This window comes from Myotis yumanensis, unplaced genomic scaffold, assembly GCF_028538775.1.
Source record: "Myotis yumanensis isolate MYYU_CA2020_CCGP unplaced genomic scaffold, mMyoYum1.0.hap1 SCAF_3, whole genome shotgun sequence".
NCBI classification, from domain to species: Eukaryota; Metazoa; Chordata; class Mammalia; order Chiroptera; family Vespertilionidae; genus Myotis; species Myotis yumanensis.
In genome coordinates, this window is record NW_027223754.1 from 162504175 (window position 1) to 162573693 (window position 69519).

Sequence of the window (69519 nt, forward strand, 5' to 3'; positions counted from 1 at the left end):
CGCTCACCAGCACATCCATCCTGCACTGCTTCTTGCCATCACCTTTCTGCCCTTTCACGTGAAGTGTTTTTATCATTTACACAGCTGAGTATGTAAAGGGCGTGTGCACGTGGAGGGTACGCTGTGTGTATTTAAGGGTGAATGGGTTCCGTAAGCGATAGCATTTGCCTGTCTTTGTTGAAACACAGTCTCCAAGGCTTAGGGCGGGCACAGGTTAGGACACAGCTGGGTGGGGCAGTGCGTCTGAGACACTTGCTTCAACTGCCACCACCATAGAGTTCTAGGCAGACACACTGACCACTTAGCATGGCAAAGATGTGTGCATTTTCAGAACTTGCCAAAACCCCAAGGGAGAATAAACAGCACATGCAGAGGGTACCGTGGTAGGGCTGGCCTGGCGCCGGACACCCTGGTTCTGGCCTTGCTGTGGAGTCTCCAGGGCTCTTGTCCCTGGACCCGAGACTCCCCAGACCCTGGGCCCCCACTCGAAGGCTCATCTCGGCTGCCTTCCTGGCTGCCGCCTCAGTGGAGCCTCTTCCAGACAGCCCAGGGCCCCTCCCACCCAGCCCCTCCCACCCAGGCCAGGGCCAGGGCCAGGGCCAGGGCCAGGGCCAGGGCCAGGGATCTGGACTGTGTCATGATAAAGGACTTCACTTCTTTTTTTTTTCCCAGTTGATCAGCATAGCCAGGTTCTCTTTCAGGACTTCACTTCTTGATGATAAAACTAACAGAACCATAGACCCATGGCTGTCTAACTATTTTGGCAGTTCGTAATAAGAGATTCACTTTTATTCCAATCTGAAAACAGTTATATGTATATAACTGAAACAAACATTTCATAAACAATACCAACATTCTGCCCCCTGTTTATGTGTGTGAGGGGCCCTTTCACCGGGCCCCAGAAGCCAGGAGGGTGGTGTTAGAGCCCAGGCCAGCACCCGTTGAGAGGAGTCTCTGAGGCCCTAAGTCAGTATTTTAAATTGTACCCCACCCAATCCTCCCTGAAGCTGACCAGCTGTCTAACTGGGGGAGGTGAGGGAGTTGTCCCCAGGCAGGGGACATCCTGGGACAGCCAAGGGCGCCACTCATAGTCTCACAGGATTTCCACACCCAGGTGTTTGCTCAGGGACAGGCAGGAAAGCCCCAGGGAAAGTTCGCTTTCCCTCCCTCCTTTCTGTCCACTTTATTGTATATCTACAATGTGATCAAGGGCACGCATCATTCCGAAGGCCCTGTCTCCCATTTACCTTTCAGTATTTAAAAATGTATAAGAGCTGCCTCTCCCCCTTCCTCTACTCTCTCTAAAAATCAATGGAAACAAAAATATAAATATATGTAGAAAGTGCTCCATAGATTTCTCCTTATGTTTACACCTATAATATAGAACGTTTCTTGCATCACAGAAGAGTTGCTTGGACCCCTTGTATGTTTATACTTATCGGGGGGATTGTTTCAAGTTGTATGGATGTCTAACCACTAAGCTACACACCTAAAACTAATATCATATTGAGTGTCACCTGTAATTGAAAAAGAACAAACAAACAAACAAACAAACAAACCCAGTCAGATTCGGTTACTCCCCTACTTAAACCCCAAGATAAAGCCCCAAGTTCTGACTTTGCCCAAGACCTGGACCTGCCCGGCCTCTGCCAACCTCTCAGGACTCCTCCTGGCCACTCTCTCCTATGCTCTCTCTGACTCAAGTGGTGCTGGCTTTTCAGGGCTTGACTCACACCACCATTCCTTCTGCTCAGGGCCACTGCGCATGCTGTTTTCTATGCTTGGAACATGGTGCCTTTTCTAGGCACACTTAGAAATATGCTAGCAAAGTCTTCTAGACACCACAGGCTGGGGGTGGGGTGGAGCCGTATTCCTATAATTCGTTTTCAAAACTCAGCAAACATTCATTGGTCATCGGGGATGAGTCAGACTGTGTCAGCCGCAGGGTGAAAGAATGGACTGGACACTTGGCACACGGCAGGGTGATTCAGTGGTGACTTACTATGCCACTGGCTGCTGTCCCCCTTTCCCTCAGATAACAGTCATCCATTCACCTGAAGGGGTATTTTATTGTCAACCTTACTTGATAGACTGGAGGCTCCAAGTGGGCAGGGGTCACACCACATTTACCTGGTTCTCCACTGATTCTTCAGTAGCTAGCAGAGTGTTGGGCACATGGTAGGTGGTCAATAAAAAATTATTAAGTAAAAGAATGCATGAACCATTTTCATATTGATGGTCATCTATTTTTCATTTGTTTCCTGCCATTTTAATTCTTTTAAAACTCTTTCCTGTGGGGGAAGATAGATTAATTTGCTCAGGCCTAGTCCAGACACACCCGATGTATTTCATCTATTAAAGAGTCTCCCTGCAAAGTGGCCTTAGCCCCACACCAGCAACGGGCAGCTTTCTGTACTAGTAAGTGCCTGGGAAGAGGTGGAAAGAGCAGAGTTAGGCTAAGCTTGGCTTGAATGTGTTTAGCAATGTGTGCCTGGTGCCAAGAGGGTGGGGAGGAGGAAGTTGGAGCGACTACAAAGACACCTAAGACGGGGTCCTTGACTTCTCGTCCGCTTCCAGCTTATCACGCAAAAGTGTGCAGCTCAGAAAAGTCTATCTCATTTGTCCAGTCACTCAGCAAACACTCATCGGTCATCGGGGATGAGTCAGACTGTGTCAGCCTCGGGGTGGAAGAATGGCCTGGACCCTTGCCACATGGCAGGGTGATTCAGTGGCGGATTGGTGGATTTAGTGGTGATTTACGATGCTATTCACCGCTGGTGGTTCCCCTTTTCCTCAGTAATTAGAACCCCACGTTTTAGTTGAATTGGGTACATGGCGACCTGGAATAAAGACTACATTTTTCTGCCTTCCTTGCAGTTAGCTGTGGCCATGTGACAAAGGGAGAGAAGCAGAAGTGGAGGGTACCACTTTCTAGAAGTGTGCTTAAAGGGAGAGAGTGTGAGCGGCTTCTTTCACCCTCCTTTCGGCCAGCGGGAATGCTTTCAGAATGGCTGCAGCTCAGCAGCTATCTTGGACCGTGAGATGACCTGGGGAATTGCAGTCACCCTTGGCAAACAAAGACGAGATGGGACCTGGTCCATGCCCCCATTGGATGACGTGCTAGCCTTGAACAGATTATAGTTGAGCCGTAAACAACACGGTGTGAACTGCGCCGGTCCACTTTGCAGATTTTCCAACAAATACACAGTTGGCCCTCCATATCCCCAGGTTTCGCTTCATGGATTCAATCAACCTCAGATCAAAAACATACTTGATCCATGATTGAGAATCCACAGGTATGGAGGGCCGACAGCATGCATTGTTCTACACCCGTGGTCGGCAAACTGCGGCTCGAGAGCCACATGCGGCTCTTTGGCCCCTTGAGTGTGGCTCTTCCACAAAATACCACGTGCGGGCTCGCGCGTACAGTGCGATGGAAACTTCGTAGCCCATGCGCAGAAGTCGGTTTTCGGCCTGGGCGAGTCTATTTTGAAGAAGTACTGTTGATATTTGGCTCTGTTGACTAATGAGTTTGCCGACCACTCTATACCATCTTCTATGAGGACTTGAGCATCTGTGGATTTTGTTGTTTGTGGGGGTCTTGGAACCACTCACCCTGGGGTACTGAGGGACAACTGAAGTTTTTGGAGCCAAAACTCTTAAGGGGAGTTTTGACTGTGTTCAAGGATCAACTGTATTCCCATGTCTGGAAGTTGAGAGAAAAATCAACTTCTTTCTGGATTGAGCCACCATTAAATTTGATGTTTGTTACTAACAGCTGAAGTTAATCCTAATATAGAGAATTTATCTACCGTCTCAGGGTGTAGCTGCCCTGGAGCCTGGAGGATGAACAGAGAGAACAGACACTGGGGTAAGCAAACTGGCTTCCAGCCCCGCCCTGCAGCTGGCCTTGACTTGCTCTGGGACATCTGGGGAGACCGTCCCTCCTGGGCCTCAGTCCCCTCCTCATGAACAAAGAAGAGCTGGACTCCATGGCTGTTACGCGGTCTTCTAACCCTGCCATTTGTAATCCTGGACATTTTGGAGGCCTAGAAATGCTAAGCTGAGACATTTGTGCTTGATCTCAGAATCAGTGGTGTCGCTGGAGACATTTTCTCTCTTTTTGCTGTGGGAGAAGCGAATGAATTGATGGAGGAAGTGCTTTAGGAAGATGACCCTGCCATCTCCTGACAGAAACACATGACTACAGTGGGAAAGGTGCTGGGGGAGGGTCAGAAGGCGTGGGTGGACACTGGCTCCTCCACTCAGGGTGTCTGTGACCTTGGGCATGCTGCCTCCCTCCTCTGACCCTCAGTGTGCTGCCAGGGACAGCGGGACCATCCCAGGGTAGTGGTGAGGAGTGCCCACAGGGATGTATGCTCCTGGGTTCTGAATGCAGATGCTTGCTCTTGCCCGCAGGAGCCCTTTCAGGAGGGGTTCTCTCTCGGTCTCCCCTCTGTGTCTCTGGCCCACCCTAGTGCACCACACTTGCTTCCTACCAGACCAGGGAGCCTCAAGAAACAGCTCGGGGCTGGAGAAAAGGCAGAGGGGCCCGAAGGAAGCTGCCTGCTCTCTGCCCTCCTCCCCACTTGGTTCCATTTTTATTTCCTCACTTCTGTATTGGCCTTTGCAGTTTTCCAAGCGCTTACATTTGATTGCTGCATCTCCTCTGTGAGGAAGGTTTGTTCTTATTTCACAGGTGAGGGATGCGGCCTGAGGCCTGGGGAAAGGACGACACTGGCTCAGGGTTGCCTGGTTGTTTGGTGCAGAGCTTGGATCAGAACAAGGGGCTCTGAACCTGGGTCTTTTCCCAGATGATTTTATCTGCCTGGCCCTTTAGCCCAGGGGAAATGTGTGGGATTAGAGGAAATGACCAAGGAGTGGACCGTGCTGGTGGGCACAGTGCAGGTGGGGGAGGAGAAGGCGGTACAACTCGCTTTGGTGACCTTGGATCACTTTACTCAGGCTTCTGGCGCCCCCTGGCGGGCATTGTAGGGAGTGCCCAGACCAACGCCTTGCCCGCTGTCGCCATCTCCTGGCTCCTGTTGACACTACCTTTCCTTCCAGGGGCTGCTCTACCTTTGGAGCTTATTGGAACAGGGCAACTTGGAGGTTTTTTTTTGTTGTTGTTGTTTGTTTAGAAGGTCAAAATTCAAATGTCCATAGGAGCCAGACTGCTAAGGTAAAAGAGGAAGTGGATCTGGGATGAGAATCTGTGGATAGACACAAATAGTTTGCACATGAAAAACACAGCACTATTTTTCCTGTCCGCAAAGAACTATGCTTTCCACTGTCGTTTTTGAAACTTGTTGGCCTTTTTTTTTTCTCCCAATGAAGACTGAAAGATGGACACAGGGACGGTTTGATCTTCTTTTTTATCTCTATCACGAGATGGCCCAAGTATAGAAATGGCATTTGACACTCAGCTCCATTGGTTGGGACATTAAAAGGGAATGGCCGGGCCTATGACAAACTAGAAAGACTCATAACACCTGGGCCAAAGGTACCCCTGCCATGGGGTCCTTGATTTAGCAGGCCCTGTTCCGTGCGCCCCTCCATCCCGATGTGGAGGGGCCACATGAACATGCCCACCCAGACAGAGCCCGTGTCCCCCTGTCCCTGTCCAGATGGCCCTGAGCTCACTTCCACAAACTGCTTGGGCTTCTTCCCAGGGCTCTGCCTCCTGTGAACAGTAGTCCTGACGGTGGCCCAGGGATGACTGACTTGGGCGGGGGGGGGGGGGGGGGGGGGGGGGGAGTGTCCAGAGTTGTCCTGTCCAATTAGGCAGCTGGTCACCATGTGTGCTACTGAGGACTTCCATGTGGCTGGTTTGAATTTGGATGTGCTGTAAATATAAAATACACACCAGACCTTGAAGACGGATGAAAAAAGAATATAAAACATTAATTTTAAATATTGATTACATGCTGAAGTAATATTTTGGATGTATTGGGTTAAATTGATATACTATTGTAGTTAATTCCACATATTTTTAAAAATGAATGTGGCTACTAGGAAATTAAAAGTCCATTTGTGGCTTGTGTTCATAGCTCACATTATATTTCGGTGGGGCTGGTACAGACACTCTTGGGAGAGTTGTCGGGGTGTCCATGGGCTGGTGTGTGCGGCCCGTCCAGGGTGGGGCGAGGTGCTGAAGGGAGCTAGACTCGAAGAGCAGGGGGGTGTGGGTCTTTTTTTGCACCCTGTCCTGGCTCCCCAGACACTGGGACTCAGCCCCTGCCCACTGTAGACATGGAGAGATGTGGTCCTTGAGTGTTCAGAACTTTAAACTTTGCAACAACAAAAATTGGAAATCTGGTTTCTTATTTAAAACCTTCTGATTTTTAAATGTTGGCAGCTAATTAAAATGTTTAGAAAAAACACTGCCCTGCCTGACTGGTGTGGCTCAGTGATTGAGCATTGGCCTCTGAACTAGGAGATCACAGTTTGATTCCTAGTCAGGGCACTTGCCCGGGTTGCAGGCTCCATCCCTGTTGTGGGGCACAAGAGGTGTCAGGATGGCCGAGTGGTCTAAGGCGCCAGACTCAAGGGACTCCCTTACCTATTGTGGGGCATGTAGGAGGCAGCCGATCAATGATTCTCTCTCATCATTGATGTTTCTATCTCCCTCTCTTCATTCATCTCTGAAATCAATAAAAATATATTAAAAAAAAAAACACACAGAAAAAACACTGTCCTGCCAAGACCACACAAACCACAGAAAATGTATCTCTGTAGGGAGAGTGAGGTCAGAGAGAAAGGCTTGGTCCCCACAGCATAGGAGCCTGTGTCAGCAAAGGAGGGCTGGAGGGGAAGCACATTAAAGGGGCTGCAAAATCTCCAACACCAGCCCCCATCTCCATTTGCGAGTTTGGGAGTCCAGTGTTGGTATTGGGGGGCAGTGCAGTGGTGGGGACCCGAGGGACACAGAGAGCCCTGCATTTTCATCTTTCCCTGTGGCCCGCTGCTCAGCCAGCCTGGATCTCTGAAGAATGGGCACTAAGACTGGGTGGGCTAGACCCCAAGGAAGGAGGATGGATTTGAGCAAACCGGAGTTACATCAGATGTCCACTAGGGGGCAGCAGAGGAGCAGGGAAGAAACAACTCTACATGCTTCTTGGAGTAGAGCTGAAGGGTCTGCTTCATCCTTTTCCAGGAGCCAGACCTGGGAGGCCCCTGGGTTCAGGCTACCACAAGCCCACCAGGTGCTTTTGTGCAAATCAGAGGAAGCTGCCATCCTCCTGTGGGATGCAGCCCTGCGTCAGGATGTGAATTGATGAATGGAACTTGGGGTAGATTTTAGTTTCCATTCACCAATGCCCTCCATCCTTGGTAACCAGGGGCCACTGCTGTGGTGGGAGCTGGGGGCTGAGGACACTGAAGAGCAGGGCAGGCAGCCCTGTTCCCCTGCGTCCTCTGTCCCACTGCATGAGCTTTGCGTTCCAGGTGCGAGGTGGCAGGCGCTCCACTAGAGGACACCATACTGCCAGGGATCATTGCTGGCTCCGGCCTGATGGCTGAGGCCAGGGTGGGAGGGCAATGCAGGCAAAGGACTGGCAGGTGAAGCCGGGAAGGGAGGGGTGGGCAGCACCCAGGAGGCTGTGCACAGCAGACTTGGGAGGGGAGGTTCCCGGGTCTGGAGGAGGGGCACAGGGGTTCAGACAGGGAAGTGAGTGAGCATCTGAGTAGGGCATGGACTCCTAGTTGGTGCTCCTGCCTCCAATGCACTCTTTTTTTTTTTTTTTTTTTAAATTTTAAATACTTTTATTGATTTCAGAGAGGAAGGGAGAGGGAGAGATAGAAACATCCATGATGAGAAAGGATCATTGATCGGCTGCCTCCTGCACGCCCCACATTGGAGATCGAGCCCGCAACCCGGGCATGTGCCGTGACCGGGAATCAAACAGTGACCTCCTGGTTCATAAGTTGCTGCTCAACCACTGAGCCACACCGACCGGCTCCAGTGCACTCTTTTGGGTTGATTCAGATCATGTCACACCTGGCCCAAATACCTTCCTTGGAGACACCGTAAGCTTGGCACTCACAGCCCTGACATGCTGAAAATGGTCTCTGCAGCCAACCCCCACCATCCTGCTGCACTTCCCCACCTGTACTCTAGCAGCCAAGCTGCTGGCGGCTCCCGGGGGAAGCCACACCCGTTCACACCGCTGATTCTTTGTGTACGCTCTCCCCCTGCCTCCAATGCGAGGCTCCTGTGTGGCCCACCTGGAAGTCCTCCCCGACACCTCCTCCGAGGCTGGGCTCCCCCCTCTTTACTCTCCCCGACATGACCCTCTGTCATTGTGAGCTTGGTGAGCAAGTCTGCCTGACATGCATCCTGTAGCCCCAGGCCTGGCACAGAGCCGGTGATCATAAATTTCTGCTGTTTAAATGAAAGGAAGGCCTGACTACATCTCCCTGCCCCCCAGCTGTAGCCTCACCATCACAGAGGGAAGGCTGGCAGGAAGCTGTGTGTGTGTGTGCACATGTGTGCACATGTATGTGCAGTAAACACACACAGGGAGGGCCTCAGACATCAGAGACAAGGAATAATTCACGTGGGAGGTTGTATGTGTACAGCCCAGACAGGCACAGACAGGCACCGATAGACAGTTCACATTGACACGCAAAGACAGAGTTCCTTATGCAGTGGGGGATTTACTTCATAAAAAACCACTTTCCTTGAAGTGTAACACACATACATAGAAGAACCCATGACGTAAGTGTACAGTTTGATGAGTTTTCAAACTGAATACATCATGCTCCCAGCACCCAGAACAAGAAAGAGCAGGGCCAGCCCCTGAAGGCCATGGTGAGTGCTTTGGAAAAAATTGATTTTAGAGAGAGGAAGGGAGAGAGAGAAACAGTGATGTGAGAAACAATAATTGGTTGCCTCCCCCACACATGCACCCCAACCCCACACACCTCAACCGGGGGATTGAACCTGCATCCTGTGTATGTGCCCTGACTGGGAATCGAAACCAACACTGGACAATGCTCCAACCAACTGAACCACACCAGCCAGGGCCACAATGGTTACTTTTAAATAACAGTTGCTTGACTCTCAAGCTGGGAGAGGGAGGGAGAGAGGGAAACGGGGAGGAGAGAGTCTCAGGGCCTTCAGACCTCTGCCTGCCTCCCCCCAGGTCTGGGCCTCCCAGCTTGCTCTAGGAGCTCTACTGCTTTTTGACCCCAGGCCCTATCCCCGATGCCTCTGCCACTATTTTGTCATTGCCCTTCCTCCTCCAGCACCCGCTCTGCCAGGTCTTGTCCCGACCCCCTCTTGGGTAGCAGAGCCAGGGCCTAGTCCTCTTCTCCAGTCCACCTCAGGTGCCATGGGGTCCCTACGGCCCTGTGCTCACAACAGCCATCAGCCAATTTTGCTTTTCTTCCACATGCCCGCGGGGTGATGGGGGGTGGTCTATGAGAGGGTATGACTTCTGGGGTGACATCTTCCAGCACTCTGCCCCAGCCAGGATTACCATAGCCCCAGAGTAGGGACAGAGCAGGGATAAAAGGAAGCTCACCCTAATATTCTGAACTGCAAACACAAGGGGGGCTTCAGACACCTGCCCTCTGAGCCAGCTCTGGCATGACTGTTGGGACAGTTATAAACTCCTAGCGAGGCTGTGTGAGTCTGTGTGACTGGACGTGCACAGGGCACTGTTTTTGAGTGTGTCTGTTTTCTGGAGACTGCAGGAAACCACGTGTGTGCGATGGGGTTTGTGTGACCGGAGGTGTGGGGACACTGGGTGCGATGGGCTGTGAGTGGATGCCTGTCGTGGGAGTGTGAGGGGTGCTGGTTGTGTCGTGTGTGTGTGTGTGTGTGTGTGTGTGCGTGTGTGTGTGCTTGAAAGCCCATGTGCCCGGACAGATGTCTATGGGGTAGGGGCCATTGTTGTAGCTCTGGGTGTGTTTGCTCACTGCAGTCAGGAAGTTACCTGTCACTGTGGAGACCCAATGTTGGGGAGGAGAGCTCAATCTGAAGATGAAGAGACCAGTGGAGGGTGGGAGGCTCTGCTGGGCTGTCCCTTCCCGCTAGGGTCTTGCCAACAGACCCCTCCTCCTAGATACCAGTGGTGGGGATCAGGCACCTTGCCCAGTGCCTGCAGAAATGGGCTAGGGTGGAGCCCAGGCTGGGTCCCAGATGCTGAGGTGGCAGGCCTAGGAGGAGGGGGTGGGGCCAGGGACGTGTAGGAGCGGCAGCCAGCAGGGCACTGTGCCCTCTGCTGAGCTGGCAGCTGGCGCTGGGAGCAGGCAGGGCCCCACCCAAGCAGGCTGGGGCAGGCAGGGCAGGGCTTGTCTTGAGCCAGGGAGGAGATGGAGCTAATGGGGCAAGCCTCGGCCTTGTTTTGCCAACATGGAAGGCTGAGGGCAGTGGTCTGTGTTACCCCCATTATTGTCTGTGCCTTCAATTTGCGTGTGCATTTGTATTCCTCCCTTGTTGTGCGCACATATCCATGGATCTGTGTGAGGCCCTGGTAGTTCTGTGTGTGGGTGACTGGCATAGGGGCATGTTTGTGTGAGGGTCTTGCACGGATGTGTTTGTGGGGAGGCTGTGTGTCCACATGACTGCTGTGTGTGTGCCCTCCTTGGAAAGGCCCGCGTGGCTTCTGTGTACTATCTTTGTGGAAGACATCTATTGGGTCAGTGTAAGCTTTTTCTAAGGTGTGTGTGTGTGTGTGTGTGTGTGTGTGTGTGTGTGTGTGTTTCGTGTCTGTGTGTACGTGAGTAGTTCAGATCTTGGGCCCGGAGAGTAGTGGGGTGACGGTGACAGCGGCCTGCCCAGGGTGAGTGTGGGAGGGGAGGGGGTCTCAGCTTCCTGGGTTGGGGCTTGGCCAGGCCCTGGGAACAATTTGTTCCTGCAACAAATTCACATGTTCTTCCCACTCCCCATGACCCCCTTCTGGGTGGTTCTGACAGTGTATGTGTATGTGTGACCCATAAATCACGGTGAGTGTGTGTAACCACTTCACTGATGCTTTAAATACGTGCTTGTAGCGATCCTAAAAACCACATGTGCAGCAGCCCCCACAAACTATGGGGTATGTGCACTTGGGGCTGGGAATCGCCTGATCACTGTCCATAGGCATGTATGTGTGTGCTCTAGAAATGTGTGTGTGTTGTCAGTGTTGCTCCCCAGCTCTCTCCCCATGGGGACCTGGCACATGTGTCCTATTGTCTCCTCTAAAGCCCACATGTGCTGACGCTTGGCTTTTCTCTGCTCCCCTCCCTGGTCCCCACCCCACTCTTTCTCATAGCCATCAGGGACCCTCCCTGGCTCGGGAAACCCTGGGCAAAGCTGCGAACTGGGCCTCCCCGAGGAGTCGGTGGTTTCCCAAGTCGGCTGTAGTATAATGGGGCCAGGTGGAGGCCGGCACCAGGTAGGAGTTCAGGGAGCAGCCAAAGCCAGTGGGAAGAGCATATTTTTCAGAGCCAGACAGACCCGAGTTCAAGTCCAAACTCTCACATACTGCATTTATGTCACCCCTCCATGCCTCGGTCTCTCCTCTGCTTTTGGAGTTATTCTGAGAAGCAATAGATGAGATGAACATAAAGCTCCCAGCATAGGGCCTGGTGCACAGTAGTCTCTGGACAAATGTAGGTCTTTCTCTTTAAGGGATAGCTTTGAGGTCACTGCAGGAAAGGGCTACAGAGGGGGTGCCTTGAGCTTGACTGCAGGGTAGCATCTGGGTTTTGACCATTAGGGTCCCTGCAGTGTGGAGGCGGGCAGAGCCAAAGCCAGAGCCTGAGAACTCCCCAACTGTAGCCCCTGACCGGCTTTGCATCCATCTCAGGGAGGGCATCCAGGGTGTGTTTGCAAGGGGTGGGGGTACAGACATGATCTTGAAATGGTGGTCGCGTAGTGACACCCCAAAGGGCCCAACATGCAGACTTCAAAAGCCCAGAGTCTTTCAGCTTCCCATTTCGGAGGGAGAGAAGTCCCCACCACCGCAAGGACAGACACCAGATTGCTCCCCTCTACAGATGGCCCGATGCTCTCAGAGGGATGGACACACATTCTCCACCCCACCCCCGGGGAGGACGCGAACAGGGCGGCAGGCAGGCCCCGCTCCCCTTGCTGAGTCAGGCTGTCCCGGATTAGCGGGCGGGTCTTGGGTGGAAGCAGCTGGGCGCTCCGCCAGCGCCAGGGTGGGGAGGACGATGAGTCACCCAGCTGGGCCGGTGCCGCCCTAGGCCCGGGAGGCCAGGCCGTGGGAGCGCGGGGGCCCAGCCAATCGGCTGCTGCCACCCAGCCTACCATTCAGGCCCCGCCCCAGCCCCCGGCCTCTGGCCTCCTAGTTCCCAGGGCCCCTGTTTCTCTGTTTCTCTCGGTAAAGTGAGGATAGCTGGAGCGACCCCTGACCTAGCGCCCAGAACCCAGCACCCAGCCAGATCCCATGGTTGTTGCTTCCGGAGAGAGGCTGTAGGAGACAGAGCCCTCCTACAGGGAAGAGAGCTCCTAGCCCAGGAATCACTCAGCTCCTCTCCTGGGGTCCCCCTCCCCGCCCTCCCACTGGCCTGGGTGACAGGGGGGATTGCCTCCTTCTTGCTGTTCTCTGAGCGCTTCCCAGATCATCTCTCCTCTGGAGCACTCCTCCACGGGGGCAGACTACTCTCAGGCTAAGGGACCGTGCTGGCTCCACGCTGGCATTTTCTGTGACAGTCTGCATGGCTAAAGTCCTCTGCTCCACATACTCTGTTTTCCGCTTTAGAAAAGACAGTTACTATTCTCCGGAGGGACATTGTTCCTAAGGCTCTGGTGACACCAGCTACAGAGCCTGGACTGGCCAGAGCCTGGCCCTGAAACAGACCCACACGCAGATCTGCACAGACTCACCTGAGCAGTAGAGACCATGCAGACCCAGGCAGATATGAAGATGTTGTGCCTAGATTCTCATGTCCATGAGGACACGCACAGACATTTTCAGCACGAGAGGCAAGTGTCCCAGCTCTGTCCCTTACTGGTTATCTGGCTGTAGGTGGATTATTGAATCTCTCTGTTTCTCTCTCTAAAATGAGGACAGCTAGAATACATCCTTACAGGGTCGTTGTGAGGATTAAAGGAACTAACCACTGGAAAGTGCCTGGTGCATTGTAATAACTTGATAAACAGTGGCTATGATAATCTATCTCCCAGACCCACACAAACACACTCATGGACACACACCCAACGCACACAGACACACACCAAACCTCAGACATCAATGCATATGCAAGGACCAGGTGCGTTTGCGTATAGATACATAGACACAAACAGCACCCCCAAGGAAAACAGCAACCCCCGCAACTACCATAAAAGCAAGTTTTACTGCCCAGGGTGTGATGGGAACAGCTGGCCCAGCTGGGCCGGGGGTGGAGGCCTCTGCGTCGGGCGGTGCCCGCTCTGCTCTGGCTCCCACTCAGCCCCAGGGAGAGGACGCTTTCATTCTTCCAACACGCTCCTCTCTGTTCCCCGAGAGCAGTCACCCCATCCTTTCTTCACCATCACCTGAAATCAGGCCCTGCCCTCTCCCACAAACTGAACCCAGAGAATGTGGGCCCCATTTGGTCGGTGGGGGGCATGATGGCCTGGCTTTCTGGGTAGGGTTCTGGGGTCAGCAGGGGTGGCCTCAACCCCATGACTTCTCTGAGCTGTTGGAAAAGGTAGTGGTTGTGGGTGTTTGGCTGCTGGGCCCCGGAAGCAGCCATAGGAGGGTCACCTGCAGCTGGAGATACTCTCCTGGAATCATATCACACTGGGCTCTGAACAAGTGTCAGATCGCTTCTTTCTACTTTTTATTTTATTTTTATTGTGGTAAGAACTCCTAGCATGAGAGCTCCTCTCCTAACGAACCATGAGTGCGCTATAGTACTGTTGATGAGGCAGTGCGGCGAAGCAGCTCTCTAGGGCTCAGCTGGCATAACTGAGCCACCCTCTGCTTGCCTTGCGCTCTCCATCTCCAGTTCTTGCCCGACTCCCACCCCTACCCAGTCTCAGGGAAAGCTAGAAGGAATCCCTGCCCCAGCTCTGGGAGGGAGAGTCCTTTCCCGTGAAGCCATGGCCACCCAGCCTGGTCTTCCACTTAATGCTCTGCCATTGCCCTGGATACTGGACAATCCTGGTAGCAGAGGATGTCAGAGCTGCTAGGGACCCCCAAGGTTGCTGAGTGGAGATTCGAGATGGAGGCCCCATGTGCGAGGACACACAGTGATTCTGCAGAAGCAGCAGTGGGATGGACCTGGGTTCCTGCTTCCTTCTCCAGAAAAGCCCCCGAGCCTCAGGGCTCCATCCACCCCTTCCCCATGTCCATTTTCCTAATGAGCAGGTCTGCGCCCCTCCCATGGCTCTCTGGTCCTGGGAGCTGGGGTTGGAGACTAGACTAAGCAGGGGGCTCAGCCTGTGTCCTCTGGAACTCCAGCCTGATGGGGAAGGCGGGGGTCAGATCCAGGGAACAGAGAGGCATATGCCATAGATGAGACCTGGCCACACCAGACTGGGTTTCACGGACTCTGCGAGGTTTACCAGGCCATTGTCAGGAGAAAGGTTTTGAGGGAGAGGGAGGACGTGGAGTGGCCTCTGAAATGTGGAATTTAGAGGTCTTGAAGGAAGTTGGATGAGGCTTGCTCTGCTCCTTCCGTGGAGTAAGCTTATTGCTTCCCATCATGGGGACTAGATTCCAACCATGAGGGATCAGGTGACGCTTTGCTTTGAATGCTGGGTACAACTGAAATGGCCAGAGAGAGGCCTACATGTCTCACCCTGGCCTGGATCTAGGTGTAATGTCCTATAGGGTAACCTCCAGGGCTGGGACACTGGACACTTTCAGGGGCTGGTCTATCTGGGGAACTGGGGGCAAGGAGATGGTTCCACCAATGCCTTGCCCACCTTCACTCTCGTGCTCCAGAAAAAGCAAATCCAGGCTCCCCAGAGGCCAGCTGACCCTGCTGATGGGTCCTCTGAGGACTGGGAAAACTCAAAGGCCCGGGCCTTCAACAGACCCCTTCCTTCCTTACTCTCAGTTTTCCTGCCCCCTTCCGCCCCCAGGCCTGGATGAGCCAGAAGGGTGGGGCTCCCAGTTGGCAAGACCCAATTTTGCTGGCTGGGAGTTTTTTAGGGTGTTAATTAAAAGGAGCCACCCAGAGAGGATGACTTCACTTGTTCACACACACACCCTTCTGCCCTGCCCTCTCCTCTGCCCCCATTCACACGCCCAGCCAAGGCAGGGGCGGCGGGTGGAGGGAGCCCGCCGGGAAAGATTGGGTTGTGAGCATCTGTAGATGTCAACAAGCAAACTGCAAGATCAGAGCATTTTTGACATTCAGTCAAATGTTGCCATTGCTGTATTTCACCTGTTGTTCCCCTCCCAGCTGAGCTGGATGGGCAGAACTGATGAATGGGAAGGGAGCTAGAGATTTCCCAGGAGCTCCCAAATAACCCCACTACCGTGGGAAAATCCTCCCCGGGCCTGACCTCAATCAGCCAGCTGTGGCGCTGTGCGGTGAGGCCCCCGCTGGAGAGACCCGTGGTAGCCCACATTCACTACTGGCTGTGTGAGGTTCTCCCCACGTCTTCACAATTCTCTCTGTTCCCTGAATTCTTCCAACAGTAAAACGTTGCCCCCTTCTGTTGCGGGGCAGCAGGCTGAGGGTGTGGTGCCAGAGGTGGGCACTGATGCAGACCTGATGGTATCTGCAGGGGTGTTGCTGACAGCTCAGAGCTCCCAGATATTGCAGCGTTGGTGTTGGCTACAACCCACGTTGACCGCCTTGGTACTGGCTAATTGGCAGAGGGAGGTGGGTTTCTGGATTCTTTCAGGATCTGGTAGGGGGCTGCTCCCAAACTCCTCAGTGCTGGGAGCAACAGGAGGCATTCAAGCAAAGGGGCTGGGCAGCTGTGCCCCACGTGGATGGGGAGGAGCCCTTGCTTGCCTGTTCCTTCCTGTCTCTATTCTGAGAACGCCCTGTAGAGGTCGCCCTAAGCCAGGCTTCTTGCCTGCAGCTGCTAGACAGGTTCTCTGCAGATGGTGGGTCCCCTCTTAGACCCTCTGCCCCAATCCAGGATCTCTTCTCCATGGGGGTCCTCCAGGCCTCAGGAGTTCAGGAAGGGCCACGAGGGAGGGACAGAAACAATGAAGGGCCCAGAGGCTCTGAAGTGACAGGAGTGACAAGAGTTGGCGGCAAGACAGAGAATATGCAAATGACACGCAAAAGAGCCCAGCTATCCCACAATGCCCTAGCCAGAGGATGTTTGGGCCCAGGTTCCTCTTTGGTGGCCTTGGGATGCTGAGAGACCTTGTCCGCCTGTTTCTTTCTACCCCTCTATGGGTGTTAGGATCCCATCTTTGCTGTTCCCTCCCTTCAAGTAACTACCTACCAGGTGTGTGCTAAATGCTTTAAATAGATACCATACTTAATTGTCCCAGTAATCCACTGGCAGGGACCATCAGCCTCATTTATATACCTTCCCACGGGGTTGCAGTACTGTTTTCTAGTCTCCCCTTCCCCCTCACAAATTAGGTATCAAATGGACATCGCCAGAATGTGACAGGACCCCCTACCCCACCCTCTGGAGGACATAGTCCTCTTGAGAGGACCGGGAGATGGGGCCTCCGGTCTGCCCTTGGCCTTCCTGAGGGTCAAGTGTAGGGGAGGACTCTAAACAAGCCAGCGTGAGCGCTCCCCTGCCTCTGTGGGGCAGCCCCTCTGCCTGACTTGGGTCTCCTCCACCCAGTCCCACTGCTCGGTTACTCTGTCTTTTCCTTAACAATGTCAGGGGTCTGACTTCAGTCCCCCTTGCTCAGGACCAACCCATTACCATGATGGTGGGCCAGGCTCTCCAGGGGACTTTAAAGGGGGTTTGATGCAGTTTCTGCACCTCCTTCTTGCAAAAGGCCTTTATGAGGCTTGGGGGCTGTAGGTGACACTTGCCACTTTCCTGGAGTAGAGTCCCAGAGAGAGGGCCTCATCGAAGTGATGCTCAGCTTTCCTTGGGTTTTTGGCACAGGTTCTGTTCTCTCTGTCACTTGGCTGGGCCTGGGGAAGCTGGGAGGGGGCTGGGGGTCACACCAGGTGAGGTTGGCACATCTCCCTGCTCCAAGTGCTCTGCCCCAGCTTCAGCAAGGACCCTCCACCCCACCCCATGGCATCCTTAATCCCAATTCCTCCCCCTACATTCTCTTTCATTCACCCTGCTCTGTGGCCTCGCCCTCCTTCCCCTCCCTCCCTGGCCCCTGCCCACTTCCTCTCTGCTGAATCTTCAGCTGGGTCTTCTTCTCTGTGCCTGTCCTCGGGGCCCCTTGGCTGGTCATGCTGGGGTCTCACTGGCTTTCTCTTCCCCGACAAGCCCAGGGACTTTTGAGTGCTCCTCCCTGGTGCTGAGAATGAGGTGACTGGAGGAATGAGGTCCTGGCACATTCCAGAGTTTGGAGGTGCTCAGCTGCCCAGCACCTGGGCTCCTTGGGGTCTGAGACTCCTGGCCCAGCAGGGCTAGAGGCAGATAGCCCCGGCCCCCTTAGGGTAGTGACGGCACAGTGGACAGGCATTTTGGGGACTCAGCCACCAGGCTGCAATTTCTACCCTCTATGGTTCCCACTCTCTGCCACACTACATGCCACCATGCCTGGTCCTTCCTGGCCAGGTGTCCAGAGGCACGGGTTCCCTTCCTCACCAATTTCAACCTCTTCCACTCAACAGTCTCCCACTGGCTTCCTGAGGCCCCTCCATGCTCCCGTCCTCTGGAAGTCTATGGCAACTGCCGCAGCCCACGATCCTTCGTTGTTCTGAGCATGTCTCTGTCTTCCTTTAGATCCCCCATCTCCCTGGTGGAGGAGAAGAGCAGAGGTGCCCATTCCAGCTGTGAACAGACAGGCAGATGTGGGCACAGACCGGAGAAAGGGTCCAGGCTTTACAGACAGGTCTGGGTTTAAGTCCTGGCTCTGCCACCACTCGTTTAACCTTACTGAGCCTCAGTCTCCCCATCTAGAAATGGGTTAATTAGAGGTACAACAGGTAGTAGTTGTGCACTGTGATAATTATTCTCGCTACATGTAATAGTATTAACCACTGAGACAGCTTCTGGGAAGAGAGGTCTTCTCTAGAACCCCCAAATGAAAGGAAGAACCCCTTGCATGTCCAATTCCTGCCTCCAGTGGCCCTTCTCTCTGAGACATCTTTCCCACCCAGTCCTCTGTCATGATTTTGCCTTCTTTGGAGATGCAGGGTGGGGTGGAGTGCCTGTTGCCTGGGAGGGGGTTGGTTGTGGGCTTTGAAGCTGCCCCCCTTCTGCCCCCAGCCTTAGGTCCCCTCCGGCAGGGAGTTGCCACTGCCCCCAGGTCAGGGCCTGCCTGAGCAGGTAGGCAAAGTGCTCTCAGAGTCTGAGAGGGGCTTATGCTTGCTGTTGGGGGCTGGCAGCTGCCAGGTGCCCTCTGAAGGGTGGGGAGAGCAGGGAGAGGGTGTGAGCTTCAGCAGAGCAGCGAGTGGGAGGCGGGGGAGAGCTGTGGGTGCATTCCCAGGCGGGGGTGGGTGGGGGTGTAGGGCGGGGCTGTCTGGCCTTTGTTTCCTCTCCTGAGTTTCGATCAGCGAGGCGGGGTTAAGGCTGGGCTCTGTTGAGGCTTTTCTCCAGGAAACTCGAAAGCTTTGAAGAGAGAAAAACATCAAGGCTCTTCCACGTCAAGTCATGGCACTGTCCCCCCAGGATGGGGAATTGTGTCTCCGATGGATTCCCCCTCCAAGAGATGTGTGCCCGGGGTGGGGCTGGGGAATGTGGACATTCACACACAACCTCCATGCACACATGTAACTTTACACATTCCTAACACAACCCCACTGCACACTCACACCTCGTACCCCCTCTGTCTCACATACACCCTCACCCACCGATGTATACAACTGTCTTCTTGATACACATTCACAGAAGTTGTACATTCACACTCCCACTGTCATGCTACACAGCTAGTTACATGTTTGCATGCAAACTATACTTTGACAGCCACTACCCTTTTACTTGTGTGCCCACATAGAAGGTCCTACATGAGCACCTGCTCCTCCTACAGGCACATTCTCATTCATCCCCCCACAAGCCCCATTCAACACACTCCCCACAGGTATTCACACACCTATCCACATTCAAACATGTCTCTAACTCTCTCTCTCTCTTGCCCCGGGAGGTCTGAAGGTATGATTGTCCTCCGATGACAGTGATAGCAAGAAAAGTCCCAGAAAAGTCACCCTTTCTTGGGCCAGGCCTGGTTGGCGAGGGCAGGCTCAGAAGATAATAATAATAAAAGTTATTAGTTGGTGGACACGACCCTGTGCTAAGCACTGTTTGGAGCACTCTGCATGTATCATCTTGTCTGACATTCATAGCAATGCTATGAAATAGGAATTATCCTCTTATAGTCTGGACTGTGGACACACAGAGAGGTTGTCAGTCGCTGGAGGTCACACAGCTAGTCAGTAGTGGAGACAGCATCCGAACCTTGATCAGTCTGACCCAAGCTCTTAACCTGATTTCAGCCTCACTTTTGTGCCCTGCCCAAGGCACCTCCAGTATCTCAGGAGCTAGCTTCCAGGGAGTCCATGTACTCTGAACTTTTAAAGTCCAGAAAAACGCCCAGGAATCACCGGTGCTTTAGGTCCCCATCTGGGGGCGTTATACCCCCATCAGGCACCAGGGAGTTGGTGGCAAAGAAAGGACGTCAGGGAGACCATGACCAGCCCCGCTCTGTTCCAGGTATTGCTGCCAGATAGCTCCTGCCACGTGGCTCCCAGGCCCCATTCCAGTTGCGAGAGCCCCAGCCGCCTGCAGGGGGAGTCAAGAGTGAGAGAAGCCAGGCTACTGCTCCTGCCTCAGAGGGAATGCAGGGAATGGGTCTGTGCCCTGGGAAATACGAGAAAGATGGCTGGGACAAGGATTGGACTAGACTACACTGTTCGGTGATCCAGCGGCTGGCTCCCAGGGTCTACGATGTGTGCATGCATGCTCGTGTGTGTGCGTGTGTGTGTGTGTGTGTGTGAGCGTGCACATGCATGCGTGTTCACAGGGGGCTTCTGGAGCAAGGTTCATGTCTCTTGTGGGAAAGAAATCAGACACTGGACTTGATGAAAAGCCCCAAGAATCCACAAAAGGAAATAATTCTGAACCATTCACAATAATCTAAGGGTGTATTTATTGACACAGACTGGGAAAAACTGGCTATAAATCCATATGTATAATATGATCCCATTTCTGGGAAATACACATTTATATGAATAAATGGTGCTCACTACTGTAGAATATACTAGATATCTATACTAATAATAGAGGAATATGCAAATTGTCTGGGATGTTGTCATAGTAACAGTAACGACCAAATAGCAGGCTGTGTGGGGTGACAAGGCTGGCAGGGGGATTAGTGAGGGACAACCAAATGACTGAACAGCAGGCTGCGTGGGGTGACTAGGCTGGCAAGGTTGGGGGTGACCAGGCCAGTGGGGAGGGTAGTTGGGGGAGACCAGGCTGGTGGGGGGGGCAGTTAGGGGTGATCAGGTAGGCAGGCAGGTGAGCAGTTAGGAGCAAGCGGTCCCAGATTGTGAGAGGGATGTCCGACTGCTAGTTTAGGCCTGACCAGCAGTTGGACATCCCCCGAGGGGTCCCGGATTGGAGAGGGTGCAGGCTGGGCTGAGAGGCCCCCCCCCACTCATGAATATATAATTGTCTCTCGGTATCTGCAGGGGATTGGTTCCCCTCCTCCCCCCCACAAGATACCAAAATCCATGGATGCTCAAGCCCCTGATATAAAATGGCATAGAATTTGCATATAAGCTATGCACATCTTTTCCTATACTTTCAATCATCTCTAGATTACTTATAATACCCAATACAATGTAAATGCTAAGTGTCAAGGTTGGTTAATCTGCAGATGTGGAACTGTGAATATGGAGGGCTGACTACACATACACATAAGCATGAAGTATAAACTTCACAAGGGCATGAATTAAAAAAATTCTTACCGATGATACATTTTTTAAAAAATTGATTTTAGAGAAAGAGGTAGGGAGAGAGAGAGAGAAACATTGATGTGAAAGGGAAGCATCTATCGGTTGCCTCCCATGTGCACACTGCAGATCAAACCCGAAACCTAGGTATATACCTTGACTGGGAATTGAACCCGTGGCCTTTTGGTGTGTGGGATGACACTCCAACTAACTGAGCCACTCAGCCAGGGCTAAGGGCATGCATTTTTAACTGTTTTGTTTAGTGCTTTATCCCTAGAGTTAGAACAATATCTGGCACATTGAAAGCATCCAATAAATATGGTTGAATGAATAATGAAATATATTTACATATGGAAAAGTCTGGAAGATTACACACCAAAATGTCAGTAGTGACCACTTCTAGGTGGTAGTAATTTGGAACAGTTTTATTTTTTTCTAGTTTTATTTTCTTACCTGTTGTTTTAACATTTTCAACAATGACTTTGTATTATTAGTATAAGGAAAAGGAAATGTCATAAACTTTAGAATGGTCTTCCTCCACATCTTTAAAACAACAGCATTGCCCTAAACAGTTTGGCTCAGTGGATAGAGCATCGGCCTGCTGACTAAAGGGTTCCAGGTTCGATTTAGGTCAAGGGCATGTACCTTGGTTGCGAGCACATCCTCAGTAGAGGGTGTGCAGGAGGCAGCTGATCGATGTTTCTCTCTCATCGATGTTTCTAACTCTCTATCTCTCTCCCTTCCTCTCTGTAAAAAAATCAATAAAATATATTTAAAAACAAACAAACAAACAAACAAACAAAAAAACCCAACAGCATAGACTTTAAGAAGCTGATCAGTGGGTGGCTTTCTTTCTCCTCCATATCTTCCTGCTCGTCCTCTTCTCTCTCTGACCCCTCCCCCCACAAGCTTCTGCTGGCACAGCTCTCCCTGTGCTTTCACGCCACCTGAGCAGGCAGTTGTCGAAACAATGGACAAGCTGACTCAGGAGCCAGGAGAAGGCCCTGGGCAGCCCGGGCACCCTTCCCACCTGCCAGGCCAGGCCAGCAAGCAGGCCTCTGGGGCCAAGAGAAACTGGGCTGAAACTGGGCTGATGTTGCAGCAGGAAGGAGTGAGGTTAGACTCGAGAACTTCCTGCTAGTACTAAGTCTGGAACAGGTCAGGGAGGTCAAAGAGCCAGTCTCCTTTCCCGGGGGCAGCAGGTGCAGGTGCACTCCATTTCTACCTGGAGGGAAATAGTTGTTTCTCAAGCACCCAGCACAGCACTTGGCGCTGAGAAGTGTCTAGTAAAAGTTATAGGTGGATGATAGCACTTGTTGGGATGGTGGGGGTGGGTAGGTGAGGGTTTGGGGTCCTCATCTGTGGGTCTCTATCTTAGTCTCTTGGCTCTCTGAAATGAGTCTTGGCTTAGGGGATTCTTGCCTCATCCTTGCTGTGTGCCCTGAGCAGGTTGCTTTCCCTCTCTGGGCCTCAGTTTCTTATACTCTGAAATAAGGATGTTGGACAAGATGACCGCTTAGGTCTCTCTGCTCTGACATTCTACAGTGACTGGCAGGTTCTGCACGTGTGGGTGTTTTTGCTGTTGTGTTGCTCTCTAGCTGTGTTTTTTTGTGGTCTTCTCAACTAGAGTCTATATTCCCCAAGGGCAGGCACATGGTCTGAATTGGTCTGTGTCTCCATGGTTTTAAAAAAAAAATATTTTATTGATATTTTACAGAGAGGAAGGGAGAGTTAGAAACATCGATGAGAGAGAAACATTGATCAGCTGCCTCCTGCACACTCCCTACTGGGGATGTGCCCGCAACCAAGGTACATGCCCTTGACCGGAATCGAACCTGGGACCCATGAGCCCGCAGGCCGACGCTCTATCCACTGAGCCAAACTGGTTAGGGCTGTCTCCATGGTTTTGAAAATACTATTTTCTCAGACTGAAGTTCCTTGGGGACGGGGGCAGAAGATTAATCTCCAACCCCCCATCCTCCATGCCCAGGGCACATCTTCAGAAGGCCATGGGAGGGAGGCCGGTGAGAGGAGCTGAGGAGTAAGGAGCTGGTCGAGGTAATCCCCCACCCCATCACCCAGTCCCAGAGTTCCGGTCGGGGCCTTGACCTTACTTTCCTGGGCTTGTGGGAATCCTCAGAACTTTGCCCTAGAACTTGCCCCATGGGCCTTCACCCTCTGGGGTGTTGGGAAGCTGTGCTTGGTAACATGCCTCATAAATATTTGCACATCAAGAGCAGTTGCTAGCAGCAGGGCATCCAACTGGCTGAACCTGATTGGGTCAGAGTGTCAGTCGCTGCGTGCTGAGCCCTGGATGGGCAAGTCTGGACTCTCAGCTCAGGTTTTCTGATCTGAGCACTTCCCTCCTCCCTCTTAGCCTAGCCCTCTTCCCTCTCCAAGGCATCCTCAGTTTGCTCCCAATGTGTGTCCCTGACTCCCCAGTCTGGGACAGTTTCCTCTCCACAGGAAGGCCCCCCAACTCTTCCCACCAGTATGTGTTGGAGCCAGCCCTACAAATTTGGGGTCCCTGACTATGTTCACTTCTTCCTTACTCTGCGGCCAGTGACATCACTGCAGTCAATGACAGTCACTACAGTTAGTGACATCACACTAATGGCTTAAAATTAGCCTTGGTGAGAGTCGTTTACACCCAGAAAATGGCAAACACTACAAAACAGAGAGATCCAGCAGCTACATAGCAGCCAGGAAGCCCAGCCAGGGAGCCCAGCGAATCCCCTCTGAGCTCTCTCCCAGCATCAGCATGGGGGAAGCTTCCAGTTCTCTGCTGACTAAGGAAAAACGGACAGATACATATTGCACAAAGCAGTCTTGGGGGCCTGGCCAGTGTGCCCAGTGGTTAGAGCATCATTTCATGCACTGAAGGGTCATGGGCTGGATTCCAGTCAGGGCCCATACCCAGGTTGTGGGTTTGACCCCAGTTGGGGGGTGTGTGTGAGGCAACAGTTCAATGTTTCTCTTTCCCATCAATGTTCTCTCTCTCTCTCTCTCTCTCTCTCTCTCTCTCATCAATGAAAAAACACATAACAAAACATATCCTGGGGTGAGGTTTAAAAAAAACAGTCTTGGGGGATGCTGTGGTGTTCCCGCGAGACTGCAGGATAAGCTAGAAGATCTGAGTTCTCAGCCTGACGTGGCCCCTTTTTATCTTCGAGATCTTGGGCAATTGTTTTTGTTTCTGTGTCTGTGGAGTGAAAACAATGATACCCACTTCTCAGATTGTTGGGAGGCTTAAAGAAGATGGAAGATCTAGGCCCGGCTCAGTGATGGCCCTCAGAGGGTCCTCAACATTCTGAATGTAAAACACCATCATGTTACACATGTAAATGGGTTATGACAGCCATGTGTCACATGATAGTTTAGTAAAAAACGGACTGCATGTACAGATTGGTCCCATAAGATAATGGAGCTGAAAATTCCTGTTGCCTAGTGATCTAGCTTTCATGATGCTGTAGTACAATTGAAAATTAAACTTGGTGCAGCCTAAGTGTACAGTGTTTATGAAGTCTAAGTAGTGGACAGTAATGTCCCAGGCCCTCACATTCCCCCACTCACTGCCTCACCCAGCGCAGCCTCCTGTCCTGCCAGCTCCATTCACGGTGAGGGCCCTGTGTGGGTTATCTTTTACCCCGTATTTTACTGCACCTTTCCTATGTTTAGTTATATGTAGATACACAAATACCACTGTGGTACAATTGCCTACAGTATTCAGCACAGCCCCATGCTATACGGGCTTGTAGCCTAGGAGCCGTAGGCGACACCATATAGCCTAGGTGTGCAGTAGGCTGCACCATGTAGTTTGTGTAAGTGCATTCTGAGAGGTTCACACAATGACAAATGACCTACGACGTATTTCTCAGAACGAACCCCTGTCGTTAGGCAGGGTCTGACTGTATCCCAAAGCTAGAGTTGGGCATCATCCCCTCTTCCATCCTCAACCTGAAACTTGGAGCCGTACATTTACATTCTGAACTCCCAGGTGAAACGCCGAAAACCCTTCTTCAAGGCCTCTGTCTTGGGAACGTGCTGCCTGTGAATTTTGGGGTCTCATTTCCTGGGCCGTGGAGGAGCTGTAGGGGTAGCCGCTTGGCTTGCCTGTGGGCATCTCTTTCTTGTGGCAACGAGCCCGTTCTCTGGTTGGTGCCACCACACGCCCTGGCCAGTGCAGTGAGGAGGGCAGGGGCTACTTGCTCCCAGCCCAGCAGGCAGGAGGGCACCAGCGCAGAGGGTGCTGGAGTGAGTGCTCTCCTGACCTGGACAGAGTGAGGGGGCTTTTATGGCTCCCTCCTCTCTCCTGCCCTGCAGGCCAAGAGAAGTACAATTATGAGGAGGCTAGAAATGGGCCCACCTGGCAGGAAGGGTGCTGCTCTATTCCTGCCCTCACTGGCTTTGGTGCAGCAAAGACAGGGTTGGATTGACCTCTGTTTCCTAGAGGGTGCAGTGTAAGCCGTCGGCACATGGACAAGCAGTTTACATTTTAATAGTTACCTTTTATTTGAATATACATTAGAAAATTTAGAACTTGCACACAACTGTCACAATTTCAAGAACATTATTGCTGGGGGGCAGGATACGATTTGATTTAAAGAAAAATATTAAGTACATAACAGGTCTTACGGAATTATATAGGGCATGATGGTGAGGATTAAATGAGAATGACTGAAGTTTGGGATATTTGGAATATTCTGGGCCAGAAGCTGGCATGTATTTCTTGGCTGCAAAGGCTGAGCTGAGGGATGGCTCCATGGTGCCTAAATCGGGGGAAGTCACTGGGCTGACGGTGGTTGGAGACGGGAGGCAGACAGCACGCGCGAGCGCGCGCGCGCGCGCGCACACACACACACACACACACACACACATACACACCATATACACACGACCATATTTCTTAAATGTATGCATCTCCCAACCTTGGGTGGGTGGGTGGGGAGTGATTAACGCTTTGGAGAACAGAATTAAGAGTCACAGGATCTCCAGAGGTTGAAAGATAGGAGGAAAACAGGAGGAAATTGAATGGGAATTCATTCAGTTAAGAAATACTTATTGAGCACTGACTAGCCAGGTGCCACTCCAAGTGTAGAGGACACAGAAGTGAGGAAAGAGACAAAATCTCTCCTTCGTGGAGCTCACATTCTAGTGCAGGGAGACTGGCGTAAGTAAAACACATGGTATGTTAGGAAGCGATAGCGCAAAGCAGAAAGCGAGCAAGCAGGGAGGGGGATCTGAGGGGGGATGGCCTCAGTGTTGCAATTTTGGTTGAGGGCAGACAGGGAGGGTGACTTTCAGCTACATGGGTATCCAGGGACGAGCATGCCGGGAAGAGGAAACAACCGTGCAAAGGCCCTGAGGCAAGCGTGTTCCTGGCATCCTTGAGAATGAATTAAGGGATAAACTAGGCTAGGCCTCTTTCATGCCCTATACTTATTTTTCCTTATCGTAATTGCAATTAAATACTTGTCTAATTACCTTTTCAGTGTCTCTTTCTCCACTAGGCTCTAGGCTTTCTTGGTGCCAGGGCTGGGCCTTCCTCTCTGCTAAATTCCTAACTCTCAGCACAGGCCCTGCACGTAGTAGGTGCTCAACCATATTTTGTTGAGTGAATAAATGTGAATAAATGGCTTTTGGGTGAAAAACTCTATCACATAAGCAGAACAAGCTTGAGAGCAGTTAGAGAGAGAGAGGCCGGGGAGTTGTAGCTGTGGCCAGGGGGCACTTAGGGGCCACTTAGGGGGAACTTAGGGGATGCCATGAGAAATGCAGTGAGAGACAGGGGCTATGGGGAGCTACAATGAGCTGGGCTGGCCAGAGGCTTTCCCTAAGGCAGGATAAGGTGGCAGGGACTGCAGAGCTCCAGGTGTGGTGAGAATGGTTAACCTGGAGCAGGAATATAACCCCATAGATAGAACCCATTAGAGCCTTTGTATTTGCCAGGCTTAATATTAAGTCCAGGGTTTGAGCCCTTTGCACCTTTGCTGCTGCATAGATTGGGATCCCTAGTGTACTCTGGTGTGCAGGAACAGATAACTCAGACTGAGGGGCCGAGCATTCAAATCTCCAAACAATTTGGTCCTTCTCTGCATCACTGCGTAATTTTTTTCTACCGGGGGAAACACATGTGACAGCAGCATTTGAGAACCTGGGCATTTAAGAAGGTCCCTCCACGAGTAAGAACTCATCTCCTAAAACAAGTGCTTACTGGTGCCCAGTGTATGCCAGACCCTGAGCTAGATAGACTGGTGGACAAGACAGACAAGTGGAGTACTGGTCAAAGGTTTGGTGGGCAGTGGTCTGTGCTGGCTGGGGGTCCTGGATCCAGCCTCATCAGCTGTGTGGGTGACCTTAGGCAAGTTACTCAGACCACAGAGCACTGGGTCAGAGCAGGCTTAGAGGTCACCTGGTGCAATCGCTTAGGTTACTCAAGGGTGCACAGTCTGCACCCCGCCCTACAGCCAATGGGACCTCAAAGTCTTTAAGTGTAAAATGAGGACATTGGACCTTGAAGCTCACTTGGGCTCGAATATTCAATAATATTTCAAGTATGGGGAAGTTCCAAGGAGGTGGATTTGGTCCCATCTCAAGTATGTGAGCTCTGTCTTCAACTTAAAAAAAAAATTGATTTCAGAGAGGAAGGGAGAGGAAGAGAAAGATAGAAACAGCAGTGATGACAGAGAATCATTGATCAGCTGCCTCCTGCACGGCCCCCACTGGGGATCGAGCCCGCAACCTGGGCATGTGCCCTGACGGGGAATCGAACCATGATCTCAACCACTGAGCAGTCTTCCCCTTTTTAATACCAGGGTCGGGGGAGGGGTGGTAGGAGTGGTCCAGTCCAGTCCATGGAGATCATTCTCAGGCATATTTGTGGGACCCAGGAGAAAGGCACCTGGCCCTCTTTGCCTCTGCAAACTGGTCCTGGGAGTTAGGGCTTGGAGGTGGGTCCTCAATACAATTCAACCCATGTTCCAGGGTCTCTTTCTAGATGGCCCCCTCTCCTGCCTGCCTCCCTCTGCCTGGTGCATCTGGATCCCATACTTGGGTCTTTTCTCCTCTTCTCTTCTTTTGCTCACTCAGTCCCTTGATCTCCTTTGCTCTTCCCATTGAAGGCCTGGCCTCGGATTCCCCTGAGGTCATCTGTGGTTCAGATTCATGTAGCGGAAAGAGGAAGGGGCTTCTAATCCTCTGGAGGGCAGGGTGACCTGCTCCCCTTGTCTGGCTGGGGGAGGGGTGGAGTATCTCCGGGATGGTTGGCACCGCTAGGACTGACTTCCTCATGTCTTGGTCTTGAGTGTGTATTATGCCGAGTCTCTCTTTGACCTCGCTTTGAGTTGCATTATCAAAGGCTCCAGTATTGTAGCTTTGGAGTACACCAGGCTCTAGAAAAGGAGGTGTGTGTGTGTGTGGGGGGGGGGGGGGGGGGGGGACAGGGAGGAATAACTCTCTAGCCATGTACAGAAGAAAGTTTAGAAATTTCTAAACAACCAGAGCTGCCTGATACTGCTCACCAGCAGTGGAGGAGCCTTAGTGGTGAGGGTGGGGGTTGGATGCCTCCTTCCAGGGGTTCTGCCACAGAGGAGGTCCCCCACTCAATGTTAGACGCGCTCTGGGGTTCCTCCACTTAGCAGATTGTCAGGGCAGAGACAGTATCTATCCCATGGGGAACCCCAAGCTCCTGTTTCTGCTCCCAGCTCCCCAAGGCAGCATGTTTCTAAACGCATTTTATTTCATAGCCTGGGTGCCTCTGATCTGTAACCTGACAATGCGGTGCTTGACTTGGAGAGGGGCTGGCCCTGGGTGTTTGTGGAAGGGACACAGGCTGGGCTCATGCTCCATTGGCCGTGATCCTGGATGGAGATGCCCTGTTTGAGTGGGGTGGTGCCTCATGGATGATTGCTGGGTTGGGCAAGAGGAGGGACTTGGACACCCTGTTTTTCTGTTTCGTTTCCAAACCCTGAAGTATTTTTTAGTCAACCCTGACAGTAACACGTCCTGGCCTCTCAGTGCTGCAAAGTGCCTTCCTTCTCCAGCTCTTATAGGTAGATTTTTCCTTGAGAAGCTCCACTTACCTCTGTCTAACATCTCCAAGGCATTCAGGTTCTCTGTCTGACCACCTCCACCCTTTTCCCCCTTGAATGTCCTTCCTTTCTTCCCTGTGTCCTTTTCCAGGAAGTCTTCCTTGACTGACCCTCAGTGATTTTGCTCAGGGCCATTGCTCCCCATCCCCAGTACTGAAGTCCAGGCCTCTGGCTACTTCCTTGTCTTGGGGACAGGCCCAGCTCTCCCTCAGGGCCTGGGTCTCCTTCCTGGGGCTCTGCACGTGCCGGGCACTTATTCTCCAGGTGTGTCAGACAGGTCAGCTGGAGACAGTGACAGACACAGTCAGGCCAAGAACATCTTGCTCTCCAAGGCCCAGCCCAGGCACGGGAGGGGATAAAAGTCTTGTGCCAGGGCCTCAGGGCAGGAACCACACATTTTGACTCTCCTCTGCCTGTGTGCTGCTGTGACTGCAAGTCTCTGCCATGTCTCTTTCCCCCGGCGGGGCCCAGAGGGGCTTCAGTGCTCGCTCAGCCTGTTCTGCTGGCTCCAGAAGCCGAGGCAGGGGTAGCTTCAGCAGCAGGAGCCTCAATTCCTTCGGGGGATGCCGAGGAGGCTCCCGTGGAATGGCCTGGGGGTCAGGGGGAAGGCCAGGGATGCGGTTTGGGGTGGGGAGTGGTGGGCCTGGGCTTTCCCTGTGCCCTCCAGGGGGCATCCAGGAAGTGACCATCAACCAGGATCTGCTGACCCCATTGAAGATTGATATTGACCCCCAGTTCCAAGTGGTGAGGACTCAGGAGACCCAAGAGATCAGAACCCTCAACAACCAGTTTGCTTCCTTCATTGACAAGGTGAGGGTCAACTCAACTAAGCCCTGCCTCAGTGCACCCCAGGAGGAAGTTCCCGATGGATTTGGGGATGGGGACGTCTGGTCTACCACTTTCCTAATCTACCTCTGCAACCAAGAAGTCCCTCTAATTGGAGTCTCCCTGGTTATGCGGAGGCCCTGCAGTCCCATGGCTGGGGCCTTGCAGCAGAAAGCTGCCAGCCAGCAGTGGGGAGACCCTTCCCTGTTAATCCTTCTGATCGTGTTGATGTGCTCAGAGTCTTGAGGCTGCCCCTGCCCAGGCTGGGTTGTGGGGCAGGGGAAGGTAGACTGACTACAGGGTCCCTGAGGCTTCATGCTCCAGAGGCTCTGCCCAGGAAGTCCCACAGAGGCCTCAGGGACCCTCTGCTTATGTGCAGGTGCGGTTCCTGGAGCAGCAGAACAAGGTCCTGGAGACCAAGTGGCACTTGCTGCAGCAGCTGGGGGTGAGTGACAGCCCTCGGGGCCTGGAGTCTTTCTTCGAGGACTACCTGGGCCGGCTCAGGAAGTGGCTGGAGGAGCTCCAGAGACAACGAGGGACTCTGGATGCTGAGCTGAAGTCCTGCCAGGACCAGGAGGAGGAGTACAAGGCCAAGTAGGTAGACCGAAGTTCCCCATGGGAACTGGGTGGGGTCTCAGAGAGCTGGATGGTAGCTGTTAGCTGAGGCCTTCCCCTGCCGGCTCCCCCCCCCCGCCCCCCCCTCCCACTGGGCTTCCCTTTAGCTCCTCTGCATCTCATTCACGCTGACTCTCAGTGTGCCCCACCTACTGCAGGTAAGTAGCCTGCTGCCCCTGCTGCCCCTGCTGCCCCTGCTGCCCAGATCTGAGAGCCAACAGGCCCCAGCTCCCAGGCCCAGGTTTCTGGCCAGCGCTGGGAGGGGCTTATTTAAATAATGCCTCAATGGGTTTTTTTCTTGAGAAATTCCTGTTGAGCAGGCTGTAGGCTAAAGTGACTCAGATGCTCTCTGGTATCAGGGGTGGAAGGGAATTTATTTTGTGGGACCATCCCCAGGCCCGTGGCATGATTCACAGCTCAGCTATGGTTCTGGGTTCCCACCAAAGTCACCTGGTGGTGTGGAGAGAACCTTGGACTAACAGGAGGCTTGGGTTCAGTGGCTGTGGGCAAAGGACAGCTGTGTGGCCTTGAGCAAGGCGTTTTACCTAGCCCAGCCTCAGTTTCTATATCTGAAAACTGGGAAGATGTCACCTGCCCTTCTTCCCTCCCAGGGCTGTTAGGAAGGTGGGATGTGAGGTGGAGTGGGCCTTGGAAGGGACCCAAGGTTGGGGACAGGAGACCTAGGTGTTAGGTCTGCTTGGCCACCTAATCATCTATGACTCGGGCAAGATGATTTGTAGAATCTTTCTGATAAAATCCAAACTGCCTGCTTCAGGCCCCATCATTGTGAGTGGTGAGAAAAGTTGTGTGTGCCTTGTAAATGTGAAGAAGAGCGGCCTATGTCACTAAGGGGACATGGGCTGCAAGAATAGAGGACATAACCAGGATGTGACAAAGACTTCCTGATAGGAAGGGTAGAGACACAGGCAGGTTGTGTGTCCTGCTTTGGAGCATCTACAGGCAAGAGTGGCCTCTACACGGAGGTCGTACTTGGAGGAAGCACATCGGCTCTGAGCGCAGTATCTCTCTGCTTTTACCTGGCAGGTATGAACAGGAGGCCCACAAGCGGGCCACGGTGGAGAATGACTTTGTGGTTCTCAAAAAGGTGAGGGGGAGTGTCAGCTGCCCCATTTGCATCCTGAGCACCCAAAGTCCAGAGCCCAGTCCTGGGTTGGGAGGGCAGAGGGTGGGAGATCCTCATGAAGAATACGCTGCCTGCCGGGGTCCCTCAGGAAAGTGGGACATCTACTTAGACATAGGGACCCCAAGACAAGAGTCGATAGAACGGTTCTCAACCTGTGGGTCGCGACCCCTTTGGGGGTTGAACGACCCTTTCACAGGGGTCGAGTAAGACCATCGGAAAACACATATATAATTACATATTGTTTTTGTGATTAATCACTATGCTTTAATTATGTTCAATTTGTAACAATGAAATTGGGGGTCACCACAACATGAGGAACTGTATTAAAGGGTCGCAGCATTAGGAAGGTTGAGAACCACTGCAATAGAAGGATCATGTGATGTGTTTTGGGTGTCACTGTGAGAGAGGGTGGGGGGAAGTAGAAGAAGCAGAACTGGTTGGGATTAATCAGGGAAGGCTTCCTGAAGGTGGTGTGGGTCAATGTTAGACAAAAGCACAGGGTGGGGCTGGAGAAGGAAGAAGCGGGTGTCTGGAGATGGCTGCGGGTGGATATTGGACAGTTTGTGAACAGAACTCCCGGGCCCGCCAGCCAGAGTGGGGTCACAGAGAGGAAGTAGGGATACATGGTTTCTGTCTCCCTCCCCCAGGATGTGGATGAGGTTTTCCTCAGCAAGATGGAGTTGGAAGGCAAGCTGGAGTCCCTGAGAAAGCACACCTGCTTCTTGAGGCGTCTGTATGAAGAAGTGAGGATCTGCCAGTGGCGGAAGTGGTGGTCTCTGAGGGCAGGTGGTAGTGAGGGAGGGGGTGGAGTGGGCAGCCTCCCTGTGGCCACTGTGGGAGTGGCCAGGTGGGGTGAAGCCTAGTTAGGGTGACCTAGACTCTGGTCATTCAGTCGTTTGACAATTACTGAGAAGTTACTATGTGGATTGCTAGGTTCTGGGGACACACCAGTGAATAACCCACCCAAAGTCACAAAGCTTGCTTTCTACTGGGAGATGGACAATGAATGACAGACTTAGTAAATAAGTATGTTAGAAGGTGATAAATGCCACGGAAAAAAGGAAAATTAGAACAGGGAAAGGAGGATTGGGAATGTGGGGGGTAGGGCAGGTTACAATTTCAGATGGGGTGGTCAGGGTGGCCTGATATAGAAGATAAAATCTGAGCAAAGATTTGAAGGAGGTGAGGAAGTTATCCTCGGTCCATTGGGCAGTTCTGATAACCTTCCTGAAGGTAGGAATCCTGGATCCCAGGGTGAGGGAGTGGCCCCCCGCCCTGTGTGCTGGTGTCTGAGGAAATGCAAGGAGGCCGTGTGGCTGGAACAGCTGGAGTGAGAGGGAGGTCAGGTGATAAGAGGTCAGAAGAGCGATGGGGACCAGATGATTTCAGGCCTTGCAGGACATTTTCCTTTAAATTCCAAGCTGCACGCCCTGGCTGGGTACTCGGTTAGAAATTGTCCCCATACACCAAGGTTGTAGGTTTGATCCCCAGTCAGGGCACATACAAGAATCAACCAAAGGCCAAACCGGTTTGGCTCAGTGGATGGAGCGTCGGCCTGCGGACTGAAGGGTCCCGGGTTCGATTCCGGTCAAGGGCATGTGCCTGGGTTGCAGGCACATCCCCAGTGGGGGATGTGCAGGAGGCAGCTGGTCGATGTTTCTCTCTCATCGATGTTCCTAGCTCTCTATCCCTCTCCCTTCCTCTCTGTGAAAAATCAATAAAATATATTAAAAAAAAAAAAAAAAAAGAATCAACCAAAGAGTGCATCAGAGGATGGAACAGCAGGTCGATGTTTCTCTTTACCTAAGATCAATATAAAAAAGTCCCAAGCTTCAAGAGTCATTGAGACCACCTCCTACAGCCCTCATTTCAGACAAGGAGACAGCCCCACAGAAGGCAGGGAGTGCTCAGTGCCACCCAGCGTGAATGAGGGCTGCCCACTGACGGAGTGTGGGCAGAGAGTCAGGTCTCTTGCCCACCTTCCCCGGGGCTCCAAGGGGAAAGGGAGCTGGGGCAAGTGGACACTGAGTCAGTCTTCCTGGCAGGAGCTGGGCCAGCTGCAGACCCAGGCCGGCGACATGTCCGTGGTGCTGTCCATGGATAACAACCGCTGCCTGGACTTCAGTGACATCATCGCTGAGGTCCGGGCCCGGTATGAGGAGATCACCCAGACCAGCAAGGCCGAGGCTGAGACGCTGTACCAGACCAAGGTGCCAGGGCCAGGGGCAGTACCATGCTGGAAAAGACTGGGTCTTCATGCCCATACAATAGGGGGGTTGTCCACCTCGGTCCATTGGGCAGTTCTGATAACCTTTCTCAAGCTCCAGAGCTGGGTGGGCATGACCATCTCCATTCTCCGGGAGGGAGGCAATGCAGGAAACCTGTGGGAGATGAGCCTGGACTTCTGCAAGCGCATCCCACCATGTCCTGGTCTCAGTATTAACCCATGTACCAAATGAGGACGTGAGGAAGCAACGGATGGGGGTCATGGGTCTTGGCGTCAAAGGTGAAGGTCCTCTCAACTCATGGTCACCTCTGTCCCCCTCAGTACCAGGAGCTGCAGGCATCTGCCCAGCTCCATGGGGACAGCATGAAGGAAATCAAAGTTCAGATCTCTCAGCTGCAGCAGGCAATCCAGAGACTGCAGAGACAGATTGAGGACCTCAAGAAGCAGGTGAGGGTCCCAGAGCTCCCCGAGCCCTACCTCTTGCCTTTGTGCCGTGGTCACCGCTGGGCTGGTGTGAACCTTGATAACTGGCTGGACTCGATGTAATTTGGGGTAGAGAGAACCTCAAGCTCCATTTAAGGGTACTTCAGCCTTCCTCTTATGCATTCTAGCTGCATGAGCTCTGCATTGAACAACTCCAGGTGGCTCTGCTTGTGCTGGATTCCACGTCCAGGTGTACATCTTGCTTTAGGCTCCTTGGGGAGAGGGTTAATTTATCTCTTTTCTTATCCCTCCTTTTGACTTTGATGCATCAAGCCCAGCAGGGCCTCTAAGGCCATGCAGTGAATTTCCTGGTTCCCTTTAGGGAGGGTGATAGCCAGGACCTCAGGGAGCAGGCAACATGGGCAGTAGAGTGGGGGGCTGAGCCCTCCTTAGGAGGTAATGCTGTTGGTGCCTGGTGTGGGGAGGAGTGAGAGGGATGGAGGGAGAGGATGGCAAGGGCAGGGAGGTGGTTTCCTATTCCTCTTGGAGAATTCATTTCTAGATGCAAAGGATTTCCAGTTCTTAAGTTTTCAAGTGTCTTTGTATTCACTTTCCCCAAATCTGAAGAATCGGTTTTGGGGTCAACAGAGCGTTGAGAACTGAGACCACAGAGTCAGGCAGTTTCCTCTAAGAACTTTGGCTTGACTCCCAAGTTGCACATGACCCATCCATTGCCAGCAGGGCCCTCAGGGGAAAATCCTTAGAGTACAGATCACTCAAAGCCCAGACTCGGACTCCAACCATCCTTACCTGCTCTTCTTTGGAGTGTGATGCAGGACCTGTTACTTAATTTGCTGCCGTCGTGCTTTGCCCTTAAGTTTGGATTCCTTGCTTTGGATTCCCTGGGTTGCCTGTTAAAATAGTTCCCTGTGCCTCCTGTCAGACAGAGGGAATCAGGGTCTCTAAGGATGGAGCCCAGAAACCTGCTTTCTAAACTAAGTTCGCCCAGATGACATGAATACGGGGAGTCTCAAAGCCCAGCTGCCAGAACTTAGGGTGGAACTACGTCCCCATGTCTGGAAACCAGAGCTCCTCCCACCAAAGGCTTGAACCCTCCTTAGGGATATGACTCCCCCCGCTCCCATTACTACTCCTCTTCATGCACACAAGCCTGATGAATTGGGACCCCCTGTGCCAGGCTCCAGGCAGAGCCCTGAGGGTTACAGTTAGAGTGGTGGACTGGACTTCAGCTTTAGGTAGGGTCCTGACTCTGACACTCACCTTTCTGAGCCTCAGTTTCCTCATCTGTAGAATGGAGATGATGCTCCCCATCCACAGGGTGCTTGTGTGGGAAAGAATAATGAGAACCTTTAGGGAATGCCTTCATTCCGAACCAAACATGAGGGCCAATCAGCTGGATGGCCAATTAGATAGGGATCTTCATCTAAGAGTTTTCTGTGGGATTGGAGAGAAAAGTACAGAGAGTGTATTTTTCAAACTAAAAATGGAGGTACATAGTTTGATAAACTCTGAAAATAGGACAAAATATTTGAAATGGGGCTGCTCCCAAAATATCCAGGGCCGTGGTGGCCAACAAGATGAGCCTTGTAGGTAATGATCGGAACAGGACAGGAAGAGGCTTGGCAGAGGGAAGAAGCAGGAGTGATCACTTGAGGTGGGAAAGGGTGGGTTAGTTTCTTGTGGCTGCTGTAACAATGTACCACAAGGTTGGTGTCTTGAAACAACAAAAACTTATTCTCTCAATCTGGAGATGAGCCTGGACTTCTGCAAGCACAGAAATCAGAGTCAGCAGGGCCATGCTCCCTCTGAAGGAGCCAGCTGGAATCCTTCCGTGCCTCTGCCTACTGGTGGCTCTGGCAATTCCTTGGCATTCCTGGTTTTGTAGCCACATCACTCCAGTGTCAGCCTCCATCTTCATGTGGTGCCTTCTCTCTGTGCCCGTGCCCCCTCATCTTTTTCTAGGAACACCAGTCGTTAGGTTCAGGACTCACTTGAAATACCATATGATGTCACCTTGAGATCCTTAACTAATTACATCTGCAAAAAACCCTATTTCCAATTAAGAGCACATTCTGAAGTTCTTGGTGGACCTGAGAGTTTTGGGGGACAATATTCAACCCATTATGGGAGTTAAGGAAGCAGAAGAGGCCATACTCTTCCGTAGAATAAGAGCCTTGGGAGGGGCCAAGGATACTTTTGAGCTCATGTGATTATGCTGCACCCTAGCCTTCAAGTTTTATCTGTAGTAAGTGCTTTGGGAGGCTGTGTTTTGCTTACTGCCATTTCCTCCCTCATGTCTACATCCATCCCAGAATGCCAACCTGGAGGCTGCCATCGCGCATGCCGAGCAGCGTGGGGAGCTGGCTCTCAAGGATGCTCAGGCCAAGGTGACCGAGCTGGAGGCCGCTCTGAGAACCTCCAAGCAGAACATGGCCCGGCTGCTGAGACAGTACCAGGAGCTCATGAGCACAAAACTGGCCCTGGATGTGGAGATTGCCACCTACCGCAGGCTGCTGGAGAGCGAGGAGTGCAGGTGGGGCCAGTCAGAGGACCTGGGGATATGTTTCTTGTGGGGAAAGGTGATGGTGAAGGATGGAATGCCAACACAGAGCTTTCCTTGTGAGGGGAATCCTGAGAGATTTCCTCACATTCTAAACCACTGAGGGCAACCCTTTCTGCTGGGAGGGGTTTTAAATTGGGGACCATGGACTTTATCTGCTGAGAAAGTAGGTGAGCTGCTCCAAGAGGCATTCTTGCACCTTTCTCAGCAGTTCCTCTCTTGTTCTTTCTCCCCCAGGATGTCTGGGGAATGGACCAGCCAGGTCACCATCTGTGAGTATCAGGGGAGTTTCAGGGAGGGATCCCCATGGGGAGCCGAGGACCCTACTGTGACACTGGTGTATTTCTTGCAGCCGTGGGGGGAGGCAGTGCCATCCTGTCTGGAGGAACTTGTGGACTCGGAGGTGGGTCCAGCTGCTCCAGTGTCGTGACTGGAGGCTCCAACATCATCCTGGGCTCTGGACAGGGCCCTGTGATGGGGTCCTGCTCTGTGTCCAGCTCTGGCTCTGGCTCTGGCTCCAGCGGCCGCACCATCCTGAAGAAGACTGTCGAATCAAGTCTTAAGACGTCCATTACATACTGAGTACCGTGGCAGCCACTTGCTTTCCTGCCTTCCTGAACATTCTCAGCCCTACCCCTACCCCATCATCCCATCCCTGCATGGCCAGTTGTGTGTCCACTGCCCACAGGGGATGCTGCAAAAATTAATAAAGTCATGTCTGCCTGCTGTTCTGAGTGCTGGCCTGGTCTTGCCTAGCGATTTGTCTAATTTGTCTGCTGCTTGCCCAGTGCATACTGCTCCATCCTCCAGCTAGCCAGCCTCATCTTCTCCTCTCTCCATGGCCTCTAAGCTGAGCCAGGAAAACTCTGGGTTTGGCTTGGCCAGTCTGCATATCACCCAAGTATTGTCCTTTGAGGGGAGGAGAGAGGTCTGAGGGCCACCGACCAGACCCTAGAGCAGGGGTGGGCAAACTTTTTGACTCGAGGGCCACAATGGGTTCTTAAACTGGACCGGAGGGCCAGAACAAAGCATGGATGGAGTGTTTGTGTGAATTAATATAAATTCAAAGTAAACATCATTACATAAAAGGGTACGGTCTTTCTTTTTTTAAGTTTTATTCATTTCAAACGGGCCGGATCCGGCCTGTGGGCTGTAGTTTGCCCACGGCTGCTCTAGAGTCTATACCGAGAGGCACCTGCCCTTGTCCTACCCATCTGCTTCTGAGCCTCCATTTCTCTAGCTTTTCTATGAAATGAAGCAGCCCCAATTCACTCTGGGGAAGAGTTTTCCTTCCTCTCCTTACCTCTCCATTCCCTCCCACAAATTGTATTGGGTACAAACCACACTTGAGCCACTGTTCCACGACTGGGGCTACTCTGGCAAGCAAGACCAAACCATCCTGCCCTCCTAGTGGCTCTGGAGACATCTGCTTCTGATGTGTCCAGCATAACCCCTCCCACCCATGAGAACCAGGTCTTCCTTCTCAGAGCCCTTGGCTCCAGTGCCAGAGGCCAGCCTCCTATGGCTAACTCAGACACCCTGGGTTGAGAGATGGGTGGTGAGGCCCTTTTGTGTCTTGTCTCTTCTAATCCCTTCCTTCTTATACCCTAGCTCCAGCTCTACCCAAGGTGGCAAAGCTGAGTCTTGTCATCTCACCCCCACCTTTCATCTCTGAGCTTTATTTTTTTTTGGTTTGTTTTTGTTTTTTGTGTGGTTTTTTTTTTTTGCAAAAGTGTTGTTTTTTATTTTCTTTGGGGGGCCAGCTGCAGCTTCCCACCAACAAAACCTCAGAGCACAATGGCAGGAGCAGATGTGGGGCGGGTGCAGGTTGACCCCCTGCTCCAGGGCCTGGGGTCTCTCCTGGGAGGCTGGGCTGCAGGAGGCTGGGAGGCTCCCAGCGCTGGGGGGAGGGGGAACTCCCCCCACAGCAGAGAGCAAATCTCAGCTGCTGCTACATGTGCTCAGCGCTTGGCTGGGGGACAGAAGTGGGGAGACAGAAACCAACCTCGCGCTCCAGCCCCAGCCGGTCAGGCGATGGAGGGTCAGATGCTGACCTCACCCCCTGGGAGCACCCACAGCTGATCGGTCTATGCCACAGATTCTGTGCTTCGGGGTGGAAAAGGGTCTCTTTGGGGCTTAAATAAATGGGCCGGGGAGGGACGAGGGGTGCGAGAACAGAGGGTGACTGTCTAGCCAGCAGGCCGGCCTCCAGGGCCCCGAGGCAGTGTGGAGCCTGCACTGTGGCCTGCGAGACTCCTGGGGGGAAGGGAGGGAAGGTCCCAGCCAGGTCTTGGGCCACCTCTCGGGGCTCACACAGTGTTTGGAGGGGCCGCTGGGGAAAGCAGAGAGGCTGGAAGACAGGTGCCAGGGGCGGGGCTTAGCGCAGGTCCTGCTCCTCGCCCTGGATGGTCTTCTTGATGCGCAGCAGCATGGTGGTCAGCCACTGGTCCAGCCGGGAGATGGAGTCGAACTCCTTCACCGCCTCGGTGTAGCTGTCCACGTTCTGCTCTTCATGGGCGTCTAGCAATTTCTTCATCAGCTTGCACTCCCGGGAGTCGGAGAAAGCGGGGAACAGCTCCTCGTACCTCTGGACAGCAAGCTTGGCGTTGAGCATGTCGAGACAGAAGTGGCAGAGGGCCGCCTTGAAGAAGTGGTCCTTGGCGCTGTACTTGAGGAGGGGGCTGTCCATGGCGGTGGTCCCCACCAGTTCGTAGATGTCAACGGCCTTCTGATACTGCTCCAGCTGCGCGGCGTAACCAGCCACCTTCAACAGACACTTGTTGGCTGAGCTGTTGGACTCCTCGCTCTTGTAGTAGTCTGCAGACTGCTCGTAGTGCGCCATGGCCTTCTCGGTGTCCACCAGCTCCGTCTCGTAGATCTCAGCGATGGAGATGTGGTGCTTGGCTGCGATGGTGAAGCGGCCCATGTCTGTGTAGATCTCGATTGCTCTCATCAAACAGTTAATGGCCTCTTGGGGGTCAGCTTTCTTGAACGCGTTGCCGGTGTCCACGAAGCAGGTAGCGGCGTCGTGCTTGTTCTGAAGCTGCAGATGCAGCTGGGCTGCCTGGCAGAAGGCGTTTCCGGCAGCACTCCAGTTTTTGGCCATTTTGAACATGTTTGCTGCTCTGGCGTAGATTTCGCAGGCTTCCTCTGTTTTTTTTTTTTTTTTTTTTTTTTTTTTTTATCATTCTCCCTGAATTGTTTCTGCTTTCCCAGAATTCTTTTTTTAATATATTTTTATTGATTTCAGAGAGGAAGTGAGAGGGAGAGAGAGATCGAAACATCATTTCCAGCTTTCAAAATGTTATTAATATCTGGCTTCCTCTGTTTTGGACGAGCCTGGCCTCCAATCGGCGACCCGATGCTTCCACGCATGCGCATAACTGGCGTCGGGCACCTCACTTTCTTCTTCATCTCTGAGCTTTAATCTGGCCTTCCTCTTGGACAGGGGTGCCCCAGTCAGGTTAATAATTCAGCAGTGATGCTGAGCAATAGCCTTCAATATGTGTTCCAAGGGCATTTCGAGGAGAGGCTGAAGGGCAGGATCAAAGGTTCCCTGTGGCAATGTGCATGTCTCTGTCACTCCTTCCAGCAGTTCAGCTAGGCCTCCAGGCTTGCACACCCAGCAAAAAAGAAGGTGTGCCACTGCCCAGCCCACTCTCCACAAAACGCAATCTGTGAAATATTTAGGCTGTTCAGGTTATATCCTATGGGCATCTCACTTCTCACCCCAATCAGCTTATCAGAGGCTTCCTTCCAGCCCCCCAGGATACTCTCTGATGTTTTAGCATCTCTTGTAGCTTGTTCCCTGGTTAATCCTCCAGGATAGGCTCCATTTCTGATTCAGGACAGCCTCCCTTCATCCTGCTTCTTTTCCCCAAGTTTGGACCAGATTCTTCTCCTCCTGGAAACCTTCCCAGCTCTCTGTGTCTGAACCCACCAGACACTTCCTGTTTCCAGCACAGCCTGGCTGCACCGTTGCCATCCTGGGGACTTAGGAATGGAACTATGCCCATCCCCCTTACCTCTTGGCTCTATCCCACCCATGGGCCTGTCTGAACATGAGCCTGGAAGTTTCTCCTCCTTCCCTCTTTTGCAGGAAGCCAGGAGAATGGACATCGGGGCCAGGTGCTACCTCAGCAGTTGTCTTGGCTCTTGCACTGCTCCTCCCATCTTCTCCCTCTCCATCTGGGTCAACTCCAAAGCCTGCCCAGAGGTCCAGGCTAATAAGAGAGAGAGGTCAGCCTTTTTTTCAGATCCATGGGTCTCTCCATCAAAAGTATCCAAGAAGGAGGCTTGTCAGCCCTCTGTGAGGGAGACATGAGTGGGTGAGCTTGGATCCCAGCTCTGCCATTTACTAGTGGTGTAACTTTGACCAAGTTACTTAACCTCTCCCTGTGCTTCAGTTTCCTCATCTGTGAAAAGACATTAATAATACTAAGAGGGCCCTGTGGGGATGGTAACATTCAGGATTTCAAAAGCAAACAAATTCACCCAAAATAGTTCAGTTAAATAGACTTTAATAAAAGGATTATTTACAGAGGTGTGGGCATGGCTAAGGGAACAAGCATAGGATGCAGAGGCCAGAGGCTGGTAGCGCTGGGAAGCCATTGCCACCTTAGAGCTGGGGAGGCTACCGTCTGGTTTGTCCAGGCTGAGAGGATTTCTGGGATGTGGGACTTTCAGTGCTAACGCAGGATGGTCCTGGGAAAATCAGGACCAGGTGGACATCCTGTGGAGAGCTGGAGACACAGGAGGGAGAAGTGGTGACTGGGTGATAGAGTTGGGGAACGGTGGAGAGATCATGTGGAAGGAGACATCCAGTGCAGAAACGGGGAGGGAGCGGGAAGAAATACTGGCCCTCTCTCCCTCCCAGACCTCCTGATGGGGTCTCTCTTTGGCCAACCCAGCTGGAAGCCAGAGAACAAGGGAGCAGCCTACCAGGGTCAAGGAGATTGGTGAATGGATCTGGGGCAGGTGAGTGGATCTGGAAAGAGGCAAAGGGAGCATATTGAGAATGGAGACGAAAGGTGTTATTGCATGGAAAGTGTATAGGCTCCTGTCTGCCCTACAGTGAGTGCTCAATTAAGTGTTGCCTATATAACCATAGAAAGTCCTACCTTTGTATGGGGGCTCCTCAAGGGCAGCAACTGTGTTCTCTTCACCCCTGTATCTTTTCTATTGCTCAGCACCCAGCCTGACCCACGTTGGGTGCCCAGTTGGGTGCCCCACTTCATCCAATCATTCCATCGCCTCTAGACCTGTCACAGGGAGGGGACCTAGACAGGTGACAGTCTCCAGAGATGGGTGCTCTTAGACTGAGCGGCAGCAGGGGGAGGAAACTGCTCCTTCTTGGGCTACAGAGAAGGTGTGAGCTTGGGTGGCCTGCACGAAAGTGGAGAGGCAGGTTAGGAGGAGGCACAGCGGCTCCCACACTGTCTGGGCTGGGACTGGTGAGATGTCCTGCTGGGTAGGAGGGAGGCTACCCAGGAAGTAACTGCGAGAGCGGGCCCTGGGTTGCCTGTGTGTCTGTCATCAGCTCCCGGCACAAAGCCTGGCACAGAGCACCAGGTAAATATGTTTGGTTGTGGAGGGTGGAATGTGTGTTTGCAGCCCACTCTACTCCCACCACCAGGGCTGCTCCTGACTCAGAGGGCTGACATCACTCCTTTCCCCAGGGAGGGAGGCCCCACTCACAACTGTCTTTGCCTCCCACACCCCCATTAGGGAGAGATAAGGGAGGCTGAGAAAGTGATAACAGCCTCAGGGGCAGGGACAAAGGTTAGGGAAGTGACAGCTGGGTTCTGCAATCACAGGCAGGTGCTTTTTGAAAGGACTTCCCTTTGGTTGATCTCTTACCCACCCTCCCCCCACCTTCCCGCTGTAGTTTGACAGTCTGTTCAATGAAGGACTTGTATGCACACATATAAGCACAACCAACAGATGCAAGACACTGACGGCGACGGGACGAGAGCAAGTGCCAGGAGTTAGGGGGGAGACCAGTGGCGGGGGGGTGGGGGGAGACATATGTACTATTATTTGTAATACCTTAAACAATAAAATAAAAAAATATTAAAAAAACCAAAAAACCAAACCAAAACCAAAACCAAAACAAAACAAAAAAAAAGGCAGAGGCAAGGAGGCCCAGAGAGGTTGAGAGTTGCCAGAGGACACACAGCTCAGTGGGGAATTCATCTCCCCTCCCCGATTCCTACCCCAAACACCTGTTATCCTAGCTCCAAGCAGGGAGGAAAAGTAAGGGACTGGTTCTGTCAGTGTCCCCTGCCCTACTGCTCATGGGAGTATATTCAACTTCTTGACCCTGGGAGACGTGGGCTGCTCTCCTCCTGCCTCCCTTGAGGGTGGTACCATGCCCTCTCCTTTGGGGTCCTGGGAACACAGACTGGTGAGAGTCCCAGCTCTAGCCCTGGCAGCTGTGTGAGGAGCCCAGCCAGTACCATCTCTCTCCTTCCCTCAGGCAAGTCTCTCTCCTTTCTGCCCCCCGCCCCAAGTGGTTGAGGAGGGACAGTCTCTAGAGCAGCCATGGGCAAACTACGGCCCACGGCCGGATCCAGCCCGTTTGAAATGAATAAAACTAAAAAAAAAAAGACCGTACCCTTTTATGTAATGATGTTTACTTTGAATTTATATTAGTTCACACAAACACTCCATCCATGCTTTTGTTCTGGCCCTCCGGTCCAGTTTAAGAACCCATTGTGGCCCTCGAGTCAAAAAGTTTGCCCACCCCTGCTCTAGAGTCAACCCCTCAGTACTCCCTCAGTCCTAGCATTTGACTAACATTTCCAAGTTTCACTTGTGGTTGTTGGTCCCAGTAGCCTGAGGTGGTGAAACAAGGAGGGGACTATGTGAAGTGATTTGAGGACCCCTCCATCCGCTGGCTCCTTCTGAATCAAGCATGAGGCTCCTTGTGGACTGGGAAGATGGGAATGCTGGGGTGCTTCATGGTCCTAGTGGGGCTTTTGTTGAATACATACTTCTATGTCCAGCCGATGGGATATGTCCTCCACCCCCTCCAGCTCCCTGCAGAGTGGCTGCACCCTTCTGGGAGGCTCTGCTGTAAAGCAGAGGGCCGGGGGTCTCAGGTGATAGTCCAAGCCCACTGTTTCTCTTTGGCCCCCTCACCTTTCCAGCGTCTGGGCACCGCCTGAGGAACCAGGTCTTTCTAGTTCCTAAAGTGCGCAGGCACCGTGGTTGGGCAGGAACCTTCTTCCTGACTTCCCATCCACTTTGCCCAGCACAGGATCTCCACGCAGCACACAGTCTGCGGTGTATGACAAGAAAACAGGTTGTCCCCACACCCACTCTGCCACCTGTGCCCCCCACCCAGACCTGCCAGGGGGCAATGAGGCTGTGGGCTGGGAGGTGGGACTGCAGCAGGGCTGGGCTCTCTCTCCACAACCCATTGCCCAATGCGCCTTCATTCACCACCTGCATGGTCTGGGCCCTGGGGCCTTGGCTTACAACAGGGGCCTGGGACAAACCCCACAGAACAGAGCCCCATTGATAGCGGCCACCAGGGCTGGGTGGGAGGAGACCAAACCAGCCACTGCGTGGTGGAGGTGGCTGTGGGAGCCCGTATCATCCTGTTCCAAGGCAGGGGAGCCCCAGGGGGTGGCATCCTGCCCCAGACAGTCTCTGCTCAGCCTCAGCTCTGGGGCACAGGTGATAACTGGGAGCAGCTCCTCCTTCTTGCTGGGTGAGAAGGGACTCTCCCGCCCCAGCCCACAGGGCCCCTCCCTCTCCTCCTGGGGCGATGGGGCAGGAGCATCTGTGGAGGTGAGGAGCCGGCCCAGTTGGGAAAAGATAAAAAGCGCATCAGTGGCCCAGCAGCTCATCACACTCCCTCCCAGCTCTCAGCCTGCGCTCTAGCCCCTCTGACAATCATGAGGTCCTCGATGGCTCGGCGGACGTACACCACCAAAGGGGGCTTCAGCTCCAACTCTGCCAGTGGAGGGGGTGGGCCCAGGGCCCACACCAGCTTCAGCTCTGTCACCATGTCCCGGAGCAGTGGCAGTGGTGGTGGGGCCCGCTGTGGCACTAGCACAGGTGGCTTTGGCAGCCGGAGCCTCTATAACTTGGGGGGCAGCAAGAGCATCTCCGTCAGTATGGCTGGAGGGGCCTCCTCAGCGCGGGCCCTAGGTGGCTTCGGCCATGGCAGCGGGGCTTTCATGGGCCTGGGGGCTGGAAGGCAGACATTCGGGCCTGTCTGTCCTCCTGGTGGCATCCAGGAGGTCACTGTCAACCAGAACCTGCTGACCCCACTCCATGTGGAGATTGATCCGGAGATCCAGCGGGTGCGCACTCAGGAGCGGGAGCAGATCAAGACCCTCAACAACAAGTTCGCCTCCTTCATCGACAAGGTGGGCCAAGGTGGAAGGAGGCAGGGAGGGTCCTGCAGTAGGGACAGGGCCTCTGAGAGAGGTGGGCTGGATGGAGGCTGCTGCAGCCCCTGTGCATTTGGGTGGGGTCGATGGGATGACTTTTGGAGCTCTTCCAGCCTGAGCCTGGGATGTCCAGACCTGGATGGCTGGAGGCAATCTTCAGGTCTTTACTGTAATTGCTCAGGTGAATCTCGGGTCTACTCATGCAGCCTATTGGCCAAGCCCACCCTGACGGCTGCGGCCTTTCCTGTGGTCATAGTTATTCTATTACACAGCAGCCTCAGCTCACAATTACATAGCGGATTGTCCTCATTGCTCCTCTTAACAAGGTGGCCCTTATTGCCTTTTGTCATTTGACAGCTAGGAAATTGACTCAAGTGAAAATTACCCAAGAAGCCCCACCTGTTCCCTGTTCTCTCAGTCTTGGTGGAGGCCTAAGGACAAAGATGTGGTCAGACACAATGGGGGGGGGGGCGGGGGGGAGAGGGGGGCGTGTCCTAGGGGAAGTCCTCCTTTTGCTTCTCCAAACTCCATGACCTGGGGCATGGAGTCTGATCTATCCTAGGCTGGAAGTGTCCTGACTCCCTCCCTAGCATCCAGGTGGACTGGGAGGCTCTTGTCCTGTTCGCTGGCCTTTCCAGGTCTGTTTTGCTGGCCGTGTCTATCTCTACCCTGAGCCTCCAGGTCCACGATGGGGAAAATCCTGGTGGATGACTGTACCTGGGTTCAGTGATTTGTGGGTTCCCCAAGGACATTCATGTCCCTTTCTCATGCGATACCCACAGTGTCCCATGAGGAACCACGATAGGTAACATTGTGTCCATTTTTAAGAAGAGAAAACAGGTTTAGAGAGGTCATGTAATTTTCCCAGGATTATACAGGTACCTGGAGGCAGAGCTTGGCACTAAGAGGGCTCCTTACTGCTTATGGCAAGTGCACCTGCTGCGTGGTGTGCCTGGGCCACATGACTGTGGGCCAGGGGTGCTGTGGGGGTGGGACCTGGAGAGACTGGATAGCAGAGGGTGAAGCAAGCCATTCCGCCCACCCTCCTCACCTTCCGCCCTAGTGACTTTTGGTTCTTCTATGGGACTGTCCCAGAGGCTAAATAAGCAAAAACCCCTTTTAGGCTCTCAGAATCATGGCCTGGGAGCTGGGGGCCTGAGAGGTTGTCTGTGTCTGGTGTCTGGGAAGCCTAGCTCTGCAGAGAACCCCCCTGGGGCCTGTTAAACCCTTGCCATGGGCCCCCTTCTGAGTCTTTAGAGATAGGGCTGGGCATCGCTATTTAAAATTTTTTTTTTTAAAAGTCTGATTTACAGAAAAGTTGCAGGAAGAGTACAACATACTCTTTTATACTCTCAGCTAGATTCATCAATTAGAATTTTTTTGTCACATTTGTTTTCTCTCTCTTTTTTAATGTGTGTGTATATATAATCACAAATATATACATATATAGTTATCTATATATTATGTATACACACACACACACACACACACACATATGCATTTGCATTTTTAACAGTTGATTTTGATGTAGAATTGGGTTCAAAAACATTGATCTAGTCCAGTTTACCCGGGACAAATGAGGAAGGGAAGCCCAGAGAGGAGTGACTTGACTGTCACTAACTAGTAAATGACTGAACTGGGGCTTGTGTACTTATTAACTCTTGAGAGCCCTTGTCATCAGGATCACATTTTCCAGCAAAGACCGTTCCCTCAGGAACTCCTCCCTTCAGCAAGGCGTAGGCCTGCACTGCCCCTGTGATGTCCTGGTTGTGGATGGATGGTGGTGAGGAGCCCCATTCTCAGTCCCTCCTGGGGAAAGGGGATGGTGCCAGCCCACCGCTCTTCTTGCTCTGGCTCAGGTGCGTTTCCTGGAGCAGCAGAATAAGGTGTTGGAGACCAAGTGGGCGCTGCTGCAGGAGCAGGGCCAGAACTTGGGAGTCACCAGGAACAACCTGGAGCCCCTGTTTGAGGCCTACCTGGGCAGCCTGCGCAGGCAGCTGGACAACCTTCAGGGCGAGCGGGGCAGGCTGGACTTAGAGTTCAGGAACGTGCAGGATCTCGTCGAGGACTTCAAGAACAAGTGAGGAGGGCTGGGCAGGCTGGGGCTGTGTGGGGAGGGGCGGGGGCCCTTGGAAATCTCCGCAGAGAGAACCGTCTCATCTGCAGGGTCCTGGGACCCACGTGGGAGATGCACAGACAGAGCTGCTTCCTTCGGTGCTCAGGCACCGGACCCAGAGCCTCCTGGAGAATTGTCACACTTGTCAATAATTTTGAAAAGTCTTTATTATATGGTGGGGAGAATAGTGTAATGAACTTATATGTTCTCATTACCCAGCTTTAATAATTATCAACAGCCAATCTTGCTTCATCTGTATCCCTACTTACTTTCTTTCCTCCCTTATTGCCTTAAGCAAATCCAAACCATTATGTAATTAATTCACAAAAAATTTTTACTGGATATATTCATATAATTCATCTTCATAAGTTGACTTAACAAACATAAGCACAATGCCATAATCACACCTAAAACTTTTAATTCCTCAATCTCATCAAGTAGTGAGTCAATTTTGATTTTCTAATTGTTCCATTACAGTAATAGCATTTAAAAATACAGTTTGTTTGAATCAAGATCCAAATAAGGCTCACATCGTATGAATGGTCGATATGTATATTTATAATTTTAAGGCATACTTTTTCATAATTTTCCCAACAACTTGACCTGAGTTGTTGGAAACCTTAAAGTCTCAGCAAAAGCAGTTGGAGAGAAGTTAGTTGTTTGAAATGCCATCTTGTTGACACAACACCACCTGTTCCTATAAAGCCTCCTAAGGGCTCTGATCCAAAGAGATGGCTTCTCTTAACTGGTGTATTGCACAAATTCGGTGCCATTTCCTCAAAAGACGCAGGGAGGAATATTTAAAGTCTGCACCCCAACTTTCTTCACCGGTTGGCTGCATTACTGAACTGCTTCCCAAAGGTGTTCTTGGCCAGTATGGGACCCTTCAAGGCTTCCTTAAAGCCAAGAAGGTCCAGTACCTTAAAAGGCACATCAGGGGTGAGTCTGGCCTGAATCTTGTCTGTGTAACAGGTATGAAGATGAAATCAACAAGCGCACTGCTGCTGAGAACGAGTTTGTGGTGCTCAAGAAGGTGAGTAGGGTGACAGGGAGTGGGGGAGGGTGGTCCTTTGGCTGCCAGACGGCTGGGCTGACTCTGAGAGAGGCCTGAGGCTGGGGGCTGAGCCATCTGCCCTGCTCTCTCCCTCATCCCCAGGATGTGGATGCTGCGTACATGGGCCGGATGGATCTACACAGCAAAGTGGGCACCTTGACCGAGGAGCTCGACTTCTTGAATCATCTCTATGAAATGGTGAGGTAGCCAGTGGACAGGGATCATTACATACATCACGGGGGATCCCTCCAGAGGACTGATCTGAATTCACCAGTGCCATTTAGTTGATAGAAGATAAACCTGGACCTTTGATTAATACTAGCTTCCATTTATTAAGTGCTTAAATGGGCCAGGCACTGGGCCAAGCACTCAACAAATCTACAAGTATTATTGTCTCCATTGTACAGTCAGGGACACTGAGGTTCAGAGCAACTTGCTCATGGTCACATAGCTAGAGGCATTGTTGGAGTTAAAATCTACTTCTCTAACTTCAAACTCTGACTCTTGCTGCTGTGTTATACTATGTTCCCCCTTTTGCCCAGTTTTTAATAGAGCAAGGGATGAAGGAGCAGAGATGGACAGAGCTGAGATGGGGACTGACATTCCAGGTTGGAGCAGGAGATGAGGTGTGGGTGGTGAGGTTCCAGGAAACAAGGGGGATTTGAAGACTTGGGTGAGAGGGTTGAACTTAACATGATTCCCTATGCAGGGACCTCAGGGTAAGCCTCCCACTCATTTTAAAGCACTTTCTCTAATTTCTCAATGGGGATCTTCTACATATATTTATTTTGGGCCAGGCATTTCCATTTCTGAACAAATTTATTAGAAAGCTGACTTGAATCTTCTTCCTATGGCTTCTGCTCTTGATAGACCCCAATTCTGCCCCCTGGGCTGCACATATCCAATTATCTTCCATGTGACATATGTCTTTCATATGACAAACATTTAGAGGTCAGGATGATTAGGGGATTGGAATCTGTGGTATGTGCAGAAGTTTAGGAAACAAGATTCTGAATCCAGAATTCAGAAAACAGAAGGGTGGGAGGGAGGCTACAGATACAGAGTTCTATTTATGCAACCTAATATTGTACTAGCTTATGTGTTATTTTAAAAACCATCTCACCATGTTTGTTCCTTAAAATCCTCCTGGATTTTTTTCCACATCAATGCTTTCAGGGGAGACAAGCATCCACTGTCTTCCAGCTTCCGGTATTGGGGAAGTTGAATTTTAAAACTGAATGCAAGAGCATTTTCTTGTGAAATGTTATTGAAGTTTCATGCCATCGTTGCAGGTCATTGTGGGCACTTTGAAACTGGATTCTCCTCTCCATGTATTGAAGATGCCCAATTGGATATATTAGTGATGCATCAGCTTTGGGTTATCTGCAGATTTGATAAACTTTCAGTTTAGTTAGTTGATAATATTTCAGTGTAAATCATTGATAATCGCATTAAGGCAGACAGAGTGAGAATAGAGTCCTAGTCCAAGGACTAGATCTTCAGTGGTGCCTTCCTAGTAGGCAGGCCTCACACCATTAACCAGTAATTTGTGGTTTAAATGGCCAAATTACTTTAATTAATTAATTACTTTTTTTTTTGGTTCAGCTACTTTAAAATCTAGTTAGCATATCATCATTTGGCCCACATTTTTCTGTCTTGTTTTTAAGAATGCCAGAATAAAAAAGAATTTCCAAAGAGAGAGAAAAATGTGCCTTCCAAAAAAACACACACAAAGAAATGGCTTGGTCAAACAATGTCCATGGCAGTCCTTTAGAAGCTTAGTAATACAACCCTGGAAAAAAATCCATTCATTTTGACTTTTCCGTAGGGAAGTATTGCTGGCTCCTAGTCTCTCACACACATTTTATAATTTAGACTAGAGGTTCACAAGAGATAGATATCAAGTTTAACTTGGAGACGTTAAAATTTCTCCCTTTTGAACATGAGACACTTGCTGTGTTTGTGGCTCTGGATTCTGGAACCTTTTCTGCTGTCCCTAGTTCTCCAGGATCGCGGGGTGTGTGCATCCTCTTGGCAATCCCCATGGCCTCCTAGGATATGCTCCTCTGACGTGGACCCTTGAGATCCCCAACAAGGCCAAGGCTTCTCATATTCTCTGTATTTGTCTTGAGTGTCCATTTCTTCTAAAGCAGCGGTTGCCAACTGGTGGTCCATGGACCATTGGTGGTCCGTGAGGTCCAAAAGGTTGGCGACCGCTGTTCTAAAACATCCTGCTCTGTCCAATTTGATGACTGTTCCTCCTGATGGAAAAAAACCAAATGACATAGCTGTTGAGTTGTTGGCTTTGTCTGGGTCTTCTGCCTCTCTTGTTCTTTCCTAATGCTTATCTATCAGCCCCTGTTCACTGGCTTCAGCATTTCCCTGGCTCATCTTTGGCTCTGTTTTTCTCTGTTCAACATCTCTACGTGACCAGTCTGGATGGAGCTTGTTGGGAATGTTCTGTGCCATCATGCTGATTTCTTAGGTGCCTCCCAATTCTTCCTTACTGGGACCATTGATGGTCATTCATTGTTTGGGGCTTCCTCATTTCCTCTCTTAGGTTCTTATCTCTTTCAGATCAATGGTTCCCACCCCTCTCTTCTTTGAATGTGTAGCAATTGGCTTCCCTACTCTATAAGGCACATGTCTGGCATACCCAGCGTTCCCTCCTTTGCTATTTCTTGTCTATCTGACACATTTACTGAGTACATTCCACAGGACAATAGAGGGACAAAGTCGCTGTCTTTGACTGGCCTGGATTATTACGTGATGAGTCATCACAGTGACTCATCACATGGTGCATGGAGCAAGCTGTGGCTGACCCTTCCTGGGGGACTAGAGGAGCTTCACAGCAGATGGCATTCGAGTTGGATTTTAAAGGAAGGGTGAGACTTTCAAAGGAAGAACAGGAAGAGCTGCCAGCCAGGGCCCCAGCCTGTGTAGTGACATGGGGGCACCAAAGAGCACGGTGTGTCTGGGGAGCAGCAGGTGGGTTGGGCATTGAGTGTGTTAGAGAATAAGGTGAAGAGGGGGACAGGGAAGGTGAGCTAGGGGCCAAGCTGGTGTCACTTCCTATCCAAGTTCCTCATTGCCTATCTGCAGCTCCTTTTGGGGCAGTGACGGGGGAGAGGGCAGGGGGAGGGGGCGTGTTGGGTAAGAATGAAGGCCAGAGCAGTCATTCCCTTTTTGCTTCATGGGCAAATCAACTGTGATTGCCACTGTGGCACTTGGTAATGGATTTTATAGTCTGTTTTTCACAGTCGGATTTTAGGGAAATCTGGAGGTCCAACCACCAATTCCTGGCACTTCTTACCGGGCAGGAAAGGAGCCTCATGGCCTCCCCCTGGCCTGGGAGCATCCCTGTGGGTTCCAGGCCCTATTCCAGTGCCATCACTTTGGCCTCATCTTACTTTCCACCCACTCTTTCCTTCAGGGTCCCTGGTGTCTATGAAGGCACATGCCTTTTAATCCACAAGGCTCTTTCCCCTCTACTTGCATTGGCCCCATTTCTTTGGAAAGCCTGAGCTTTCTGTCCCATGGTTTTAACAAGACTCCCTCATTCACTCATGGAAACTTACAAATCCACAAAGAGAAATGTTGTTTATTAAAATTAGAGCCCCATTTCACAGCTGGAGAGACTGAGGCTGTTCTTGCAATTGCAGTTTCCTTCTGGAGTGTAGCCTGGCCTGATGCCACCTGGACCCCTGTCTTTCATCCTTTAGTTGTTTCCTGGGGGCCTGGTGGCAGCTAATTTTGTTTCTGTAGGAACTGAGCCAAGTGCAGACCAACGTTTCTGACACCAATGTCATCCTCTCCATGGACAATAACCGTAAACTTGACCTGGACAGCATCATCGCTGAGGTGAAGGCCCAGTATGAGCTGATTGCCCAGAGGAGCAGGGCTGAGGCCGAGGCCTGGTACCAGACCCAGGTGAGGAGAATGGCTGGCTTAAGTATGTGAGCTGGGACTGGACCTTATTCCATTGGGAGAGGCCTGGGCCACTGGGCTTCTTGTAGGCCTGGGGTCAGACACCTCCAGCTGTGAGGGTGGGCCAGTGGTTACCCATTGGGTCTGGAGCTATCTGACAGCTCACTGCCACTTCTTTGGCTTCTAGTATGAGGAGTTGCAGGTGACGGCTGGGAAGCATGGGGACAATCTGCGGGACACCAAGAATGAAATTGCTGAACTCACCCGCACTGTCCAGAGGCTGCAGAGTGAGGCAGATGCAGCCAAGAAGCAGGTAAACCTGGGCCTGGCTCAGGTGTTGGTGGAGGTGGAAGGGCCTTCTGCCTGTCATTCTGAGGTATGATATCTGCTCTTCTCCTGGTGGACCGGACACAAATGCAGGACCATCAAGATCAACACACCCCTTTTATGAGGGAGGAAACTGAGGCCCAGAGGCAGAAAAGGATTATCCACCATCACAGCATATTAGTGGTAGAGCAGGTGGGATGACCTCCTCCAAGGAGATTGACCCCATCTCCAGGAGATCAGAGCAGAGGCTCAGGGTTCAAGGGTCCAGGTCATAGCTGCTGAGTCCATCTAGGGTATGGCTGAAAAGTTTGGGCTCCTCCCTAGAACAGAGTGAAGCATCTGGTTATGGTGAAGTTGTATTATTTATTTTATCTCTTTGGGGGCACTAAGCTGAGCTGCAGCAGGAGGGACTTTCCTACTGGTGTTACATGATCCTGCTTGTGTAATAGCATCTCCTCTTTCAGATGAATATTTCTGATTTCTTTCTTTTCCAGTTGGTTGTGGTGGGAGCAGGCGGGGGATGGGGATGCCTGGCTTAAGGGCAGAGAGATGGGTATGATAATCTTGAAGGATGTTCTCAACACCTCTCATTCCCTGGGCAGTGCCAGCAACTGCAGACTGCCATTGTGGACGCAGAGCAGCGTGGGGGTTTGGCATTAAAGGATGCTCAGAAGAAGCTTGGGGACCTGGACTCGGCCCTGCACCAGGCCAAGGAAGACCTGGCCCGGCTGCTGCGTGACTACCAGGCCCTCATGAATGTCAAGCTGGCCCTGGACGTGGAGATCGCCACCTACCGCAAGCTGCTGGAGAGCGAGGAGAGCAGGTGGCGACCCCTCCTGCCTGATTCTGAGGGCTTCCCAGCCCTGCCCTGTCGGGGATGGGGAGTGGGGGGTTAGGTGGCTGTGTAGTTGGCTCTGATGGGGGGCAGTTAGATAAGGGAGGAACCAGGGAGCTCCCAACTCATCACCTGATGGAGACACTCCACTTGTGTTTGCTGCCTCTACTGCGCATCCCCTTGGTTGGTACAACCCTCAGTAATCCTTCTGGTAGTTGGTAGGCTGAGAGGAGTGAGGCTTCTTCTTCCAACACCAGATTCTATCACCAGTGGAAGCTTTGAAAAAGATCCATAGAATCTGTCCTCGGGGAAGGCCTGAGATGTAGAGACAGTCACTTTAGCCAGAAACTGGGCAGCTCTGTTTGGGCTTTGTCTTCCCTTCCTCAGAGCAGGGGTGCTGACCCTGGCCTGCATAGGGAGGGGCGGGAGGGCGGTGATGTGTCTGCTGGGCTCTGCTTCTCTGCTGTACTGGCTTTAGCACCTGCGGAAGGGCTCCAGGTCCAGCATGGCCACATGCACACTCTTCTTGTGTCTCCTGGTCTTGGTTCCCGAGAGTTGGCCACCTGAATCGAACCACTGTAAAGGCAGAGAGAGGGAGGGAGAGGGCTTTTGCTCAGGCTCCTGGAACTGCTGACCCTTTTCCTGGCCTCTGTTTCCCCCAGGATGTCTGGAGAATGTCCCAGTGCTGTCAGCATTTGTGAGTATTTTGTTGCCCCGCCCCAGGCCAGCCCCTGTCCTCTGCTCAGTCCACTCAATCTGTCCTTGGCCAAAAGCACACATCCCCTCCATTTGAGCTCCTGGAGACAGGTTCAATGGGTCCCCAGAAAATAAACTTCCTGCCCCAGCTCTCCATCCATTTCCTAGGGCTTCACTGCCTGATTTCATCCTGTCCCTCACTGATTTCTGAAAGTCCCTGGCCCTCTCTCAGCATGGCTGCCCTTCCTCATCCAAATCCTTTGCTTTGCAGCGGTGACTGGCAACTCTACCACTGTGTGCGGAGGTGGTGCAGCCGGCTTTGGGGGTGGCATCTCCCTGGGTGGGAGTGGAGGTGTCAGCAAGGGTGGCTTCAGCACCAATGTGGGCTATGGCACCAAGGGAGGACCTGTTTCTGGGGGCACCTCCATCCTGAGGAAGACCACCACAGTCAAGACATCTAGCCGGAGGTATTAGCTGCTGAGCCTTGCAAGCTGGGCCCTGTAGTCCTCTCCCCACCCCACTCGCCCACCTCTGCTGCTCTCCCCACCCGCCTCCTTAGGAGTGGGAACAGCCCCAGGACCACAGATCCAGTGTATTTGCCTGTCACACTTTGCATGTGATCTGCATTTTGGGAAGGGCTCAACTCTACCCAGGTTTCTCCTTTGTTCTGCGATGGGATAAGAGGGGAGGTTAAGGCCACCAGCTTGAGTGATGTGTTTGGGTGATTTGGAGTGACCATTTGACCACTGAGAGGAGATTGGATTTCCCAGGCCATCTTGCTTTCCACACCTCTGCTCATCTGGTCTGAGCTTAGGACAGGCTAGAGGAGGAGGAAGGGAAGCCAAGAGTGGTCCCCAAATACCCTTTAACCTCCCCAGTCTCCCACCAGACCCACCCACTCCCTGAATCTACCCACAGCCCCCTTCACTGTCTGTGCCTGTGATGTATCTCAATAAATGGCAACTGCAGCTAGCTGTCTGTCTGTGGCTCCAGTCTGTCCTGTCTGGGGAATGGAAATTGTCAATTGATTAACTCCATGATGGTTGAGGCAGCAACAACCACATGCTCACTATGCCCCAGTCATCATGCTGAAAGCACATTAGCGCAATGTTATCAGCACTCTTGGCCTTGACTCATACTCTCTCCCTTGTAGAGCTCATAGAAGGCTGGAGGGAATATGTAAGTTGCTCAAGGCAGTACCCAGGTACTAAGCAGCAGCCTATCACCCAGCCCATCCCCTGATGCTATTGAGCCCTCCGCTAACTCGGTGGGGTAGGTAGCATGCTTGTTTAGTGGAGAGATCTTGGGCTTCAGAACTAGGCAGACTTGGGTTTAAATCCCAGCTCTGCCACTTATTAGCAGTGTGACCTTGGGTTAGTTACTTAACCTCTCTGAGTGCCAGTTTCCTCCTTTGTAAAAGCAGGTGTGATGAGAACATGTGTAAAGCCTCTGGCTTATGAGGACTTCAACAAGAATTGCTTCCCTTTGCTTTCTTTCTCCCTGGATTCTGGTTTCCCAGCTCATCATCTTGGAGTCAGATGATTTCTCTCTCAGCCTTTTCATCCAGTCATCAATAAAAATTCGCATTTTCTGTCAACAGCAGAATATACTTCTTCTCAATGGTACATGAAACATTTTCTAGGATAGATCATATGTTAGGCCACAAAACAAGTCTTAGCAAATTTAAGAAGATTGAAATCAAACCGCATGTCTATGCTGACCATAATAGTACAAAATTAGAAATCAATAATAGGAGGGAAACTGGGAAGTTCATGAATGCATGGAAACTAAGCAGCACTCTCTTGAACAACCAATGCGTCAGAAAAGAAATTAAGAGGAAAATAAGAGTTTCTTGCCACAAATGAAAATGGAAACACATACATCAAAACTTATGAGATGCAAAATAAGCAATTCTAAGAGGAAAGTTTCTAGTTATAAACACATACATCAAGAAAATAGAAAGATCGCAAATAAACAACCTAACTTTACACCTCAAGGGACTACAAAAAGAATAAACTAAGCCAAAATTTAACAGAAGGAAAGAAATAATAAAGATTAGAACAGAAATAAATTAAATAGAGAATAAAAAACAACAGAAAAGGTTAACAAAACTAAGAGTTGGTTCTTTGAAAATAATCAAAATTGACAATATCTAGCTAGATCAACCAAGAAAAAAGAAAGAGGACCCAAATCAACAATATTATAAGGAAAAGAGGAGACCTTACCACTGATACCACAGAAATACAAAGGAGCACAAGAGGCTACTATGAACAGCTGTGTGCCAAAAAACTGGACAACCTAGAAGAAATGGATAAATTCCTAGAAACACTCAACCTACCAAGACTGAATCAGGAAGAAATAGAAAATCTGAACAGACCTATTATTAAGGAGGAGATTGAATCAGTAATAAAAAATCTCCCAACAAAGAAAAACTACTGGCCAGTAATCTGATGAGTATAGAGGCAAAAATTTTCAAGAAAATACTAGCAAACCAAATTCAGCAACATGTTAAAAGGATTGTACACGACGATTAAGTGGGATTTACCCCTGAGATGCAAGGTTGATTCAACAAATGCAAATCAGTAAGTATGATACATCATATTAATAAAATGAAAGATAAAGATCAACATTTGACAAAATTCACCATCTGTTCATGATAAAAACTCTCAACAAACTAGGTATAGAAGGAACTGTTTCTCAACTTAATAAAGGAGGGTGCTTTCAGGGGGTTGTAGATGGCTCACGGAGCCCTCCTGTGCACCAAGCAGAGCATCTGTGCATTTTTCTGTTTTACAAGTGGGATTGGGCATTTTTGAGGGCAAGAATGACTTTGCTGCAAAACATGTTGGGTAGCCCCTGCTTGCACATGTCCAGCGTGGATGACCAGGAGAGGCAGCTCTCTACCCCTGGGAAGTGGGGACCCTGTGCCCACCCCCTCACCCCCACTTCCTAATTCTAAGGAGTCCCCACCCTCTCATTGCCCTCACTGGTTCCTTCCCAAAATGCTGACTAGTCTTCTCTGCAGTATCTGATCCCCAAGTTGGCTCTGGCTCCCCATAGAGTGACTCAGGCACAGTGGGGCTGCCAAGGGCAAGGCCAGGTGACGGTGACCAAAGGTGACCAAACCGGTGAGGGCTCAGGCCTGGCCAGGGTGGGCGGGGTGCTTTGCCACACCACACACCAGGTTTGGGGCTGAGAGTGAAAGACCTCAGGATTCCCGTAATCCCAGGGCTGAAAGCGAGGCTTGCCTCCCTCACCCAGAGAGTCCTGAGCAAACATACCTGCCTGTCCCTGCTCCACACCCCTGTCAGCTGCTCATCCCTCTTGACATCCCTCTGGCTCAGTTGCCAGATGAGGAAGGGTCATGGAGGACAATAGCAGACGCTGTGGGGGTGGGGTGGGGAGCAGCTTTCAGACGTTGCTGCCAGGTAGAGTCATGTGGCCCAACCCCTTGCCTCTGGCCCAGGTAGGCAGGAGGCATCTCTCCCATTCTCAGGGAAAGAAACTCTCTTTACCTCTCTCACTCTAGGGTAAATGCTCCTTGTATAAGAAGTTCTTCCTTTTATCGAGCTTAGGTTTCTCATGCTATAGTTTGAGGACTTTGGGAACTTTGGCAACTCTGATTTAATAACAATGCTACAGAATATGGCTCTAGACTAGAACTTCCTTCCTGTTTGGTTTGGGTTTATTATAGGATTTGCAATTAGTTAATTTGGATTTAGTTAATTGGAGGACAGAGAATGGCCCCTCCAGACAGTGTCATACCTTATTGAATATTTGTAAGATCAGGTCCACATAAACCAAACAATCAATCATGTGACAAGAGCAAGGACAGAAGGAGCAGAGATACCTCTGTGGGAAATGCAGTGTTCTGCCCAAGACCCAGTTGCTGCCCTGGTGGACCATAAACTATGGGTCTGTATAAGTTGCCATATAATTTCCCCCCCGAAGGCTCTGTGTGAGCCAGTCACTGATATAAACATTGTGGTATAGAGGTTAAGGTTACCAGCTTGAAGTTAGACAGGATTGGCCTCCCACTACCAGCACTTCCTAGCTGTGTGATCTCAGGCACGATATACAACCTCTCCGAGCCTCAATGTCTGCAGCCCTAAACTGAGCACAGCAACACCACTTTTGCAGGGTTGTGAGGAATGGAAGTGTTATAAGAAAAGCACCCAGTGTCCAGTACATAGAGGCAGCTCTACATGAGAGTCCCTACATCAAAATAATAAGCTCCTGTACAGCAAAAGAAACCATCAAAAAACGAAAATGCCATTCCCACTGTATGAGAGAACATATTTGGCAATGATACATCTGATAAAGGGTTAATATCCAAAATATATAAGGAAGTAATACAACTTAACAGAAGGAAGACAAACAATCCAATAAAAAAAATGGGCAAAGGACCTAAGTAGACACTTCTCTGAAGTGGACATACAGATGGCCAAGAGACATGAAAAAATGCTCAAAGTCACTGATCATTAGAGAAATGCAAATTAAAACGACAATGAGGTCAGAATGACTACCATCAACAAATCAACAAATGACAAGTGCTGGTAAGGATGTGGAGAAAAGGGAACCCTAGTACACTGCTGGTGGGAATGCAGACTGGTAAAACCATTATGGAAAACAGTATGGAGTTTCCTCAAAAAATTAAATATGGAACTGCCATTTGACTCAGTGATCCCACTTCTAGGAATATATCCTAGGAAACCCGAAGCACCAATCAGAAAGAATGTATGCACCCCTATGTTCATAGCAACACAATTTACAATAGTTAAGATCTGATAACAGCCCAAGTGCCTGTCAGTAGATGAGTGGCTAAACAAGCTGTAGTACATTTATACCATGGAATACCATACAGCAGTAAAAAAGAAGAATCTCTTACCTTTTGAGATAGCATGGAGGGACCTGGAGAGTATCATGCTAAGTGAAATAAGTTAAGTAGGAGAAAGACAAATATCACATGATCTCACTCATACGTGGAATCTAAGTAACAAAATAAACTGATGAACAGAGTGGATCCAGAGGCATGGAAGCATAGAACAGAATGTGGAATCTTAAAGGGAAGGCAGGAGAGGGTGGATGGGTAGGAGGTAATCAATCAAGGATTTTGTATGCATGGCCCATGGACACAGACAATGGGGCAGTGAGGGCCTGGGGTGGGGGACGGAGGTGGGCTGGAGGAGGTCAATGGGGGGGGGGGGGAAGGATCATATGTAATACTTTCAATAATAAAATATTATTAAAAAAATAAAATAAATGAGAGTCTCCTTTACTCAAAAACCACTGTGGCTTTTTCCTCATCTTACTTCTTGTCTAAGCGATGGCGTATAAATCAAGTTAGAGTTATCTTCTTGGAAAATACCTCAATCTTTGCTCCATAGTTTGGTTCCTCACAAGCACAAAATAAGATTGATTGTATATTATATATTATTTCCTCGAAAATACCTTCCCAACTGCTGCCTTTTGTTTTGGGCACTAGACACGAGTGGATGCAACTCTAGGTTCAACACACATCATTTCTCCTAGTGGTGGAGTGTCACTGACACAGACTAAGAGACACAAGAGACATGTCTTGAGGCTTCATCTCTGCAGATGCAACCCCTCCTCTTAGCCAGGAGTGCGGAACGTCTGGCCCTAGAAAGCCATAAAAGGCCTGAGAAATCATTTGGTCTGGCCCTGCCAAGGCATTAGGGGTGAGTTAATTAAATATTTGACCAAATATAGCAGGCTAATTTTTAGGTTGATAATTTTGTCTGGCCTGTGAATGATGTTATAAATACTCACATGACCTTTGGCAGGAAAATGGTTCCCCACCCCTGTTAGCTTATAAATGTCCTTGGCAATCCCCCAGGGACAGCCAGGAGAATAGAGCCATGAAAAGGAAGGGCAGAGGTCCAGGTGAGGTAGCCAGGGGTCTGAGCCCCTGGGCCCTCTCTCAGGCTATGATCCTGATGACCTTCTTACCTCTTCTTGGGACAGGAAACCAGACAATCAGACTCAGCTCCCCAAGGGGTGGTGCCAGGTCTCCTCTGCTCCTGCGGCAGCAGCTCCAGAGACCTGAAGTGGCTCTACATTCCTTACCAGCAGGGCCCATCCTTGAAGTCAGGGTGGAAATCAGTAGACCCTTGGATGCTGGGCCCTCAGAGGCTCTTGGCCTGATCAGTCAGTTTAACCGGGTTTGTTCAGTTGCTGAATTCTGGATTGGCTGCTGCACAAATCAGACAAACTGACTTCATACCAGCAGGTTGGTGTGGGTGAGAGACCAGGGAATGCAGAGACTTTGGGATCAGACTAATGTGGGTCCAAGTCCTGGCTGCACACATGCTCTTGTGTGACCCTGGAGCTCCTTTCCCCGCTTTGGGCTTCCAGGCCATCATTCGAAGACAGGGCTAATCATACTGACGGCATAGATAGCACTTGAGGAAGATTAAATAGTCACATGTACATAAAGCATCCCCACACAGTGTCTGGCACAATGTTGACACTCACTAAATACTCATGAAAAGGATGAGGGAATGTTCAACCCCATTCCTTATAGGAGATGATCCTGGCTCTAGAATGCTCACTTACTACAGGCGGATGGACTTGGACTTTCTCCCATGGACCTTGGATGGGGCCCGGGGCTTCACTGTCACAGCTCTTCCACCCACTCTTCATTCACTAAGAGGCCAGCTGGGCAAGGCAGGGGCCGCTCAGCAAAGGCGGAGGTAGCAGGGTCAGAGAGCGGGTGCAGATCAGAGGTAGAGGCAAGAGGAGGGCAGGTAGAGGTGGGGGAGGGTGAGAGTGGGAAGAGGAGAGGCTGGCAGAGGGGAGAGACTTCCCAGCCAGTCCAGCCTTCCCTGCACCCCCATCCCCAAAGCCTGGATCCACTGACCAACCTCTTCTCATCCCTCGGGTCCTGCTCTCTCCCTTTGCATGGAGGGAGCTGTTCATTTTTGCCGTGATCAGCTTTCATTCGGTCAGGGTCAGCTCAGGCCTGGGGGAAATATCCAGGTCCTGGTCACTGCTGCTCCCTAGATTTGGACCAGCAGTGTCATGAGGAATTGAGAAGAGGAGAGGGGTACAGATCTATCCAATGTCTCCTCATGAGTGGCGATGGCAAAGCCCGGGCAGGAAAAGAATGAATGCTTACTGACCTACTAAGTGCCGGGCACTATAAGTACATTGTTTATTATCTATGAGGCAGGTTTCCCATTTTATGGATGAGAGGATGGGTTGAAGGGATTCGGAGGGTTAGTTGACTTGCTCAAGACTGAACACCTAGTTAGTGGCAACAGGTGGGATTTGAAGATAGGCCTGTTTGTTGCACTCAGTGGGGAAGAATTTAAGTTAGGGCTTAAAAGTAGCATTTTGTATTTGAAAACACTGCTGTGAGAAGGGGCTCATAGGTTTCACCATTCTGCCAAAGGGGTCCCCAGCCCCCAAAAAGCTACAAACATTTTTGAAGACTGGGACTAATTATGAGAAAACAGAACAGGCTATGACCTGGTGGAGGCAAGCACATGTCTGGGCAGCAAACGGAGCAGAGGTGAATCTTGACCTAGGTTTGGAAGGCTATAGGCTATAATACGGATTTCCCCCTTGGTATGTGTACATGGGGCCAAGTGCACATGGAGGAATACTAATGACAATAATAACAAATATATGTGCAGCTCCTGACAGTTTACCAAGCAACATTTCTAATTTACAGGTGAAGCAAATGTGTTTCAGAGAGGGACTTGCTCCAGGTTTGCGGAGCTGGTAAGGGCAGGTTGTGCATTTGAACCCAGGCCCTCAGGTTCCAAATTCTGTGGAGTGAGAAAACAGGTGATGGGTTGTCTTGTCTGGAGCAGGGAGGCCACCGGCAGGCTGGTGAGATGGAAGGGAAGTGGGTGGGGGACCTGGAAGGTGGGGCCAGGCAGGGCCTCTGATGCAGGAGGCCCTGGGGCACCCATTCAGGTTCTCCTGGAGGGGAGTGTGTTGGGATCCAGTTACCTGTGCCCTCCGAATGACTTCTGTAGGTGTGTTTAGTGACATGCTCAGCAAGTGTGAGAAGGATGGGCCGGTGCCAAAGGCCAAGCCCAGAAATGTTTCAGATTTTTTCTTTATGCCCCTGCAACCAAGCCCTGCTGCTCCAGCACATATAAGAGACCCAGGCTAGCGCTGCGGCATTCACCGGCCTGGCCCCTCTTGCTTCTCTCTGACAGCTCAGAGCTCACTCTCCTCTCTTCAGCCATGATCTCCAGACAGCAGTGTGTCCGAGGCGGGTCCCAGGGCTTTAGCTGTGGCTCGGCCGTTGTCGGTGGGGGCAAGAGGGTTGCTTTCAGCTCGGCCTCCATGTCTGGGGGTGCAGGCCGTTGCTCCTCTGGGGGCTTTGGCAGCAGGAGCCTCTACAACCTCGGGGGAAACAAGAGCATCTCCATGAGCATGGCCGGATGCCGGCAAAGTGGCAGCTTTGGGGCTGGGGGAGGTTTTGGCGCTGGCAGCTTTGGTGGTGGATTCGGGGGCTCGTTTGGTGGACGGGGTGGTCCTGGCTTCCCCGTCTGCCCTGCTGGGGGGATTCAGGAAGTCACCATCAATCAGAGCCTGCTGACCCCACTCCATGTGGAGATCGACCCCGAGATCCAGAAGGTCCGGACTGAGGAGCGAGAGCAGATCAAGACCCTCAACAACAAGTTTGCCTCCTTCATTGACAAGGTGAGCATCCCCTTGGCCAGATAAGGTGGCAGAAGCCAGGGTTCCTAGAGTCCCGGCATCTCAGACCTGAGCCTGGCATGGGAAAACCACTGAACTACTTGGGCCTCCATTTTCCAGCTGTTGGAGGGGAGTCAGTGTTCTGAGTCTCTTGTTTTATGGCAGGTGGGCTGTCAAAATAGCTCAGCATTTGGAGTTTTCTAGATGTGCTGTGTGATACTTGGGAAATCATTCAACTTTTCTGGGTCCAATTGCCCCAGTGATAAAGTGGGTTCATAGTTTCCCTCCTTTTTCTCAGATTTTGGTTTTAAAATAACACAGTTAATAATTTAATAATTAACTAACAATTGTAGTTCATACAACAATTTAACTGTCGGCACGTCTGTTGTAACAGAAGGAAACTGGGCTGGTTTCTCAAATAAAGAAGAGGTTGACTTCAATGGCAGAATCTAGGTCCCCTCCTGACTCTGGGAAAAATTGCTTATCTGGGTCTGTTTAAAGAGATGAGAGGATGGGTCTCTCCTGTTCTTTTTGTAGTCCAACTTCCTTTTGCATACAAGGCTAGAGATTCAAGTCCTCAAACTCAATTACAGTCAAGTATGATGACGATAGCAAGCAGATTAGCCTCAGAGAGCTGAGGCATCCAATGACTAATAACTGAATGGATAAGTGTAGCACACACAGTCAAGGATGCCCTGGGTCTCCATGCTTCAAAGTCTTAGTCCGCTTAGCGGTATGAGGCAAGAATGAACAATCTTGGAGTAGATTGTGTGGGATTGTTTGCTCTCCTTGCTAGTTTGAATAAACCAATAGTAGCTTAAAGAGGCTTTTTTGCAACTCTAGGGCATACAGATATAATAGCAAGACCAAAGGTTTGGTGCTTGTTTCATCTCACCTTTTTGGTTCAAATTGTGATCAGTTGCCCCTCTCTGCTTTTATTTCAATTCTGAAGCACATAAAGTGGAAAAGTCATGCTAAGCTGCTACCTTGATTTGTTTGTCTAGATCTTTCCATAGAAAAAGGGAAAGTTCTGGGAAGTCCCCTTGCAGAATTGAATCTAGCTGAGACTCAGAATATGTCTAGGGCCTTGATCTTAGTTAAGTATCCTCAGCTGTACATACATTCACAGGGACATACCAAGTGCATTTACGAGTAAGTGTTTTTAAAAAATCTGCAGTGAATTTATCATTCCTTTGGTATGGGTCTGAATCACTTTGAATGCAAGCACTCAGACTATAGGTGTATCCCCTAATTTTGTTTTATTTTATTATTTCATAGAGGTTCAGTGTTCTTAGCAATTCATCCCAGGGCCTCTGGATCCCTATACAGGAAGTTGTTCTTGCTACATGGTCAGGCCCTGCTGCTCTGTCTGTGCTCTCTTCTTCACAACCCACTGGGCCCATTTGTTGCCAGGAGCTCACAAGTGGGGATCACCATGTTGACCCAGTGATGGTTCCTGGAGTTGCAACATGATGGTCCTACTTGAATGGCTCTTGGGCCCCCTGTTTGACTTGGATTGAAGTGGTTGGTGTTGGCTGTGGCCAACTCTCCTGTCGAAGCTTCAGGCCCTCATTTTGTACCTTTTTGAAACACAGGTGCGATTCCTAGAGCAACAGAATAAGGTCCTGGAGACCAAGTGGAACCTCCTCCAGCAGCAGACGACCACCACATCCACCAAAAACCTAGAGCCCTTCTTTGAGGCCTACCTCAGTGCCCTCAGGAAGCAGCTGGATTCCTTGGTCAATGACAAAGGACGCCTGCAGTCTGAGCTGAAGACCATGCAGGACAGCGTGGAGGACTTCAAGACCAAGTATGTGGGGGAAGGAAGAGGGGATGCCATCTCACAAGTCTGCCCGGCCATGTCCCTGGCTTCCTGGGCTCCTTTCCAGTCATTGAGAATCCCAGGCTCTGAAGATATCCCAAAGGTGTCAGGAAGGTCCTCTAGTCTACTCCCCTGTATCGAATGGTTACATATTAATGGGGTAAGGTCTAGTAATCCTAAATTCCCAAATATAAGATGAATGATACATTCAGGGAGCTGGGCTTGCCATATACAAACAAGATTAGTTCAAACAGATGAAAAATACAATACCATGATCAGAAGAATATAGGTTGTAGAGACAGATGGATTTGGATTAAATACTGATTCTTTCACTTGCTGTGTGATCTTGAGTAAGCTTCTTAACCTCTCTGAACCTCAGTTTCCTCATATTTAAATGGGGATAATAGTCCTACCTTATATGTTGAGAATAAATGAAATTAAATGAGGAAAAGAAAGCAGGTAGCAATGAACATATAATGAACATTCAATCCATAGTAGCTCTTACTATTATGCTGACTCATTATGGCGTGCAGCTGAGAAGATACCAACACACTCTCTCAGTTCACTCTCACATGAAACAAAGAGAACTTCTATGGAAATAAAATCAAGCAGATCATTGCTGTTTTTCCCCTTCATATCTTATTTCTTGAAAACAGTCTTTTTAAAGTTTGGTTTTCACTTCTCTGAATAAAACTGGTTCTAGACTGGTACCTCATGCCTGGTCATTAGTCAATAAATGTAGGTTGAATGAATATTTGTATGAAATGGGGAAATGTAGCCAATTAGCTGGATAGTTCCAAATAGATGTTTGAAAGGAGTAGCAGGTTATTGAGAAAAACTAGCTCACTGTGGGGTTTCTGTTTTTTCCTTTCCATCTCCACCCCAGGTATGAAGAGGAGATCAACAAACGCACAGCTGCTGAGAATGACTTTGTGGTGCTCAAGAAGGTAGGGGATAAAGGAGGCTGGAAAAGTGCAGTGAGCACACCCTTCCCTCGGGAGTGGTCTTTGGCTGGAATCATGGGGTTGGTCCATCTCTGCCTCATCTCCACCACATTTGATTCTATTTAGATCTAACTGAACCAGGTCCTAAAGAATTAAGGCTGGGAAAAAACCCTGTTTAAATAATTAACATCTATGTCTGCAGTTGGCTTTAGAGGCAGAATATGTCAAGTGGCTTCGTTCCTCACTACCTCACCTGGTGCTGAGAAGCCTTTCTGTGTCACTTAACATCTGCTGCCCCCTGTTATAATTACTGTAGCGCATCTCTTCTCCCCACTCTTCCTCTGTAGGATGTGGATGCGGCCTACATGAACAAGGTGGAGTTGGAGGCCAAGGTGGATGCCCTTAATGATGAGATCAACTTCCTGAGGGTCCTCTATGCTGCGGTGAGGACTCCATTGCCCCCTCTATTCAGGGAAGGGAATCCTCCATCTATGAGGCTGCTGGTTGGAGTTCACAGTTCTTTGAAAGTACTCTAATTCTCTACTTCAGGGAGGTGGGTTCTCAGCAAGGTCATGGATAGAAAGAGGTAATGTGAGAGATTCTTAAAACCAGATATCTTAGAAGAGGTGATTAGATCTAAATATTGCATGGGATAGAATTTATTGCCATTTAGCGTTTCTCTAGTGAAATGAATCTATTCCATTTTCTTTCATCCAATGAACTTGCTGCCCACTGACATGGATTGGCTGATAGTCCCTGGGGAGCAGTAAGGACTCCAAACATTGCTTTCCTGTCTTGAAATGTCACAACCACTTGATTTATACATAGAAATTTGCCCCACCACATTGGGAATGCTGACTCTGCTTCCATCTGAGCCTGTGGCATGGCCATTTCTGTGACGACAGCAGATTTCTGGTCTCAGATAAGGGAAGGCTCTCCGGGTGGCCTGATGTGAGACATTTTCCCTGTAGGAGCTGTCCCAGATGCAGAGCCACGTCAGTGACACTTCTGTGGTCCTGTCCATGGACAACAACCGCTGCCTGGACCTGGACAGCATCATCGCTGAAGTCAAGGCCCAATATGAGGAGATCGCTCAGAAGAGCAAGGCCGAGGCTGAGGCCCTGTACCAGAGCAAGGTGGGTCCTGAAGATTTCTCAGGAGTTGGGAGTGGCTTCTGGGGCTTTGCTTTTGATGTCTGTGAGCAGGCGATTATCAGCTCGAGTCCAAGAGAAGTCAGAGATAAACTGATTCTTTGAGGTCTGATTTGAGATTATGTGACATTTTGTTTTATTCCTTCCACCTGTGGCAATTCTTGCTGGGATGACCTGAGAATAGACCTTACTCAGACACCTCTGACCCCTGGTTCCCTGTGTCTCTTGGGTCTTAGTTCCAGCAGCTCCAGATCTCAGTTGACCAACATGGCGACAACCTGAAGAACACCAAGAGTGAGATTGCAGAGCTCAACAGGATGATCCAGAGGCTGCGGTCTGAGATTGAGAACGTCAAGAAGCAGGTAAGTGTCACCCCCTCCCAGCTGCAGTACACGGCCGAGGCCTAACAGATGTCTCTACAGGAGATGAGCAGATAAGGCATCAGGCCAGAAGATCCTGAGCTTGTCTGCAGGGGATTTGTAGCTCTTTACATAAGCCATACCCAGATCTTCTCAGCAGTCTCCTAGTTAACATGACATGCCAGCCCAGGAAATGAGATTTCTTGGCTCTTTTTCATTGGTTTTTGCTCTTTAACCAGTCTGGTGGGGGCATTGGTGGGCCCTGGCTGGAGTGGATGAAATGCATAAGAAGGTGCATCAGGGAAGGTGGGGAGAAGGACAGACAAACCCTGACATGTTAAGTCCAGAAAACAGGAGAGGGGACAGATGTAGAGGTCTTGACAGCAAGACACTGACGATTGTCTGTCTCATGCCCTTGTCTACAGTGTCAGACTCTGCAGGCCTCCGTGGCTGATGCTGAGCAGCGTGGGGACCTGGCCCTGAAAGATGCCTACAACAAGCGCGCAGAGCTGGAGGCTGCACTGAAGAAGGCCAAGGAGGAGCTAACCCGGATGCTGCGGGAGTATCAGGAGCTCATGAGTGTGAAGCTGGCCCTGGACATTGAGATTGCCACCTACCGCAAGCTGCTGGAGGGCGAGGAGTGCCGGTGAGGAGGGGAAGGCAGGGCGGGAACATGAGGAATGGAGAGGTCTGGGGCCATGGCAGGTCCGGGGCACTTCTGTGGGGCCACCTGCTTCAATGCTGCTCTGGTGCATTATGAACAAGCACAGTATTAGATAATAGGTTCAGAGTCAGGCCTTAAATTTTTCTTAACAATGGGAAAGATGCTCTACACCTGCTTATTGAATGAAGTGTGGCTCTGGGCTCTGCTGTGGCTCATTGCTCTTTCTCTCTCCCACAGAATGTCTGGAGAATGCCAGAATGCTGTGAGCATCTGTAAGTACCTTTGTTTCCTGCCATGCCCATTTGTTCACCCTGGTTTGAGCTGCAACTCTTGGTTGCCCGCATTGTTGGAATAACCGTGTCCTTTGCTTCTCTCCCACAGCCGTGGTTGGTGGTGCTGCCAGCGCAGGAGGCATTGGTGGAGGATTAGGAAGCTGCTCTGGGTTTGGCCTGGGCGGTGGCTTTGGCTCTGGCTCTGGAAGCGGCTATGGGTTTGGTGCTTCCAGCAGCAAGATCATCTCTTCCACCACCCTGACCAAGAGATCCCACCGATAGAGGAGATGAGGTCCCTGCAGCCCCCTGAGCCCAGCTGGGCCCAGTCTTGGTGTCTCTGTGCTTCCTTCACCTCCACCTTCACGCTACCTTTCTGGGACTCATCTTACCAGTGTCACCTCAGTGCCAGGGTATGGACTCTGCCCTTTTGGAGTTTGGTAGTTTCTTCTCAATGTGGGCTTGGTGCCTTATCTGGAATGGGAAGGTTGTCAGCCGACTCTTCATCCCACATGGACAGAGGAGAACACAACCACACGCTTCATCTTCAGAATAATTGGGATCATAGATGTGCCCTCCCAGCCCAGTGCCATCTCCTACCAGATCCCAGATATCTCTCTACATCAGGACCAACTCCTCCATCACTTGGCAGCAACTGGCCCTGCAAGGTCAGGACAAGAACCACTCAGTGTCCCATCCAGCTCTTCTCCTTCCTTCTATCCATCTATGGGTGAATTTTCAATAAAATGCTTTTGTCATTCACTCTGAGCAATAGTTCTTGTTCATTAGGAAGAAGTCTCCCAAATTCAGGTGAAAGTGAAGGAAGCTGGGGCTTGAGGGGTCTGTCTGTGTAGATCAAGGTCATCAGTTAATTTTTCGGGTTTCTCCTTTTAAAATACTCAGATTATTGAGGGAGAAGTGTATGGAGCCTGAAGGCTGCATCTGGAATAGAGGCACAGGCCCAAAACAATCAACAATTATACAAAGATAAACCATTGTAGGGAATCAGGGCTGGGCCATCTCAGTGCTGAGCCTGCAGTGAACCTGGAGGGAAGGGGTCCAAATCTGGGAGGTGTGGGGTGTAGGAATGGTATGAAGAAAGGCAGTCAGGAGTCTCTACTGAATATGGAATAATTGGGTGTTTATACTCAGTCTATCTAACAAGGCCTCCCTAGTTATAAAATTCCATGTGTGGGCCTAAATCCCACCAGACCAGCAAGGCTTTCAGAAACTTGTTCTAAGAATCAACATGGTCATGGTTGTTGGGTGGAGGAGTGAAAGCTTGTCCTCTTCACAGAGCTTTTGTGCTGTGCCCCCTTCTCCAGCTCCTCAGGTGATTGTGTGATGATGCAAGAGTGAGGGGCGGGGGGGGGGGGGGGCAAGCAGTAGAGGGTGAATCTGCCTGATG

General features: G+C 51.1%; 3 protein-coding genes and 1 pseudogene across 3 annotated transcripts; 3 read left to right on the top strand and 1 right to left on the bottom strand.

Moving 5' to 3' along the window:
* Nucleotides 1-29446: 29446 nt before the first annotated feature.
* Nucleotides 29447-37582, top strand: KRT78 (keratin 78). Its single transcript, XM_070407740.1, has 9 exons — nucleotides 29447-29858; nucleotides 30253-30467; nucleotides 31533-31593; nucleotides 32280-32375; nucleotides 33678-33842; nucleotides 34181-34306; nucleotides 36616-36836; nucleotides 37101-37135; nucleotides 37216-37582. The coding sequence occupies exons 1-9, from the start codon at nucleotides 29493-29495 to the stop codon at nucleotides 37443-37445; spliced, it is 1515 nt and encodes a 504-aa protein (XP_070263841.1). The 5' UTR covers nucleotides 29447-29492; the 3' UTR covers nucleotides 37446-37582.
* Nucleotides 37583-38904: 1322 nt separating this feature from the next.
* LOC139005505 (alpha-soluble NSF attachment protein pseudogene) lies at nucleotides 38905-40014 on the bottom strand (annotated as a pseudogene).
* Nucleotides 40015-44767: 4753 nt separating this feature from the next.
* On the top strand, nucleotides 44768-55195 carry KRT79 (keratin 79). Its single transcript, XM_070407741.1, has 9 exons — nucleotides 44768-45244; nucleotides 47128-47348; nucleotides 48357-48417; nucleotides 48541-48636; nucleotides 52204-52368; nucleotides 52553-52678; nucleotides 53295-53515; nucleotides 54190-54224; nucleotides 54495-55195. The coding sequence occupies exons 1-9, from the start codon at nucleotides 44768-44770 to the stop codon at nucleotides 54695-54697; spliced, it is 1605 nt and encodes a 534-aa protein (XP_070263842.1). The 3' UTR covers nucleotides 54698-55195.
* Nucleotides 55196-62374: 7179 nt separating this feature from the next.
* KRT4 (keratin 4) lies at nucleotides 62375-68873 on the top strand. Its single transcript, XM_070410178.1, has 9 exons — nucleotides 62375-62905; nucleotides 64498-64712; nucleotides 65611-65671; nucleotides 66016-66111; nucleotides 66640-66804; nucleotides 67056-67181; nucleotides 67604-67824; nucleotides 68080-68114; nucleotides 68224-68873. Exons 1-9 carry the CDS (start codon nucleotides 62444-62446, stop codon nucleotides 68394-68396), a joined length of 1554 nt encoding a protein of 517 aa, XP_070266279.1. The 5' UTR covers nucleotides 62375-62443; the 3' UTR covers nucleotides 68397-68873.
* The last annotated feature ends 646 nt before the right edge of the window (nucleotides 68874-69519 follow it).

Coding starts and splice junctions, on each gene's coding strand:
- KRT78 (XM_070407740.1), top strand. CDS start 29,493: ATGTCTCTTTCCCCCGGCGGGGCCCAGAGGGGCTTCAGTGCTCGCTCA. Junction 30,468..31,532: donor GAGGAGGAGTACAAGGCCAA/GTAGGTAGACCG, acceptor TTTACCTGGCAG/GTATGAACAGGAGGCCCACA. Junction 33,843..34,180: donor AGACGCTGTACCAGACCAAG/GTGCCAGGGCCA, acceptor TGTCCCCCTCAG/TACCAGGAGCTGCAGGCATC.
- KRT79 (XM_070407741.1), top strand. CDS start 44,768: ATGAGGTCCTCGATGGCTCGGCGGACGTACACCACCAAAGGGGGCTTC. Junction 47,349..48,356: donor GTCGAGGACTTCAAGAACAA/GTGAGGAGGGCT, acceptor TCTGTGTAACAG/GTATGAAGATGAAATCAACA. Junction 54,225..54,494: donor TCCCAGTGCTGTCAGCATTT/GTGAGTATTTTG, acceptor TTTGCTTTGCAG/CGGTGACTGGCAACTCTACC.
- KRT4 (XM_070410178.1), top strand. CDS start 62,444: ATGATCTCCAGACAGCAGTGTGTCCGAGGCGGGTCCCAGGGCTTTAGC. Junction 65,672..66,015: donor ACTTTGTGGTGCTCAAGAAG/GTAGGGGATAAA, acceptor CTTCCTCTGTAG/GATGTGGATGCGGCCTACAT. Junction 68,115..68,223: donor CCAGAATGCTGTGAGCATCT/GTAAGTACCTTT, acceptor TCTCTCCCACAG/CCGTGGTTGGTGGTGCTGCC.